Genomic DNA, 72,089 nt, shown 5'->3' with positions numbered 1-72,089 from the left:
CAAGTTTCAAAGAAAAAAAAAAAAGGATAAAAAAGTCAAGACATAAAACATTTAATTATACAGAAAATCAGCCATACCTGTGGGAAAAAAGCCAAAGAGAGTAGTGAACTGAAAGAAGTCACCAGTACTACTGTATCAAAACCAAAGAACAGTGACGAAGCAAATGCAATGGAAGTCTGTGTAAAATGATCTCTTAAATGTGTAGGGGAGAGGGTTTCACAGTAGTGTTTCCATTTTGACAAGTGCCACACTGGCACCTTTTAGTAAAAGGAAAGGCTACAAATGAAATTATGTGACATTTTAAGCTTGGATTAAAACATTTTTTGATAACCTGATTTTTGTTTTCCTCAGCAAAAGCTTTTAAAAATGTTACTGAAAAAAAAAATTAGTGATTCAAAAGATGACTCAGTGGTTAAAGCAGAAAGAACTTAACTGAAATCCAGAAGGACCAAGCAATGTTTAATGTAGATAAGATAAGTGTTGGAGTGTAAGAAAGATAAAAGAAGACAGGAAGTACACAACAAATGATGCTACCATATAGAAAGTGAACTGATTGTATACCAGGTTGAGTAAAGAATAAAAAATGCATGAGAGAGTGTAGAGTCTATATGAAGCAGACAGGGGACTGGAGGAGGAAAAGGGTGAATGTAGTACGTTTTACAAGAGGAGAAGGCAGAGTGGAAAGGAAGAAAGTGAAATAAATTCAAGGAAACAGGAACAAGACAAAGGGCAACGAGAGTGAAAACCAAAGATCTTAGTAAAGAAGAGCAACTATTGCCTTGTTTGCATTTGCTCTCTTATGATTTCATTGGATTTGGACAAGTGGAACTTGTCAAAAGGCTACAGCTTGGGTGACATTTCAAAAGCAGGAAACTGGCAGTCAGATATCGGTCCTGCTACAAATTCCACCATACTCTTCCTGTGTGACTTTAAGCAAGTAATTTCACTGCTGAGACTCCATATGAAATGCAGTTAATTTTTATGAAGTGCTGTAAGATTCTCAGATCAAGGATGAAATAAGAGTGCAATATTATTTATTGTATTTTGCTGTTTCACTGAGGCTGCGAAGAGCTGTTTAACAGTATTATTTCTTGCTTGGAAAAGAGTTTGTTCATAGGCTTCATAATATGTAAACAGAAGAAGCAGGTGAGAGAAGCTGGCAGTAGGGTTAGCCACATGGAACAATTATCACATTTTAAGGTGTAAACATAAGATAATTAAAGTCAGCACAAATTTTACCAGACACTATAATTATTTATTGGAAATCACCAATTATATTCTTGTCCATAAAAGGAAAAATTAGTTAATCAGCAATAGAGGTATTGCAAAGCAGATACTCCTAAAGAACTAAGGGCCAAATTTTGCTCATATTTATATTACCGTGATACTGAAGACAAAAGTAAAGCCCAATTTTAACTTAGTGTAACTAAGCCAGGATTTACTATCCTGTTCACCCTTTCCTTTTCTCACAGCCACAAATGTCTCAGGAATTTTGAGAACTGGCAATTGACTATCTTCATTTAATTTTTGAAGATGGCTATCCCACAAAGAGATTTAGTATCAAATTCCACAAGAATGGGGAGGATACTTCCACACTATCTTTGGCTGAAATGAGACAGTGTAAAGTTGACTGCATTTTCCATGTGTTTAACACACTGTTTTAAAATCAGTAGTTAATAACAAGGTAAAAAAAAAATCTTTCTAAATGCATGTCTTCACTTTGCAGCTGGGAAACCATAATATATCATACATGCATGACCTGAAAGATGCAGGTTTTGTGTCCCTTTGTCTTATCACTGACCTTATAAATATGTATGCATATCTCTTCAGCACTAAGCACTTGTGATTAGAACTAGTGCATATTTAGAACTCATTAAGCAAGTGCAAAAATTAGAGATGTTTGTTATAAGGACTATAGCTTTACAGTGACTTCAGTTGTAAGGCAGAAATATTATGGGGCGTGGGGTGAAAACCTGCAACTTGTAGGTATTTTTATAATTATGTTAATTTGACAGCCATTTTTCCTGCATCTATAGTTTAATAATGTTTTAAATTTAGTAAGTGAACATTCTTATGAGAAATATATAATGATCTACATCTCCTCACAGTTTCAGAATTTCATTCTTTAGTGTGTATATTAAACAACTACATGATGGTGAAAGACTGTTAGAAGGATACATACCTAGTCAAGATGACACAGTCAGGTTGACACCAAATGCGTAGAAGACAGAGTTAAAAAGACCAAGCCAAAACTTGCTTTCATCCACTTTTCTACAAATATACATGTATAAAATAAGTGAAAATGTATTTTTGTGCTAATTTAACTAAGAAGGAAAATCCTATTTCTGCCTGTGATGTGTAGGTATAAGAAAAGGCAGAAAGTCAAAATACATGTTTTCTTCTTACACACTTTTGTGAAATATAGTGACTAATATCATTGTAAGGATTTTACCTTAGATTCTTAGCTAGGTAGTTAGTTAAAATAAGAGGACATTCCTTTATTCCATACAGTCAATCTTACTTATCTGCTTGCTTCTGCTAGTTATGAAGCAAAGGAGAAGGTATGAGGTATACCCTGTACAGAAGAAGCAAAAATCCTGTTGCACACTTTCACCTGTGGAGAAGTCACATAGTTCACTACAAAATAAATCAACTAATTCACCTAGCTTTTTGCGAATCAATCCAATTCATCTGAACCTTTTTCTTAACTTTAAACAAATGGTAAACCATCTGACAGGTCAACTGTGCCCTGTAGGCTGTTTGCAACTAATTTGTTATGGCTTTTGGCTAATCATTACTCATGCTGTGATTACTCATTGGAATGTACACTTCCGTGGCTGTACCTGGATCACTCAGGCTGCTCAGACTGGGGAGTAGAAGTAAGAAATGTTTTCTGAAATTTTAGCAATCAGTGCTAAAATCTCACCTAATTTCAGATTCAAAAACACTTTTAAAAATATGTCCTTCATCATAACATAGAAGCATATCAAATAGTAGAGATCCATAAAGAGCAGAATATAAAGCATATAAAATCATCTGTGCATAAAGATGATTTGCTATTTCATTTCCCCTTAGCCTATAATTCCTTATCAGTAATACAACTATTCACATGCTACGTAATATAGACAGCTGTATAGGTATATAATTATTATGTGATTTGGGGTAGGGCATTCTTCATCTGCTCAGATGCTTGCAGCTAATGAGCTGTAGTGATCTTCTTTAGCAAAGGGTTTGGAGCTAACCCTCCTACCAAGTAATTTTCTCTCCCACCCTAATATTAAATAGCACATGACAGCTTAGTTATGAGTGCTACTCATGGGACTGTCACAACTGAATAGTGTCCATTATGGAATTCTTCTACAAACATCTAAGACAGGGCACTAATGTTGAAGACTACAAACACTAGAATGAAGACGGCTTGTAGTATAATCTTTCCTTTAAAAATAATATCAAACATAAATTACAATCATAGAATCATAGAATGTCCTGGGTTGGAAGGGACCCACAAGGATCATCAAGTCCAGCTCCTGTCCCTGCATAGGACAACCCTGAAATTCATACCATGTCTCTGAGGGCATTGTCCAAGTGCTTCTTGAATAGCATCAGGCTTGGTGCTGTGGCTGCCTCCCCGGGAGCCTGTTCTAGTGCTCCACCACCCTCTGGGTGAAGAACCTTTTCCTAATACCCAGCCTAAACCTCCCCTGGAACATCTTCCTGCCGTTCCTTCGGGCCCTGTCACTGGTCACCAGAGAGAAGAGATCAGCACCTGCTCCTCCTCCTCCCCTTGTGAGGAAGCTGTAGACTGCAAGAAGTCTCCGCTCAGTCTCCTCTTCAGGCTGAACAAACCAAGTGACTTTAGCTGCTCCTTGTATGGTTTCCCCTCTCAACCCTTCACCAACTTCGTGGCCCTTCTCTGGACACTCTCTCACTCTCTAGTAGCTTTATGTCCTTAATATACTGTAGTGCCCCAAACTTCACACGATACTCAAGGTGAGGCGGCACCAATGCAGAGTAGATCGGGACAATCACCTCCCTCGACCGGTTAGCAATGCAGTGCTTGATGCACCCCAGGACTCGGTTGGCCCTCTTGGCCGCCAGGGCACACTGTTGACTCACGTTCAACTTGCCATTGACTGGAACCCCCAGGTCCCTCTCTGCAGAGCTGCTCTCCAGCCTCTTGTTCCCCAGGCCGTATGTACATCCAGGGCTGCCGTGCCCCAGGTGCAAAGTCCGGCACTTGCCCTTGTTATACTTCATACGGTTGGTGACTGCCCAGATCTCTAATTGGTCTAGACCTCTCTGCAGGGCTCCTCTGCCCTCCAGAGTGTCCACGCCTCCACCAGTTTTGTGTCACCAGCAAACTTAATTAGTATTCTTTCAAGTCCTGCATCCAAGTCATTTATGAAGACATTAAAGATTACCAGCCCTAAGATGGATCCCTGCAGAACCCCACTAGTGACTGGCCACCAGCCTGGTGTAACCCCATTTACTATGACTCTTTGAGCTTGACCCATCAGCCGATTGCTCACCCATTGCATTATGTGTTTGCGCAGCTGCATGCTGGACATTTTGTCCAGGAGGATACTGTGAGAGACACTATGGAAAGCTCTACTGAAAGCCAAAAAGATTACATTGGCCGTCTTTCCTTTGTCAACTAGGTGGGTGACCTTGTCGTAGAAGGAAATCAAATTCATTAGGGAGGACTTACGCCTTGGGAACCTGTGCTGGCTAGGACCAATGACCGTGTTGTCTTTCAGGTGTTTTCCCAAAACTCCCAGAATAATCCTCTCCATAATTTTGCCAGGCACAGAAGTGAGGCTGACAGCCTGTCATTACCAGGTACATCCCTTTCATGAAGACTGGGACAACGTTTGCCAGCTTTCAGTCAACTGGGACCTCTCCAGATTCCCAAGAGCATTGAAAAATCATTGAGAGAGGTCTCACTATGATATCAGCCAGCTCTTTAAGTACCCTTGGACGAATTCCATTGGGCCTCATCAACCTGTAGGGGTCCAGCTGGAGCAGCAAGCCCTGCACAAGTTTGGGGTTGATTGGGAGTTTATCATTCCCACAGTCACAGTGCTCTAGCCGTCCCATAATTGACAAAGCCAAAGATCTGCTGATGACACCAGCCTTGGACCCCCATGTTGATCAGCTGGCCTGCCTGTTCCGTTCAGTATTGTTCCCTGATACTGAAAGGATTGAGGAAAATACTACTTCAGCACCTGATCCTTCAACCATCTGCCTCAAGTCTCTGAAATTCCTTTTGATAGCCTTTGGGCTTATCCTTGCTACCTCTTCTCTGCCAACATGGAGAACAAATTGCAGGTAATAGTCTGAAGAACTTACCAAACTAGGGAGTTTCCTGTTGATATCTCTTACCGTGGCCTGAGGGAGGCAACAGACTTCCCTCTGGGTTGGGTCTGATGGGCATATTGGGCCCTCTGTTCCCCTCAGAGGGGAGCCACCTTTGACAACTAGCCTTCTTTTTTCCTTAACATGAGTGGTTGTGATGTGGAGGTTGGGCTGCCTAGATGACCCCTCCATCCCAGAATGGCCTTTGTCCACATCATCAGCTGCCTGCCCTTCCAATTCCAGGGCCTCATACCTATTGTGTACAGACACCTGGGAAGGTAAGACAGGCTGAGAGTGGACTTGCCTGCCACCCCAGGCAGTAACCTCCTTCCATTCTCCCCAGTCTCCTGGGTTTCCTCCTTCTGCCTGGTGGTGAGTGGGTAGTGGAACCTTTGTCACTTGTGCCATGGTTGGCTGGTGCTGGTCCCTCTGAGAGTGGGATGGTAGGAGTACTTATCCAGCAGTCAATCTTCTCCTCTGACTCCCTGATACTCCTCAGCCTGGACACCTCGCCTGAAGCTCTGTCACCAGGCTGAGCAGCTCCTTTACCTGGGTGCACCTCCCACAGGTGAGCTCACTACTGTCATCAGATACTGGCCTGATACTCAGGCATGCCCTGCAACCCAGGACCTGGACAGCTGCATGTTGTTGCAAAGGCTGTTTGGGTGGCTGCATCAGTTCTTGTAGCTGGAGGGGCCACGCAAGACACTGAGGGCACAACTTTTTGCCCTTTTGGCTCCTGCTGTTCTCAGCTCCTTGCAAATGGGACATTCACAAGTTGTGTGAATGTACAAGGGCAGAGCAACACCTTGTTTGCACTATTACAGTTACTACACATTGTTGGTATTTTTCATGTACCTCTGTAAAGATGAAAAGTTACTAACTGTTGTGTCATTGAATCCACACTGACAGAATCAAAAAGAAGATCAGCTAGGGAAGCAGAATTTAGAAAAGCTTTTATGAGAAGTTGGAAGTGATGCTATTGTATCTTAAGGCTTCTATGTTTATTGAAGTTTGATTTGTTTTCACCTAAATACCTCTCTCATTGTAAATATAACATCAGCATGATTTCTGACGTTACCTACTCATGGATAGTTGCATCCTTGAAGGCATTATTAAAAACATTCAAGGCTGCTTGGTACATATTTACCATGGCATACCCTTCAGGAGCTTCCATTTGTCTTTTAATGTCTTTTTAAGGTATTAACTTGAAAGCCATTTTCGTCTCTTAGTAAAAGGATCTTATTTGGGTGTTATTCCCTTGTCATTATCGAAGCAGTTCACAGAAATGTTGCTGTGACATTTACTGTTGAGTCAGTTGTGTTGTCAGTGTGTTGAGCACAGCTGTGCTGCATTTTTTTGTTTGGCTGGCAGGAGTATCTACAAACACAAATCAATACATCAGTCTGAGAAAAAAAAAATCTTTTAAGATCAGTTTCAAATCAGTCAGGTTGAGAACTGCCCTTAGTCCTTCTGGGCCCTGCGTTGTCTAGGGCTTGTGGGGGCTGTGCCAGAGCTGCCTGGGTGCTGCAGAGGCACTGGGTGCTATAAAGGGCTTTGGAGGAGACAAGGGGTGGCCCACATTGGTCAGTCTGTGACCAGGGGACTGGATCTAACTTCCTTGTGGGCCTCTGCTCTGCTGAGTTTTCTGACCTTTCCAGGGACACCACTCCTTCTTTTGGGTGGGATGCCAAGCACGGCATTTTTTGAGCAGAGGTTTCTGCTTGAGGCACATGCTGCTCTGTGTGTGCCTGCATGTGTGCAGCACAGGCCACAGTTTCCTGGCATGCCCTGGGGGGGAGATAGGAGAAAGGCTGTCCTGAGCCCAGACTTGCAACTCCTTCCCTTGGCTGCAGGATGGAGAAGACAAGGCAGAGGATGAGGCCAGAAAAGGTGTCCCCACAGTCAGAGGTAGATGGCATGTAGCCTGCAGGGGAACAAGCCTGGTCTTGTGAAGGAAAATGGGAGAAAGAAGCTCCCAGGGAGAAGGAGTCATCATCTGAGCCCACGGGGCAATGGCCCTGGGATACAGCTGTGCAAGCAGGACCCTGCCAAGGCTGGAAGCTTGGTACCAGGTGATCTGGGACTGCTTCACTATGGATATCTCCAGGAAGCAGAACTCTTGATCCCATCTACAGCTCCATGAAGTGAAAGTACTGTGTCCACCTCAAGACATGAGGCAGGTGTTCTACCTCTAGAAAGAGCAGGGTCTCCAACCTTTTGTTTCCTGCCACCCCAGGAGGGGACAGCAGCTCCTTGTCCTGTGGCGATGAAGCAGTACAGGCCATCAGCCCGACGTCCAGCTGTGTCCAGGAGGCAGTTAACACTAGTACCCCCATGTCAAGACCTGCAGCTCCAGCCCTGTCCAAGAAGCACTTGCTCTGTGGGGGCACAGAGGACTGGGGCAAGAGCCACACCTCCAGGTATGGCCAGGAGGTAGAAGATACGAGTACTTCCATGCCCTGTGAGGAGGCAGAGGCCCATGTGTAGAACTGCCAGCAAGGGCTTTGGCCTCACAGTGCCCACACTGCTCAGGGTCAGGGCAGCTCCAAAGCAGCCTGACCATCTTTGCTTCCCATAGCACTTGGCCTCAATTTCCTCTCTGTCCAGGGAAACTTGGGACATTTAGAAATGGTTTCAAGGACTAGTTGCTACACCAGCTTCCCAGAGATGGCAATGAGATTGGCCAGCATGTAGTTCTCTAGATCTTCCTTTTTGCCTTTCCTAAGATAAGAGTGATTTTTGCTCTCTTGTAGACCTCAGGAATTTTTCCAAGTCACCATGACTTTTCAAACATTATTGAGATGGCCTTGCAATAACATAGTCATCTCCCTTGTGGTGCACCCCAGCAGATCCCATGGCCTCATGCATGTCAAGTTAATTTAAAAGTTCCCCAGTGTTCCTGTATAGAGAAAGACAGGAGGATACAAAAATGTGCTAGAAGGAAATAGCCTCATTTCACAAAATTTCTAAAGCAATTTTTGAACTTATTCCTAGAAAAATATAAGTAGCAGTTGGAATTGCCACTTTTCCTTTTAAGATGGGATGAAAATAAGATCTGAGATTGCAAATTTTTTTTTGTGCAGGTTTTTCTGGTACCTGTTGTCTCCCACAGAAGTCAATAGTTGCTAGCGGACATTTTTAAATCAGACTGTTTGTGTATATATTTAAACATGTTTTTAATTTCATCATATCTTCTTAATAGAATTGACAAAATAAAATGTCTTTGGTTATTGCAGTAGAAAACCAAATAATCAAACCATAAGAAAATACATTTGTTTTGCAGGTTTTTGTATCATAATTCTTTTTATTTATCTTGCCTACATGGAAAAGAAATCCATGTGATATTAGATTTTAAAGCACTAATACTTCCAAGCACACCAGAGAAGACAAGGACAACGGTAAGTATATATATGTTACATTAGTCCCAATTTTAATCCATTGCGTTACAGCCTATATCTGTGTTAATCATGAGACTATCACCATTCAGGTGCATCTATAAATATATGACCTTAATGTCTTCAGAAAGCTGTGAACGTATGATTAAAAAGCAAGAATAAACTACTGGCCGACATTAAGGCTAAATAAAATAAGCTAATTGTAAAGGTGGAGAGACTACAATGTAGACAGCCACTGGAACAAGGATGCTGTTTCAGGTATAGGAGCCGGCAGAAATGAAGTAAAATTAGTATAGAGTTAACAGGATACGTACACCCTTCTTCCAGTCCAACTTCCCCTATATGCTTGATATTACCAGGTACTTACATCAGACTGACAAATGAAAGTCTTTTTTTAAGATCTGTTAGAAAAATCATATATCTCAAAGAACAGCTGTGTTTCAAAAGATAACCTACTTACCCAAAGCATTTTCTTTCTCAGATATCTAAGTGTGTAAACTTTCAAATGTATGAATTACCAATTAAGATTAAATATTTCAATTTCACATAGCAAAAGTGAGTGTCAGTAACAAAAAAGACTGACTCTGTGAAAGTGCAAAATGACTAAAAACCAACACGGAAATAGGTTTTAACAATGAATTGTAGACATAACACACTTTGGCGCTTAAAAAAAAAAAAGATCACATTTCATGTGTGGTACTATGATTTTCGTTTTACCATGATCTTTTTACAAAAGCTGAAGTTAACATCTTTGAAAGCCAGTTTAATAAATCAGTGTATTTCTATGTTAAAATTATTATTAAATATAATTGGTTAATATAACTTATTAATTACAATAATTCTCATTTTGTGTAGTTTACAGTAATTAGCTAACACTATATTGACATGCTTTTCTTAAATGAATCTGTTGCTGACTTGCATAAATTGTATATATATTAATATAATTTATATATATAATACTAAAACATAATGTAATTATTATAATGCGTGTGTGTATATATATGTAAATATATGAATGCAACACTCAGAATATTCAAAATAAGATGTTCTTAGCCTAGACCTTCTAGGGCAGAAAAAATGAGGCTTGTAATTGAGTGTTATTGTTTTGTTTTGTTTCTTTCCAAGAGTTGACCTTGAAACAGATTGCAGGTGACTAACATTCAAGCAGAGCAACTAAACAGTAATTATCTTCTTGAAGGACTAGTGGAAAATATTATGTGACTGGTTCCAAGTAATGTTGATAACAATTTAGTTGGATTTGGGGAGAAAATGTGTTTTTTCAAGTATCACTTCTAAACATAAGAATTTTTAAATGCAAATATGAATATAGTTGTTTTATAGCAAAATAGTTTTCTTAGTAACATTTTAAGTAAAAAAAAGCAAACCCCAAATATACTCCTTACTAATCGTGCTTTTCATCCTTTCAGTACGATTTTTTATATGCAATCCTACATTATAACAATAAACTTCCTTGAAAGCCCTTCTCACAAGGAAATGGCAAAGAGGAAAGTAGAGAAGATATTTGTTTTAATTAGTGATATAGTTATTGAGTTTTGGCTTCTCAGTAATTTGAATCTTCAATATTTTCTGTAACTGAACTAATGGTTTCGTGATATCAAGATATTTCCTCTAGCAGGAGGGTTAACTATTTTAATTATAAAATATATATTTAATGTTTCATTTTCATAGAAGACTACATCAAATAAGTGGAACAGCATAAGCTGGATGCAATACAAAATTTTTACAGGTTGGTTTCTTTTTTTTCAGGTACTTGGTGTGCAGCCCCTTACTAAGTACACTGCAGGCACTGTCTTAAGTGGAGCGGTCCTTGCAGCTGCCAGCTATAGAGATGGACCACGGCTACAGTCATTAAGCTGAAAGTACATGCTTGTCCAGCAGGTCTAATGGATATCATCAGCTGGGGAGAGTCCATGTTCAAATTGAGTCGTTCTGATAATCTCCATCTGAAGATACAGAGTGATTGGCTGGCTAGAAATACACCTTTAAAAGCATCACAGCAGTGATTCTAATGGATTTGTCATAGAAAGTTTTAGAGAGAGGTTAAAATTGGCTGTCATTCCACAGCATTTGAAAAAGGAATGAAATCCTTTGGTAGGATGATATGGTTTTGTTTAAAAATAACACTCAGCTTTTAAAAATGTATGCCTGCAGCATTTAACTGGTTTTATTCATATTAAACTTTCCAACATTTAATCTTAAGGAGGGGAAAAATTAGAAGGTGGCATATGATTTTTTTTTTTTTAATAATCTGTGTTATAATATTTACTTGATCAACATCCACTCAGTGAAATGAAGGCATACCCGTAGAAGGAGGAACTAGGACAACACTAAACTTACCAAACACAACAGCTGTGCAAATTTTTTATGGAAATGTAGAAACGCTTAAACTAATAAAAATGTTGTAAGCCTTGAAACAGAAACAAAATTAATAGCTTTTGGCCAGTTTTGAATAGGTGTGTTTTGTTTTCAACTATACCAAAGGAGTCTACTTCGGAAACATATTTTCCTATTATGTTAGATTTAATAAAATGGCTTAAAAATCTATGCAATATAGCAGAAAATAATTATCCTTCCACCAGGGGTATTCTGAACTTCCCTGTGTGACAACCTTCCCAGCTGGGATTCCAGGTGGATATAAGTATGCCATAGCAGTAATAATGCAGGCTGCATTTACCCACACAAACTCTGATCTGAAGCACATATTTAAAACTCTAATTTTTAAAACATTAAATGCTGTGTTGGATTGCTGTCTTTAAATGTACACATATCTTCTTTTACACACAAGAAGAGCTATGCTAATATCTACAGGGATTATTCACTTGAATTCTGTTAAACCTTAATGTAAAGCCTAGGTACAATGGTTCTCTAAAAAGCAACCCATCAATAAAAGATGGCTTTCTACAAAAGCCAAATCAAATGAAAACTCTGTCCTGCTTCCGAAAGCATGTTATTCTTTATTAACTACTTTAAATTATCAGTTTCTACCCATATTCCACAAAATTTCATTCAGATAAAAACTCTACCTTGTTTTTGTTGCAAAATTCAAGACAGTTACCCTTCTAAATTTATTGTCACTTTCATTAAGGATAGGTATGATTTTCTTAAATAAGAGCTGCCTTCTGTCAAATCTACAGGAAAAAAAGTTGAATAGGATATATATTTCTAAATGAAGTTAGAGTAATTTTATTTTCCAAGCAATTATGTAAAAACTAAAATTAATCATTCCATGTAATACAAAAAGTTATCACAAATCACACCCTCTGTGTACAAGAAAAAAATGAAGTAAAACAGGCCATAATTTGTTTTAATAATTTGTCCCAGCAGGATGAAATAAGCTTTCTTCTGAAATCAGAAGGATCCCTAATATAGATAAAATGTATTATCACAAGGAAAAGTAGTACTAAAATATAAAGTAGTTGTTTGTTTTAAGTACAGGATTGTGGCATAAAAACATGTCAGAACTGAACCACTATGTAGTGTTGCATGAAGTTTTCATTCTAATCTGATGATTGTCATAAATGTTGGTTTTCTGCAGATATCACTGAAATATAGCAACTTTGGTAGCAGGTTCTATTATGATATTAATGTATCTCTTCTTAAACACAAGTATTTATCTCAATTGTGCCTGAAAGTACTTATTTCTCCTTAGTAATGATTTATGTGAACTCAAACTTATCATACTGCAGAAGATTAATAGACTTACAAGGTACATTAAGTCTTTAGTGAAAAACTTAAAACACTTTGCTAGTGCTAAAATATTTTGAACATTTTTATTTCATCCAAAGACGAGAAACTGAGCCAAAAGTTGCCTACTTACACTTTTTTCCTAAACTTTTCATGCTAGTGTTTTACAATTCAATTTCATTTAAAATATTGCCACTAAAAGCCATGTCAACTTTACTCCTCTCTTGCTATTTTCTTTTTTTCATGTTGTTTCAGTATTTTAGTTATACAACCTCTTATGGCTTAAGGCTAAATAGAGCAGTTAACAGAAGTTGTGTACAGAAAGTTAAATGGATAGAAATGAAAATTGTCATAAAATATTAAGAGGATATAGCTGAGTCAAAAATGTCTAAGTTCTTCAGAAATTAATTTCTCAAAATAAGGAGCTAATCTCTTTCTTATCCATATTTCACTTGTTCATCCAAATGAAAATAATGCTAACATCTGGAGAGTTCTGCTCCTTCACTGGACAGAAACTTTGTTGCTGAACTGCATTGCTCACTGTTAAGTTAAAAATATATACTATGTTTAAGACTTTCTTCTTCCCGTATTATGATCTTACAGAAATGTTCTGTGTCCTCATACCTTAATTTCCTGAGCTGGGACTGTCATGATCCATTGTTGGGTTGAACAATTTGGCAGAACTTAAACCCCCTTGCTTTCCAACCAACCTCAGGTAGCTCTGGGTGCTTGGGGCAGCTGGGCTTGATTAACCCAAATGTTTTATCGTGACTAGGTTTCTTTTACATTCTCGGAAACACAATTAAGTCTCAAAATGGAATCAAGTGCCAAGTCACTTTATTTAGCCAACAAAAAGTATGCAAGAGAAAAGGAGAGGAAGAGAGAAAAGAGTGAGAAAGGGAGAGAGAGAGAGTTGTGATTGCTATTAACATGGATCTGTGGCATCTTGTTGGTCCGATGTATCTTCAAATCCGGTGGGAGAACATTGTTTTTCTTTCTTCCTTCTTTCTTCTTTCTTCCCTTCCCTCCTGTCGGTCTCTACTGGTTTCACCTTTTATAGCGTTGTTCTCAGAACCTGTTTGCATACCCATGCCTCCCATTCAGTGATGGGTACACATGCCCAATACCGTCACTGCAGGGTCCAGAGGTTGCAAGCCCCCCGTATGTGGTCAGTCAGCCCTGGGCCCAGGCGCATGCACAGAGGACTCCCGAGTCCTCTCGGGACTGTGCCCTGTGCCCTGAGGCAACAGGATGCATATGTGTTCCTGTCTGGTCAAACTGTCCCGGTCACTGTGGTGATGAGGTTTTGGCGGTTAAACTGTCCTGTTTGGTTGCCATGGTGGTTGAACTGTCCTAGCTGCCGTGGTGGCTAAAACTGTCCTGCCAACAATGTTGAGACAAGTTTCTAGGCCCTTACAGGGACTGATACAGCCAATTCTGTTTCTGTTCCCAAGTATACTCACTCCTATTTGTAGAATAAGATAAATGAGGATTTCATGAGGACTCTTTCAATATTTCAGAGGGTCTTTTTTTTTAGAAATGAGTCTAAGAAACACTGTATTTCAGATAAACTCCTACTTGTTTCCAATCAGTAGATTTATACACAATTTTATACACAAATATAAGCCAAATGAACAAATATGACAAATATGAACAATATTTGTCACCTTACAGATGAGGGGACACTTCAAATGACAAGTCAATTTTCAGTAACTGGACTGCTGCTGAGAAAAGATTTTGACCTTCTAAATTATTAATGGTTTTGCATATACCAAACCAAAGGCATGGTCCCTCTGAAAATCAGATCCTATTAAGCCTTCTCAAAGACAATATCTTCAAAATATTTGTCATTTTCCAAAACTCTGATTTTTTCAGTTTACTTGTCATTTAGTGACACTGGGGTGGAAAATAGCAATGAAAATAGGAGAAAATTCTCAGGTAGCAGAAACAGAGCACATATCTGTAGTGATATAGCGCAGACATTCTCACCTTTGTTTACAATTATAGCAACATACCTGCCTAAGTGACACGCTAAATGGTTTTAGTTCAAAGCCTAAACTAATATCTTTGCTTGGGGCTGTGCAGACACAGTACATAACCTAGGTATAGATTTACTAGGAAGGTTAGGTGAGGCTTTTGTTTCCAAGACATCAGAGCTATGGGCTAGATATAGGAAAAATAAAGCCATGCTGCTGTGCAGGGACTGAAAATTATGTTACTCTCCTACTAAAATTCATCCTGCAAGTCCACCCCCTCATTTGACTCAAAACAGGGACACGACCCTATTGTCACTTGCGTCACAACTGAAGTCTCCTGCGATGCAGCTGTACCAGCCTGCTACAAGCTCGTGAAAGAATCTCTGACACCGAAGTACACTGTGTCAAAAAGATGTGCCCTGAATTTCAATTTCCAGGTTATTTTGGAATACATGAAATTTCAAAAAAGACTTTAAGCACATTGCAAAGGATAAAAGCTGTAAGAACTGCAAATTGCAGTTACCCCATTAAATCTGCGGTTCTCTATCACACAAGTAAATCTCCAATCATATATTGGTATAAAGTTCTATTTACTGTTATAGTTAATTGTCTGCTGGTATTTCACATTAAAATTAATAGTGAGAGAATAAAGCACACCAAATAAATGTTAGTGAATAAACAATACCAAATAGAAAAGTGCACACCCATTTTAGTGAAACTGCAGTCAAGATCAAACGGGATTACAAAATTTTGCTCTGCACTCTGCAGTCAGGCTAAGTCACTGAAAGAGATGTGACTGAAGACATGCAGTGACCATCAGAATCCTCTGGAATCCCTGTATTGGGTACGCTGGCTTTTTTTTTTTTTTTTCCCTCCTTTCTTTCTATGTCTACTTTTGAGTCTCTGACTGTCATGCTATTTTCTTTTCTCTTCCATTGGCTGCACTGGGTACTTGCCAAGTTCCGGCACAGAAATAAGATCAGACCTCTACTGCTCTTCGTAAGGTACATACATGTCTGCAGTACTTTCCTCACATTTCCCCTTTTTTCCCATGTGACAACGGCTTATGTCTCCATAGCAGATGCAGTTCTGCTGTGAGAGTCACACATTATCCCAGGAGGGGGTTAATCAGCTGTCTGTATGCTGGTAAATTTCTAGTTCTATGTGCCTGCCAGCCAGATTATACTGGGGAGAAGAGGAAGAAAATAAAGGAGAGAGACACAATACAACAAGAAAGAACAGCTGAGAGAAACTTGTTTATCAGCCTGTGACAGCTTTTGGCGTCTTTAGCCAATGGAATGGCACATGATAGGCAGTCCTAAGAATATTTGGAGGATCAACAGATATACACATGCAAAAGTTGAAATTTTAAGCTTACATGACAAAATTTGGCCTAGCAAGTGTCACAGTGTGTTTCCAGTGCAATAGCTTAAATAGAGAATAGGATGGGAAGCCATTAACATAGAAACATTGGTCAAGATTGTTGTTCTGGGTCTGGCTGGGATGGAGTTAAGTTTTCTTGTCAGCAGCGCATATGGTGCCATGCTCTAGACTGGTGACCAAAAGAGTGTTGATATTGCTGAGCAGGGTTTACAGAGCGTCAAGGCCTCCTTTGTTTCTCCCTCTGTCCCCACAGCAAATAGGCTGGGGGCAAGAATTAGGGCTGGGACACAGCCGGGACAGCTGACCCAAACTGCCTAAAGCAATATTCCCAACCATACAACATCATGCTCACTGGGGAAGTTTTCCTGAGGTAGCCATTGCTGGAGGACAGGCTGGGCCTCAGTCCGCTGGGGGTGAGTGATTGCTTTTGCATCACTTGTTTCTTTTTGTTCTTTTCCCTTCAGTTATTAAACTGGTTTTATCTCAACCTGCCAGCTTTCTTTTCTTACTTTTGTGAGAAAAACCTTCTGATTCTCTCTGCCATCCCACTGAGGGGGAGTGAGCAAGTGACTGGGAGGGTGCTTGCCTGCCAGCCAGGGTCAACCCATAATTATTCAAATGATCTCTACCGAAGCTGAGGAATCAAAAGTAACAGATTATAATCTCAACTCTTCCAATGTTTCAGGACTTTTCATAATCTAGTCAATAAAGCTTTCACTGCTTCTGTTTCCTGCCTGCAGAGGTTTCCTTCCTAATAGGCAGATTTCAAGCCCATCTTTAAGGAGTGCAAGAAGGGCAATCCAGGGAACTGGAGGCTGCTAGTCAGCCTTACCCCAGCAGTACAGGCCTTCAACAAAGAAAACTAAGTACATACTGGACTGTCCTAGCAGCAAGTCAAAGAAAATCACCCTCTTCTCTCTCTTTGGCCCTTATGAGACCACAGGTAGAATATTATGGTTCATTTTGGGCTTCCATCTACAAGACACATGGACATATTGGTGCAAGACCAGCAAAGGGTGACTAACATGGCCAGTGCTCAAGCACATGACATAGAAGGAGAGGGTGAGAGAACTGTATTTGTCCAGACTTGAGATTATGGGAGCATCTCTTGCTGTCCACAACTACTGCAATTTGCAGTTCTTTCAGCTTGCCCCTCTGTGACAGGGCAAAAGGCAACAGATACTACTTACAACAAGGAAAATTTTGTCTAGGTATTAGGGAAAAATTTAGACAGTGAGGGTGGTCAAACACTGAAACAGCTGCCCAGAAAGACTGTGGAAGATCCAAACTTGATTAGACAATACTCTAAGCAGCTTCATTGATGGTGGCTTCACTGTAAGTCAAGGATCAGACTGCATGCCTTCCAGAATTCCCTTCCAACCTATATTATTCTAGAATTCTAATAGCATACATTAATATCCAAGTGGTGTAATGCATTACAAAAGTAAAATTAAACGTTGTATTGAAAGTAGTTAGGAATTTCTGAATGTGAGTTACAGACCAGTGGAAGAAGAATTCTAAGAATAGTTGGAAACAAATCTCAGAAGCACCTACACATACTGAAAAAGGACTGAATTACTTTCTTGAAGACTTTAATTAAGGGCTTTAACTAAGATGTCATTTCATTTAATCTGAACAGTTTATCATGATTTTGTCTAGAGAAGGTTAACAAATGAACATCTAGCATATATATAGTTACACTACATGATATTTCTTAATATGGGCTCCTTATATTTTCTTGGGGCTGAAAGAAACATGTTCTAAATAATTTGTCTTAGTTTAGCAAATTAAGAGTATGCAAAGATTATTTGTAGATGTGAAAAGGCAAAATAGGAATACTTTTTAACAAAGTGCCAGAGAAATAAATACCTTTTTCATTATTACTTTCTGTTCACAGTATTTCTTGCTAACTTGAAAGAACTATCATCCCTTTTGACTGTTTTGTATCTAATTTTCCATTCTAACCTTCTGTCCTCTCTCTTCCAAACAATAGAATTACGTCATTCAATCTTACTGAATTGGCTGCTTGCGTCTTGAAGACATCTAAAAATCCCAACTATGCCTGCTTCAGAAACATTTTCTCTTTGGAGCAGTTCTTCCCTTTGCCTTCCCTAGAAATGGCTTTGTCTGCACATTTGAGGAACCCTGAAGTTATAGTTTCCTCTATCCCTGTAGTCACTAATATGTTTTCTGTTTTCACTGCCATTTTTTGGCCTGCTAAGCATGTTAAGGGGGAGGGAGTAGAGGGAGGGGAAGCACAATAAGTAAAAAAGTGTCCATGAAATTATTTGATTTCTTTGTTAATCAAATAATGTGACAGTCATTTCTGAGAGGCTTCTAAGTTTATAGGTTTACCTATGCAAAACAGCACCTAACCATCCTGTCTTTTCCTCTAGCTTCCAAATAAACTGGAAAATAATCAAACCAATTGTGTATATTGACTACGGCCACAGGGTGTCTCAGATGAGGCCCACAGAATTGGATGCATCTGACAATGTACGTTCTTCCCCATCATGAAATAAACATCCATCATGACAAATGAGTACTTTAAGAAGGTATGTCTCACAGCAAGGGACATCTGTCGATACTTCTTTTTTTTAAATACATGCAAAAAATAAAAGCATGTATTCTACAGTAGATGCTCCATTGCTCAGATTAAATATATCTTAGTTGAGTTGAAAATTCTTTATGTGAAGCACTAGACCCACTAAAAATACCTCACATAAGAAAAGAATTGTAAATAAATAGTTATATGAAGACAAAACAGACGTAATTTTATATTCAAAATATTATTATGGAATGGGGCCAAGAATTTATAGCTAGTCTAATTGATCTTAACAATCCAATCAAAAGCTAACAAAGTTTTTATTAATCTAGTTGCAATAGTACTAACACTCATTTACTGGTATCTGTAGGTAAACCCTCATGCAAAATACCTTTAATACTACTTACATTACATATTCATGAGAGCGTTTTCATACACAATGTAATGATACCACTTATCTCTAAATCTGTAGAATGCCGTAAGTGTTACAAAAACTTTTCTCTGTACTATATTCTACAGAATCCTAAAGGCAGGTTTATCAATTTTTCTTGGTTTTATCCAAATTCCTTTAAAAATCCACATGGCTTTTGCATAAGGGAAGAAAGTTTTCTGTACCTAACTATTCTGGGGTTAGTGGTAGCAGGACTGTTGTTTTGAATTATATCAAACCTGCACACAGTCTGTATCTTCCTATGCAGGAAGACCAGAATTCAATTTTATATCAGCTGGGAAAAATAGTTACTTAATCAGGCCAGTATATTTTTATGTTTCCTGAGATAACTGGGGTAACTCCAGTTTGAAAATGTAAATTTGGTTTATCGAGGACTGACTTTCTGAGGTTTAGATCTGTAGTGATATTTCACCTCACTAACTTTTGAATTATGCTGGACATCAAGAAATTCATTTTCTGAAACTTAACTGAAACTCAGAACCTGCCAACATGACAAAATTCTGCTACTTCAACTATTATCTGTACAAATAAATTAATGTGCAGTAGGCTAGTACGTTGAATTTACACTACACTGACTTCTTTGTACAAAGCAGAGAAAGGAACTTAGCAATTATTGTGTGCCTTGCCCGATTGTCGAAAAAATATAACTACTGAAGTGAACATGGTGTAAATTCATAATTTGAGTTTGTTTGGAAGAAAGAGCCTGGCAGACAAGCACAAGAAGTATGAATTTAAATTTAGCTAAAACATAAACAGCATCAGTTTGTGCACTTTTATTTTCACTACTATCACATGTAACTATTCAGTTTAAGGTCATAAGGACACTTTGTGGGAATTAACCACATTTTCTATATCACAGATAATGAACTTGTTTGAGAACCTTATTAAGGGAAGTTTCTGCTTCATCTTCCTTCTTTACAAATACAAAAGAGCCCCAAACCTTCTCAAGACTCAGGCTGCCTAAATTACTAATGAAGTTCCTCCTAATATTGTTTCTGGACAGCCATTATTCTAGTCTGGATGTTCTTCAGGCTGGTTTGTGAGCTGTGTAGGGGGACAGAGTAGAGCTAATAATTTTTATAGGATTGTGGTTATTTTTAATTATGGTTGTTCTCAGTTTGCCATCTATGCAGAAAGAAAAAAATATTATTATATAAATCAGTCCAAATGTAGTGGTAGTTTTCATATGGATTTCCAAGTAAAATAACAATGTCAGGATAGTCCTGGGGCAGACCAGAAATTGCTCCAGCCCAGCCCAGTACTTGCAGTTCACAGAACCCTGCAGGAATTTCCTTAGAGTTTCTTAGTGGTCTCCCTGTTTTCAACAATTTGTAGCTCAGGGATACACTTAGCAAGAGATGGCACTTTCATACATAAAACCCACAACAGATTTCTCTTCCATGAGCTCTCCTAGCCTCCCTTACAATCAGGTACCTTTAGCATCTAGAATGGGAATCCCTTAGTCCAACTATTTTTTTGTGTGCTAAAACATCTCCTAGAATGTAAATTTTTAACAAGGACCTCTACAGCTTTCACTGAGAGGTCTTAAGGCCTCATGCAATTTGGACAGCACAATAAAACTGCAGAGTCTAGTTTGGCAAGGACAGAAAAAAATAAAGATGTTTTGTATGATGGCATTAGACTGAAACACTGGACATCCTGTTTCCAAATTTAACTGCAGACTTCTAGGTATTGTTGGACTAAACATTTATTCTCTGATTGCATCCATTCTCTCTCCATAAAAAGACTATTCATCTTGAGTGCTTTGACTGCAAACAGTTTAGGCAGGTATTTACTTTTAACTATCTGCTCATGTACTATCTTCTGCAGTATCTAGAGGTACAGAACTGTATTCTGAAGTTTCTGTGACAACATGCAAAAAACAGCCTAGAAACATATTTATTGTGAAGTAGTAGAAGAAAGAAGATTTAGAATCAATGCAGCATTAGCCTTCTCTTACTGTCATGTGACTGACTTACTCCTGCTTTTCATAAGAGTAATTTAGCTTTCCTTAAACAGAATCACAGGTAACAGTGAAATACAGTAGGGACCACTCATTTCTTAACTCAGCAGAAATGAAATTTTACTTGCACGGGACACAATTCTATTGTGATAAATTGCAGTGTTTTTACTAAGCCATTACATGCTTTTATAACCGTAGTTTGTGCATAGTAAATCCTCTTGAAAAAAAAAAAAAACAAAAACAAGCACAATCCACAAATTCTGTATACTTTGAAGAAAAACATATTTTCATGGATGGGAATCTTTTCCTAAAAATAAAGCCTCTGAAAATTATTTTCCAATAAAATTAAAAAGAAAGAAACCTGTGAGACAAAAAATATTAAACATTCTGACTTCATTATCATGAAAGGAATAATATAAAATATTTTAAAAAGTTATGCCATGCAGTGAATAAAAAACCCAAACCTTTAGCTACAGGTAATATACATAAGAGTGATCTGGGCAGTACACAAAGAAATTCTTAAAAGATCTGTTGATAGACTTCTATAGTCACAATGACTATAAAATGCTATCACTAACTGTACAATTAACTTAGAACTTCTAAGTATCAGGGGATGATGTTATAATATGGATTTAAAAATCTAACTCTCTAAAATTTTCAATTAAAGATGATTTTCTTAAAAGCACATGGTTCTGTCTGTATCAGGGATGGTGAGAACATTTTCAACCATACAGTGGATGACAGAAAAATATCAGTTTGCTATTCCCAAAGTTGTATGGAAGAACTCATTAATGATTCTTTGTGTGCTTTGGAGGTCCCTGCTACATAGATCCTACAGAAAGATTTAAAGAAACATAAACAGAAAAATATAAACTAGACATAATAAAATCACTTTGCACAAAAATTTCTATCTTGATTGAAAATATTGAAGACATAAAATGTTAAATAATACTCTCTATTTATAATTAATCAGGTGAATCACATTAACTTAAAGAATGACATATCTCAAGGAAATCTTTTAATGGCTGGTAGCCTTGTGTTGTAGTTTAGCCAGCAACTCCTTGTCACACAGCCGCTCGCTCACTCCCCCACCAGCGGGATGGGGGAGAGAATCAGAAGGGTAACACCTGTGGGTTGAGATAAGAACAGTTTAATAATTACAATAAAATAACAACAACAATAATAACACAGTGAAAAGGAAAATGAGAGAGGTGAAACCTGGGGTGGGGTTGAAGGGGGAATGAACAACCAAAACAAACCGCATGTGACCCAGGAACTCACCACCCGCCAACCCAACGCCCCAGTTGATGTGGTCACGGCGTCACATGGTGTGGAACGAACACCCCATTGGCCAGTCGGGGTCAGGTGTCTGGGCTGTGGCCCCGCCCATCCTGGCCTCCTGCCCACGTGGCAGAGCATGGGAAGCTGGAAAGGTCCCTGACTACTATAGACGCTACTTAGAGACACTGAACAACTAAGGCATCAATGTGCCATCGACACTTTACCAGCTACAGTGGAGAGGATTAACTCTATCCTAGCCAAAACCAGCACATCCTGTAAATATGATTTTTTCTATTGCTGATACAAGACCCCAGGCTCTGCACTGCCCTGTAAGCTATTAACAGAGAGATTAAAAATTACATATATGTGAAAAAACTAAAAGTGATTAAAGTTTTCCCAGAATATCGATGGGTTTTTTCTCACTTTCAGTTGTTACTTTTTCCTACAGAATTATAATACTTTTCAGCATGACTCCTTGTCATGATTTAGCCCCAGTCAGCAACCAAGCATCACACAGCCACTTTGTCACCCTCCGACCCCAGTAGGATGGGGGAAAGGATCTGAAGAGCAAAAGTAAGAAAACTCATGGGTTGAGATAAGAACAGTTTAATGTTTGAAATAAAATATAATAATAATAGTTATGATAATTGTAATGAGAAGGAAAACAATGAGAGAGAGACAGAGCGAGAAAGCGAGAGAGAGAGAGGAACAAAATCCGGGACAAACAAGTGATGTAACTGTTCACCATCTGCTGACCGATGCCCAGCCTGTCCTTGAGCCACGATCACTGCTTCCCCCATCAACTCCCTCCAGTTAATATACTGGGCATGATGACATGATAAGGAATATCCCTTTGGCCCATTTGGGTCAGCTCTTGGCTGTGCCCCCTCCCAGCTTCTTGTGCACCTGGCAGAGCATGGGAAGCTGAAAAGCCGTTGATTTAGTGTAAGCACTACTTAGCAACTAAAACATTAGTGTTATCAACATTATTCTCATACTAAATTCAAAACACAGCACTATACCAGCTGCTAGGAAGAAAATTAACTCTATGCCAGCCAAAACCAGCACACTCCTAAAGAAACTGTCTATCCACCTGAATGCATCCTCCTACTCTGTTGTTGTTCACTGGCCAATTTCAAAGCAATATAAAAACAAGGATAAAGTTTCATAAATATTTTTTTCTGTTAAAAGTCTCCTTTAGTCATGAAATTGCTTTGTGTGATTACTTATTTCTGCTGTGCTCATACACGTTTACCTTGACTGTCAGACTGGCAGTCATTTTTAACATTTCATCAAAATGCTTAACTCATGTCTAACTGATATTGTTCTATAAATTACTTTGCCAAGGCTCCTGATGTTAATATCAATATACTTTAAAAGGCCTTTTATTTCTATAGATAAAGCTAAAAGATCAACAGTACAAGGAAGACCAAACATGGTAATGATTATTGCTTGTTTTAGGCATCAGGACATAAACCTTCTGGAAATCTTAAGTACTATATTTTAGTGACACTGTATATTTTGGTTACGCTAGATTACACAATATCAAGCAAGGAAAAATAAACCCTGTCAATTTTAAGCAGATAAGTGCTTGATAATTCCACAAAATATATACGTACTCTGTTGACTGGCACAGGAAATACTTCTAAAAACAGAGGATCGTTAGTCAGGTGTATAATTAGTGCTAGTGTATAATCTCCTAATAATTTCTACTAACATTTTATGCTATATGGACACATTTTACTTCCTGAAATTGGATATTAGCGTGATATTTTATTACAGATTTGCAACATGAAAGTGATAAAATGAAACCCAATGATGACATAAAACTGCTACCTGGAACACGATCAGTGATAACAATTCTTTTTTTCTTCAGTAGTTAGAAATATAAGTCTCCATTCAGGAATATCTCACTTTTTTTTTTTTTAAATTCAAAACCCAAAAATAGGGAAAAAAAGACACCTGCTGAGTTATGAGTAAATTCAGAGGCTGGGTGACTCCACCGTTATCACATTCTGAAATGAACTTAACAAGGGTTTTAAATGTGACCTGTATCTTAATAGAACAGCTTTTCTGGATTGTGTCCTTAGTGGTTTCATGAATTTGCTGGGAATCAAATTGCTTACATGGAAAACTCAAAGATTCATCTAGCTGCAGAGATTCATAAAATGATGCAAATGCTTCTAGATTACCTTTCTTTTATGCATATGCCTCCCAATCTAATTTTTTACTTATTTTGCTGTATGACTCCTGTTAGATGCTGGAATGCTCTTTAGTTTGAGAAAGTTTCCATTTGCCACAGGACTTTTGCATCAGTCTCTTTAAATGTAGTGAAGACAGTCTGTTTTTAAATATCACTATGTACTATTACATGCTTTTCTTTGTGCTTGTGTCACTGAAATTGGGAATAAACCTCGTAACACTAGTGTAGTGTTAAAAGACAAGCATTCTTTATTTACAGTGATGGATGCAAGGGGGATTGCTCCTCCTAAAGTGCATACTGTCAGATCTAATTGTGCCGGTTAAGTACATGCTCTATGTACATATTGCTTAGTTTTCCGATGAAAGATATACATATTCATCATATGCAAATGTCCTTTGCGCATGCCTGTTGGTGTCTGCGGGTGGTCATCAGGGGTCTCTGGATGAAGGACATACTCTTCCTCACTGTGTCCACTAGTTAACCCTTGCTTTCACGCACACTCAGTTCTGAGATTATGTACATACTGTCCTTGACGGATGGTCTGTTCTGGTTTAGTGTTTGCTCTGTAGTTTCTTATCTTTATGGTTCTGTACATCTGCTTTTCTTAAGGTCAAATGTCATGGTAACTTTGTTTAGGCACTTCTTATCTTGAAGCCTTTCTGACTTCCACAAAGCAACAAGTTTTAGTCATCGTGCAGGCTATTACTGTTAAGGCTACCTCATTATCCTGGCTAAGTTTTGGCTCTGGGCTCCAGCATTTGTTGAGCTACACTAGATTGCATTAGCAATGCCCCACCATTTATTCCCTGAATCATTGCTACCTAAAAATGAGGCTTTAATCCTTAAAACAGAGGTTTGGACCCTACAAGTGAGGGTTTGGGACCTAAAAATTAGGCTTTGAGCCTTAAAACAGGGGTTCTGACAGGAACACATTGTCTATTTTCATTGTCTATGTTTCATTTACATTAATGATTAACTAATGACTAAAATACAGATCAAAGAATACACTGATTGTCCCAGACTTGATGTCCAGTTGGATAGGGCTGTACAAGGAGTATAGCAGCATCCATGGTTGGTTAACTTCATCACCCTGGTTACACTTCTAAGACTGCTTGTGACTGTGTGCTCACTCTGGGTTAGGTCTGTTTCTCTGCATATTTCACAGTGTTGTTCCCTTTTTCATTCAGATTAATTACCCTCTGAATATTCTAAAACTCCTATACAACCTGCACACCCTAATCTCATTTACATGGGAACCCACTGAGTAAGAAAGCATAGGACATAACTCTGCCTCATCTCACTGCAGAGCCTAAGGCACATGGATCTGTAGAATCTGTGTAATGCTTTTAGGTCCCATAGCAGAGATTGCTTATGTGACCACCTATCTTGTCTCTAGAGCTGAATCATCACACTTCGTGAGATCAAAACAGAGGTAGAAGAGAGGAGTACAGTATCCTTTATGCTCTCCTTCCTGACACCACCTTTTCAGAATTCCAATCCACAGGGCAAAAAGCTCCAGTTTGCCAGTCATTCACTCAGGAAGATATAAATAAATATTACCATGCTTAATACATTCCATATTTAAAATTGAGAAAGATAATTTCATTTTTGAAGATTAAAAAGTATACATAGTGAAAACAGACACTATAAAGACATAGGGATATACCCGTTCCTCTTCATGAGCCAGTCACAGTATTACTGTAGAGTAGCTGGGCATTTCTGTTTTAAAGAACCCCAGATTATCAAGATGGTGAGCAATGGCCGTTGTCTCAAGAGCATTTGCTTGTGGGCCTGACATATCACAGGTGAGACTGCACAGTTCATCCTTTTAGAGGATGATGGAGCTGTTAATAAGTTAGTAAGGGAAGACTAGCACAATTCTTTTGAAGCAGAATACAGCGCTCTCAGTTTAACTAACAGGCCATGTATGTACAAAAGCATGACACACATCAGATGTGTTCTAAAACCCCTAATGATTAGAATAATATGCTAAGTACTTGTCAACAAACTCAGATAAATTGCTGCTATGCATCCCATATTTATTTGTTAGGAAACCACATCAGCAAGATAAGAGACTAACTTTCAGTGAACCCTCAGAGGTTCCTTAAAAGACTCTGGGCCACAGTAAGCTACCAGTTATGGCTTCATAAATGCAGATCAACTTTTTTGAAATCAATTTTATTTCATTTAGAGTAAAACCTAAATAAGGCAGATCAGAATTAGGCCTTTCACATCTAAAGAGAAAATTTGAGATATAGAAAAGGGAAATATCCCCTGAGGATAAACAACTGACTATCTGTAATGAAAATCAGAAAGCTTTGTTACTGGGTTCTGGAGAAAAGCATTCATTGTCTATAGAAATGCCATTCCTGTTCATTACACTTTCAACAATGTAATCACATTTATAAAATTTTGCTTACATGCTCACTAGTATAGTCCAACGCTCAGCAATTAATACACTAATTGCTTGATACAGATAGCTATAAAGTACTCTAATTATACAGATTGTTTGATGAGAAAAGAAAGTGATTTCATTCTGCAGCAAATGTGAAAAAGATGCTTAAAATTGATGGCTGTGCTCAGTACAGAACATAATAGGAAAAAAACTGTTCACTTTTTGAAAAGCAGGGAAGTAGAAGAGTAATAAAAGCAGATGTTCACACAATTGCATGAGTGTGCTATAAAGTTCACACTGCTGTAGCTGCAGTAACTAGTCAGTGTTATCTGTGTTGCAACCTGCCTGACGCCACTGCTATAACTGATTATAGCAAGAGGTGTGTTCAATTCTCACAGGAGAACTGAGAAAGATTCTCAGGATTTCTTATAAGTCAGGAGCTCAGCAAAATATCCCTATGAGTTTGTGGGACAGAGGACATACACATGAGCTGTAGAGTGTTAGATATATTGCCATTGCTTACCAAGTTACAGACACCACCATTCAGGCTAGATAACATGTTTGTGGAAATATGACATAAAACTGAGAATTTTTTACAGTATGTCCACGTCTTTCAGATTTATTAATTTGGTATAAAACCAGACAAAACTCAGGAGTTTTGGTGGGGAGGCTGGCTGGCTTTTGGTTTCCCCCCCACCCCTCTTTTTTCTTTTTTTTTTTTTTGAGATGTTGAATATTCTTAAGTCTAACCTTTAAATTAAAACAGAATACATATATAGATATGAAATGAAAACAAAAAATATTTTGCTGGATCTAAGGTGAAATGAAAGCTGTAAAAGATAAGAGGGAGCAACAAATTTCCTCTAACACACACCAAAAAAGCCCCAAGCAAAACACAGAAGTTTTTTAAAAAACTGCAGGGTGAAAGAGTTTAAATTTTACAAATTCTGGGATTTCAAAGACCTATGAGACAGTCTACGCAAAACACTGTCTTCAAATTAGCCTTGCATGTTTAGCTGACATATTTATTTAAAAGTCTTAATACACTTACTCAAATATTTTGTCTTATTTACATATTTTAATAGAAAATTGCATAATCTTTTAAGGATTTTTTTCATGTAATATTCCTTTCTCTGTATTCAGTATTTTTAAGGCAAGCTCTTAAGTAGATCCCCTGTTGACATTCTAGAGAATTTATTTACCACCTTTTCTCTGGAGAGGCTGGCTAAACTACAAGGGTCACAACTAAGGATAGCATGGTCCTTAAAGAAGCTCTGCAATTCATGTGAGAAAATGAAGATCAAAGAGATATTCTGAAGTAAAGTTAGCTTAGGGTTTCTGTGGATCTGCAGAGAGCTCTTACCAGAGCCAAAGGATTACCGTTAATGTTACCCACTCTGCAGCTGACGACTTGTGCTAACTGTGCACATAGGCCATTAAATTTTTGTTTCTCACTTTCACTCCCCATATCAAAAGATACCACGCAGCAAGGCACAATGGATGTGCAAACTCAGGACAAAAGCTAAGAAGAGAGAAGTAAAATTAAATATTTTCCATAAGCAAGCCATGCAGAGTCTACTAAAGATATGAGCTGTTTATACTCCATATGTGTTATACAATTCCCTGTTCACAATTGTGTATGAGACTGGGTTAACTCCATTGATATTCATATATTTTAAATAAAATTACTTCTGATTTATCAAAGTGTAAATGAAATGTGTTATATCTTGATTGTAATATCTTTAATGAACATACCATATGTAGTAAAACACATTTTACCATCTGAAAGTCATTCAATTCATTACAGAAATTAGAATCATAGAATGTCCTGGGTTGGAAGGGACCCACAAGGATCATCAGCTCCCTGAAATTCATACCATGTCTCTGAGGGCATTGTCCAAGTGCTTCTTGAATAGCATCAGGCTTGGTGCTGTGGCTGCCTCCCTGGGAGCCTGTTCCAGTGCTCCACCACCCTCTGGGTGAAGAACCTTTTCCTAATACCCAGCCTAAACCTCCCCTGGAACATCTTCCTGCCGTTCCTTCGGGCCCTGTCACTGGTCACCAGAGAGAAGAGATCAGCACCTGCTCCTCCTCCTCCCCTTGTGAGGAAGCTGTAGACTGCAAGAAGTCTCTGCTCAGTCTCCTCTTCAGGCTGAACAAACCAAGTGACTTTAGCTGCTCCTTGTATGGTTTCCCCTCTCAACCCTTCACCAACTTCGTGGCCCTTCTCTGGACACTCTCTCACTCTCTAGTAGCTTTATGTCCTTAATATACTGTAGTGCCCCAAACTTCACACGATACTCAAGGTGAGGCGGCACCAATGCAGAGTAGACCGGGACAATCACCTCCCTCGACCGGTTAGCAATGCAGTGCTTGATGCACCCCAGGACTCGGTTGGCCCTCTTGGCCGCCAGGGCACACTGTTGACTCACGTTCAACTTGCCATTGACTGGAACCCCCAGGTCCCTCTCTGCAGAGCTGCTCTCCAGCCTCTTGTTCCCCAGGCCGTATGTACATCCAGGGCTGCCGTGCCCCAGGTGCAAAGTCCGGCACTTGCCCTTGTTATACTTCATACGGTTGGTGACTGCCCAGCTCTCTCATTTGTCTAGATCTCTCTGCAGGGCTCCTCTGCCCTCCAGAGTGTCCACGCCTCCACCAGTTTTGTGTCACCAGCAAACTTAATTAGTATTCTTTCAAGTCCTGCATCCAAGTCATTTATGAAGACATTAAAGATTACCAGCCCTAAGATGGATCCCTGCAGAACCCCACTAGTGACTGGCCACCAGCCTGGTGTAACCCCATTTACTATGACTCTTTGAGCTTGACCCATCAGCCGATTGCTCACCCATTGCATTATGTGTTTGCGCAGCTGCATGCTGGACATTTTGTCCAGGAGGATACTGTGAGAGACACTATGGAAAGCTCTACTGAAAGCCAAAAAGATTACATTGGCCGTCTTTCCTTTGTCAACTAGGTGGGTGACCTTGTCGTAGAAGGAAATCAAATTCATTAGGGAGGACTTACGCCTTGGGAACCTGTGCTGGCTAGGACCAATGACCGTGTTGTCTTTCAGGTGTTTTCCCAAAACTCCCAGAATAATCCTCTCCATAATTTTGCCAGGCACAGAAGTGAGGCTGACAGCCTGTCATTACCAGGTACATCCCTTTCATGAAGACTGGGACAACGTTTGCCAGCTTTCAGTCAACTGGGACCTCTCCAGATTCCCAAGAGCATTGAAAAATCATTGAGAGAGGTCTCACTATGATATCAGCCAGCTCTTTAAGTACCCTTGGACGAATTCCATTGGGCCTCATCAACCTGTAGGGGTCCAGCTGGAGCAGCAAGCCCTGCACAAGTTTGGGGTTGATTGGGAGTTTATCATTCCCACAGTCACAGTTCTCTAGGCCAGGTTTCCATGCGTCCTTGAGCCCACCATCAGTTTTGAAGACCAAGGCAAACAAAGCATTAAACATCTCTGCCTTGTCTTTGTCCATGTTTGTGAGGTGACCGTTCTCATCAAGCAATGGGCCAACATTATTTCTAGCCTGCCTGTTGCCATTAGTGTATTCAGAAAAGCCCTTCTTAATGTCCTTCACTGTACTGGCCAGCTTTAACTCTAATTGAGCTTTGGCTGCATGTATTTCTTCCCTGCAGTGGCAAACAGCATCCCTATAGTCCTCACATGCCACCTGACCTTGCTTCCACTGGCCATATACTTTCTTTTTTCTCCTTATTTCAAGAAGAACATCCCTGGTCAGCCAAGCTGGCCTTATGCCTTGCCTGCCTGACTTCCTACACTTTGGGATTGCCTGCTCCTAATAACCGGAATAAATATAAAAGTGACCAAATATTTTAAGTGTGAACTTGACTGGCTTTGCAAACAGACAGCTTGATGATAATGATTCTACAAGCAATTATACTGAAGGGTTTCTTTTTCCTTTTGGCAGCCTACTACATTAGAAACTAAGTCTGATTTACACACCATATTACATGTGAAATTTACAATGGCTAATAAAAGGATGGATACTGAAGGTTTAACAGGTCTGAGTGCCCTGTTAATAGGGTCAGAAAGCCAATTTTCGACAAGAATAAAATTAATAAATTGCCAGTTTTTGAAAAAAGAATAGATCATGTTCAATATAGCATTGTTAGTTTAATTAATCATATGCTTTATCTCAATTCTTTGAATTAAAGGTTGTCCTCAGAAAGATGCGATCTAGACGTAAGTAACACTTTTCCAATACTAGTGAATTGTAAGGGAATGGTACTTTTAAATCTTTTTAAAATTAATTCTCTTCTGCTCTTCCTACCTTTCTCCTCTCTTATTCAGAAATTAATATCCAGAGGCAAGTCAGGTCAAAAATTTGAAAACTATAGCTGATAAGAAAAAATATATTATTTCCTGCCATTTATTCTGACCTGAAAATGGTTGACTTCTATGTTCACGTCCTGTATTGAATTGTAATAATGCACTTGAGCCATAAAACATTAAAAATATCCTGAAAAAAATCTAAAAATAAAAGTAAATTATTCTACTGTACACTATCAACTTCAGAATTTGCTGCTGCCCTAAAACACATAAAAATGTATTAGGGCATTCATACATAGTGCTGTAGCTACTTTAGCATAAATTAACAGAAGTTCCAAAGACTCACTGGAGTATAAAAATTTTTTTTTGCTTTCTGGCAGTAGTACTCTATAATTGCCTTGATAAACCTATTTAATGTTGTTAACGTTAGCTGAATTTAACCCAGCAAACAGCGATGTCAAAATTCGTAGGTAAGAACACATGAAGAATAGAAGTTGCCTCATGACGCTGGAATAAAAAGCTACTAATTAAGTAAGAGCATCTCCCTTCTTCATGAAACATTCAGGAAAATCATCAGCAATTCACATCCAAAAAAAAACCCAAGCAAACACACATCAAACACCCCCCTTCTCCCAGACAAACCAACCTACTGCCCCCCAGTTCAACCAGTATTATTACAGATTTCTCAATTCGGTCCCTGAATGACTACGAGGAAAGGATGCATCAACACAGTTAACACCAAAATCTACCTAAAAGAGTGCAAACTGTCCATATTAGAAAGCCAAATCATCCTGCACTGGCCTTTTAACACCTGATTGCTATGGAAAGCTTTGCATTAGTACCATTAGCAAATGCAAGCTGTAGTAGAAAAATTTTATTTTTCATATATTTCTTGAATAAAGGTCATATCACATGAGACTTGTATGCAGTCTGTTGGAGACAGATTGAAATGATTATTTGGGCCTTGAGTTTGTCTGAAATATTCACAAATATATGTACACTTTGGCAAGAGTAAGACTTAGAATCACAGAGATGCTTTATGGTGTTTAAGGATAGACACATCAACTAAGTATATAAAGACACAAAGCATAATATTTCTTCCATTTACTAAAAGAAACCATTATTCAAACACAGATTAGCATGAACTTACAACCTTAATTTTCCTACTGACATATTTTTGCATAGTCAGACATTTTTTCATTAAAAAAATAATTCTAAAACACTTTAAAAGTTGAGCTAATAATTTTGTATTTCACAAGACCTGAGTGTTTTCTTACATGTAAGATTCTTTTTTATGCAATTTAAAATTAGCAGCTTCTGAACATCTGCCAGAGAGATGCTTTGGACACTGCTAATTGCTAAATCATGTGCAGCTGTACATATTTTTGATAGCCCTTATAGCTCACAAAACTGCTTCAACAGCCATAAATCTAAACAATTCCCTCTATTATAATGTCTTATCATGTTTTTATACACAAAAACAATGCTTGCAGGTTCAGATCCAGAAATTTTAAAAAGCTTCTCTTTAGTAGATTACATCTATTTTAAGATACAGTGATTCTTCTTGAGATTGTAATAATAAGGAAAACACTGGAAAAAAATAGATCAATCTTGTTCTTCTGTGGAAAACAGCGTTCTCTTTGCAACCATTTCTAAAATATGCCAAGAAAGAAACTGCTTTCAAATGTCAAAGAACTTGAGTTTTTCATATATTGATACGATATAGCCATGAAATCCATAATGGTTTTGTACTGTGCCCCCTGCTCTAGGTGTCCCTGCTCAAGCAGGGGGGTTGGACAAGATGATTTCCATCCACATCCATGATGTCTAACCATTACCATTCTGTGACTCTGTGATTCTTTGGGACCCCAGCAGCAGCAGAGTGACTCAAATACCATGAAAGAATAGATTAAATCAATGGAAGAAGTAAAAATGAAGAACTGTGACTGGAGGAGGAGGAACCCAATGGTATGGTACCTCAGTATTCCTAGAGATTCTCAAACATTTTAGAATAACTATGCGGACAAAGAAAATAGGCATGCTCAGACTTCTGTCTCTTTGGAGAATCTACTTGGTCTGTGCTGACAAGGGATGTCCTCATCGCTGTCTACAACTTCCTCAAGGGGAGCAGCAGAGGGGGAGGTGCTGATCTCCCCACTCTGGTGACCAGCGATATGACACAAGGAAATGGAATGAAGCTGCGTCAGGGGAAGTTCAGACTGGACATTAGGGAAAGGTTTTTCACTGAGAGGGTGGCTGCTCACTGGAACAGGCTCCCCAGGGAAGTGGTCACAGCACCAAGCTTGTCGGAGTTCAAGGAGTGTCTGGATGACACTCTTAGTCATATGGTTTAGTTTTAGGTAGTCCTGCAAGGAGCAGGGAGTTGGACTTGATGATTCTTATGGGTCTCTTCCAACTTGAGATATTCTATGTTTTTATGACAACACATGGAAACTCAGCTGACAACCTAGACAGTTAAACTAAATGGTAGTGTTATCTTCCATATCCTAATAGCCTTGGTGCTGTTTCTGTGCACTACCAACAGTAGGAATTTTAAATAAATCAGATTCTATACAGATACCTTATATTTGGGAAACCAAAACAAATTAGTGAGTTTGACATCAGCTGTCTTGAATCTCCCGTTTCCTAGCAATGAAGAATAATAATAATACCAACCTGTACTAAATAGACATTGAAACAAAACAGTCATTAATGTTTTAAAAATTTTCAGTGAGATCACTACAGAAACTCCTGGGAGAAAGTGTATATATTTTTATTCAGTGCAAAGATTGGGTAGGGTGCATTAAATGAAGTTTGACATGACATATTGAAGGAAAAGTTAAAAAATAAGAACATCAAAGCAGCACTCATCTGCTGAATAAGGTAAGAGTATCTAGAAAAAAAGAAGTGATCACATGAACACTGTTTCCTATGAATAGCTGGTCTAAAAAGATTTTTTATCTTGATAAAAATGTCATTGTTTAGAGTGTGTTTCATTTTGTCCTGGTTTTTAATTTGGTTTCAATTTAGGTTGGACAGTAGTCATTTTTCAGTGAACTAGAAAATCCTCGGATACCGTAAGTGCTGGGTGAAATTTAAGATCATGACAGTTCTGATGCTAATAGCAGCCGTTAAGCTGATGAGATTCCACTAGGCTGCTGCAGAACTACAGAAATGCTGTAAGAGTGACCACACATATAGGGAAGATCTATGAGATGCAGGCACTCTGCAGAATCTGACTAGAGACAGATCCATACGGGATGTTTGCCCCAGAGGGAGGAAGGCTCTAGCTTCATGGGTTCTTGACTCAGGGACAGATCTACAAACACAGTGTGTAAAGTCCAGAACTCATTGTTTATAGCATCCCTGCCCTCAGGAAGGTTCAGCAGAAAGTTGGACAAGAGCTATTCAAATAATTCAAAGGCATATTTGGTGGAAAAACATTCTTCAGTGAAAACTTTGCTTTGACCAAAGAAGATGCATTTGGAAGCTCTGTTTTACTTTATAAGAAGTTGATTTTGCAGCCTTTATGGATTTTTAATATTGTTTTAGATTGTTGTGGTTCAGCCCCAGTCAGCAGCTAACTAATCACAGCAGCTTGCTCACTCCCCCCACCCCTGTGGGATGGGGGAGAGAATCAGAAGAGCAAAAGCAAGAAAACTGGTGGCTGGAGATAAGAACAGTTTATCAATTAAAATAAAATAGTAATGATAATAACAGTGATTATTATAACAATGATAATGCAATAAAAAGGAAAAGAGGGAAAAGGGAAAAAAACCCTACAGACTATACAACCGCTCACCACCCGCCAACCAACGCTGCTGGTCCCTGAGCCGCGATCGCTGCCTCCCTCCCCTGGCCAGCTCCTCCCAGTTAACATACTGGGCATGACATTACATGATATGGAATATCCCTTTGGCCAGTTTGAATCCGCTCTCTCAGCTGTGCCCCCTCCCCTCCCGGCTTCTTGTGCACCCGGCAGAGCATGGGGAGCTGGAAAAGTCCTTGACTAGTACAACATTAAGAATTTTTGGTAGTGAGGAAGATACCACCCAAGTTAAGAGAAAAGAAGATCAAGAGTTAGCATCTAACCATTTTCAAGCCACAGTTCTTTGTTTCTGTCATATTTAAAAGCAATATGTTAAGGAAAAGAGTTTTTTATAACAGTGTAACACTGAGCTAATGGAAATCTACCTTCTACCCCCTGAAGAAGGTCACACACTATGCATATTACAGGCAGGTAAGTGTAGGTAGCTTTGTTTCAATGATACAAAATATTTGCCTCTCCCATTTAACTCAGAAAGGCAGTTTTGAGAAATCAAACTTCATTTTTTTGACACATATATTTTAACATCCAGATTTGACACTGTTGACCTTAACCTTTAACATAAATACCACATTTAGATAAGGTTCTGACATAAGAATACAGCTGGTGCTAAATACACTTTTTTTTTTTACATTTTGATATAGCTAACTGATTTCTTAAGATGTATAATACAAAGCCATACAGTAGTATCTTGGATAGCTCTAAACAAGATAGATTGGTCCTAGAAGAGCACATCTGCATTACAACAGTTTTCTACTTGTGCTAATTTCCCCCTTCTTCAGCATTTCACGATTGGGTCAAAGCAAAATAGTACAGGAAGAAGAATTCTTTAAAATACCTGTGATTAGGTTGCAGTTTACTTCCATTAAGGAAGAAATTGAATGTGGAGTTAGGTGTTTTTGGAACTGGTTTTGTCCATTATTGTTTATTCAATCCTATGTATTTCCAAAGAATTTAAAGTTCTTTTTCCTTGAACATGTCACAAAGCAAAGAATAAGAAGCAGTTCCTTTGCTCAGAGTTTCAGGAACCTTTTCAGTCAATACATATAGCCAAAACATTTGCTCTAACACAACAGTGCTCAGACAAGAAGAATTAAAGAAGTCTTTCATTGTAAAGGAATGATAGGGTCAAGTCTCTGGCTAGATTACTGAAGAGAACAAACACTCTTCAGGAGTATCAAAAGACACCATAAGACACACAAAAGCTGTATGTTCCCTAAGATTTTTTTGAAATATTGATTGCTTCCTACTATCCTACTCTGAAAAGGGTGGCATTTATCTACACTGAACGCAAACTACAGGAAAAATACCATGTAAAAGGGGAAACATCACAGCTGAATTTCCTGACACACGTCAGACCTTGCCTTTCTCAATGAGAGAATTAGATCTATGAAAAAAGCTTGCAAGGAGAGAATGCGAAGAATTACCTTTGCTTTCATATCATAAATAATACTGTTCTCTGTTGTGGCAGTGCAATTACAATATTGGATCATTACCTCATTTTGTCAATATTTTAACAAAACAAGTTGTTTGCATTGTTCCCCACTATATTCTCAGATGCACACATATTTAGCAGAATAATAATGTTCCAAGTGGAAAGGAAGAATTACTCAATTTCAGTGATAAAGACACAATAGATTTTATACACAATCTGTTTTTCTCTTCTTTCAGTATTCCGATTTCTTAACTTAGCTTACCGGGTAATATATGCATAAATAGCACTAATGCTAAGAGTAGTGGTTTGTAGGCCTTTGGGTCCTTGATATGTTATGAGAAAGCTGAAGATAGCCACATATTGACAGGATTTATTCTTATCACTAGCTCTTTATGTAATCTTGGCTAAATCCTTCGTTTAGATTGAAAACCTAAAAAGATCCTGTACCATTTCAAAAAGTTGTTAAATTCTGATTTTTGGAGGCACTCTTCTGCTCCTTAGTTAAGCTAATTAGAGAATTAAAAACAAACAAACACCCACCCCAGATACTAGTTATGCTTGGCTAAAAACAAAAGCAAGCAAAGTAAATAAAATAAGTAAACAAAATACTGCACAACCTTTTCACATTTTGACTCTTATTTTTCCTGTGACTTGAATCATACAGGGCCAAATTCTCTCTGTATTCTACATTCAAGTTTCCCAGCAAAAAGGAGGAGGCACTACTGTTGGGAAACTTGTTTCCTTGCTCTTCTTTTTGGGTATGGCCATGGGTATAGTTACGAACAGCCTAAACAGTGTCCATAGAGCAGCAGCTCATACACCATCCTGAGGGTACGTGGCAGAATTAAGCGAGACGGGGAAATTTTAGCCAGTTTTCCTCTTAGTTTCCATTGTAGAAGGGGACAGTGAAGTGGGACCAAGAAACTGATCCAAGCAGCCAACATGTACGAAACTGGAATTCCACTTGCTTATCAGATAAAGTGCTCTGAAGGAAAAATGTGCTTTCAAGAATAAATATGCAAAACACACGCATGAAGTGTAAAATGTGATTAGCTTTAGGAATGTATGTTGAAGCAGTTCAGGGATCCTTTTTAAAGAGTTCATAGAGTCTTTCTGACAATGAAGTTAATAGCAGAGATGAAGACCAGGTGTTCAGCTGGAAATATGGTTTCAGGTTCTTAAGTCTTTGTTTATACCCTGAATCACTGCCACCCAATTAGGTGGGCAACAATTAAATACAAGAAGAAATAACAACTAACAATCAAAAAATATTAAATCTGGAATTTTGGCTTATGCTGCTCTTACACAAGTGGTTAAAATACTGTGTCAACGTGATTGTGTAAAAGAAATTATCCATTGTATTCCCCCAAAACTGTTATTTCCAAATCTTCTTTTGTTTGTAACTATCAGCATCCCACCATCTTGCTTAATTTCTGCTTCTCTATCAGCTTGCCTGCTTTCCTGCCAGCTTAGTACCTTATTTTGCACAAACTAATCTGTGTGCTCTGATGATTCCTGATTGTGTAATTTACAGGAGACACACCACCTGATTTTTCTGAAAACAAAAAACAGAAAAAAAAAACTTAAAACCTTAATGTAAATAATGTTTGTTACTTGTTACTTAACTATAGTGGGCTAATGTAGCATTAAACGAAGCAAAAGATATCATATTTTTATCCACATACCTTGAAAAAATATAGCAAATTACCTGAGCACAGTTTTATTTAATGTAAAACTTGATATGTACACTCACACACAAATATAGTTTTTGGTGCTGGTAACAAGTTTTACTGCAGAGGTCAGAACATTCATTCAGCAGAGTCTGTAACAATGTTGTAAAAGCAGTTACCTCTACTGTAGACGGTTCGCAAAACATATAACTTCTCCATGCTGGTATCATGGGTTTTCTTCAAAGAATGTGAACAGACTTCTTACTGCCTTACCAGTAAGTCCTCTTTGTGTTTACACTCGTATTCACCTGTGAACTCTATCACGGTATCTGCCCTCTTTCCTGACTTTTGCCTCCTTACTGAATGGGAGGCTGAGAAGGGGAGTGTGATAAATTACTGTGCTTGGTTTAGGAATAGCACCTTTGAAGACTGTGCATTTAAATAGAACATATTTGATAAAAGATGACTACTAAGACAAACCATTTCTTTCAAACTAATTTGGTGAAGAGAAGTTTTAATGAGGTGAGGAGAGTGTTCAGAAGTCACCTGCCAGAAACATGAGGTATAATGGAAAGGTATAATGAAACATTCTATTTCCAAAGTTCTCAAAATAAACTGCAGAAACGTTATCATCTCTGCAAGCTTCCTTGTGACAACTAGTTTTACTCTTTTTAAAGAGAGTGAAACAAAAGGACAAGAAACAAAATTACTTGAAATTCTGGAAGCAGAATATATTCAGAAAGCTCTCGTAAATGAGCGAGACACTTGAGCAAGGTGTCAAACTGAGGTTTAGTTAAAGGGCTTCTGAAGTCCATTGTGTTCCCTAAATAGGAAAAACAGATTAATTGACTGGCATGGATTCTACACAATGCCTCCACTTGTGTACCGGGTGCAGAGTGCACAGTGGTTTCTACAGATCAGACTTTTTTTCACTTTTCCTCTTTGACAGGCCTTGTTGAAGGACAGAGAAAGTAAAGGAGAGACACTGAACTGCAACTGTAGAACAGAAAATGCTGTCCCTGTATGAACACATTAATTTTTAAATGTCCATATTCACTTATTTTTTAAATTATAAACCCAATATAAGTTATTTTCAGAACAGGGATTTGATATCACTCAGTCGCTACCATGGTTGTACCTGTAACAAATTCTGCTTAGTCACAAAATATAAGGCTTTTCAAAGGCACACTGGCTGTCATTTCTCACATTTCATTTTTTGATGAATGTATGAAACAACAATCAAGTACAGGTTTCCTACTACCTATCTAACAGTAGTCAAGATGCTGCTTACTACTTGCTAATAAAATCTTACTAATGGTAGAGAACCTAATCTCACGTGGTTTTGATGATCAGACACAGAAAAGCATTAATGCTTCTGGGAGCAGTGGGAAGGAAAGTTAAGCCCTTAAGTACCTTTGAGTGTCTGGGCCTAAATGACCCCAGTTTCCTCTGACTTTCGTATGAATTGAACCTCCACAGTCCCTGACAAAGTATTTAGGACTTGAATTATTATACCACTTCAGAAATTCTGGTCATCATTTTAGTCTCTCTGGGTCAAGAGGTTACATTTTGTCATAAACCCAGCTGACTCTGGTATCACATTAATTGCTTTCAGTGGGTCAAAGTTGATGACATTGCAGCTCATTCTACTGTACTTTTTGCTCCCCTATGTAGATCTCTGTCAGATAAATAACTTTAATTTCTTCAATACATCGTATTCTTTTGTTCCTTCTGTACTGTTTGTAACTGTCATCCTCATTTTAACTCACACTCCAGCAAATGATTTTTTCTAAATGCATCACTTTATTTTTTAAAACAAATCCCCATGAAAATTTTACTGCTTACCTAATTTAAATGTAGCTAAGCTGTGAGCACCAAAACATTTCAGAAACAGAAGTATCTTCTCCTTAGCAGAGGTGCTATTTTCTGCTTAGCAGTAAGTGCAGAGTGCAGAAAGAGTGCAGAAAGCTGCAAAGCATACACCACCTGAAGTAAAGGACGGCACTTGTTGCAGCATATATGTAAAAGATGATTGCAGCCTGGAGGTTGGGTGGTGCTCAGGTGGCTCATAGCTTAGTCCCTGCATCCTCATTGCATAGCAGTCTGCTACTTCTGTTGGCTGAGAGTAAGAATCCTCGCTTTTGGGTGATAACAGAGGACATCACTTTCAGTTCATTGCTCTTTTGGGGAGCTATGTCATCCTTTTGACCAAAATATCCGGATATCATGCACGAGCTAATAAAGGAATGGAATGCATACATACTGTTCTTGTCTGAGTAGGCTGGGCAAAACATTGAGACAAAAAACTGCATGGCTCTTGTTTTCATTAATGGACTATTTTGTGGGTGTATGTGATTTTTTATGCTGCAATTGTGGAAGCTCTGTAATAGTTGAGACCTGTTCCTAATTAATTTCCTTTACCAAGCAGGGGACAATGTGAATTCTTCCTTTTCAGCTAATGGACAGATGCCAGAGACAGTTCTGTTGGCACCGTATCATTTGCCAACCAACACATATTCTAAATTTTTTCCTGGAGGGAAAACAATCCAGTCTGGATAATATTTTTGCTTGAAATGCAAGCCAAATCCTAGATTTATGGATGAAACACATTGTGTTTGAAATAACTGGTTCACTTTTAGTCCTACAGATAATCAAATTAATTAACATTTATGAGTAAAATTAAATTTTATTTACAAATCAACATTAACTAAGGTTAGTATTCTTGCATTAATGTCTCAGATTCTCAGACAGAGAATACACTCAGGCGTTGCGCTGGTTTTGGCTGAGACAGAGTTAATTCTCGTCACTGTGGCACCTGTAGGAGCCAGGGACCTTTCCAGCCTCCCATGCTCTGCCACGTGGGCAGGAGGCCGGGGGGGCGGGGCCACAGCCCAGACAGCTGACCCCAACTGGCCAATGGGGTGTTCGTTCCACGCCATGTGACGCCGTGACCAGCACATCAACGGGGGCAGTTGGTGCGTGGGGGGGTGGTTGTGGCTTGGGGCCTGCCTGCCTGCCTGCCATGCAATTTGTTTTGGTTGTTCATTTCCCTCTTTGCCTGCCTGCCCATCCTGGGTTCTGCGCCTCTCTTGTTGTTTTCCTGTCCACTGAATTATTGTTGCTGTTGTTATTGTTTTATTTTAATTATTAAATTGTTCTTATCCCAACCCACGAGCGTTACCCTTCTGATTCTCTCCCCCATCCCACCATTGGGAGAGTGAGCGAGCAGCTGTGTGGGGCTGAGCTGCCGGCTAAACCACAACAGACATGATAATGTCTCAGAGTGTACTTCTGAAGTGTTTTTCAAGATACATACTCTACTTTTCTGAAAACAAAGTTCAGATAATCTAATTCTATGAACATAATTGTTTCATATATTCTGCTACCAAATGGCTTAATTTTGTTTAAAATTGCACAAATATTACAATGAAAGGGGAATAAAATTATCAATGACCACTTGAGTCATCAGTAGACAATTCTTAGTATCTGAAAAAGAACTGTAGAGCAGCAAGGACTAGTCACTTGAGTAGTATTAAAACAATGGAATACATTACCTGTTCTATTGCCTGTGTATCATTATTACTATTGAGCTCATCAGGTGATGCTAGCTCATTTCAGCTCTTAAGATGGGTAAAGCCACAAAAGTTAGAGTTCATCGGGAAGATGGATATATCTGGAAGTTCGCCTGTCCTTTGGCAAGCCTTTTCCCAAAAAGGTGTATCTGTAATGGTGGATGATGCTGTGCATGAGTGCCTTCCTAGTGCTTTGACACTTCATTCACATACAGGATGACATTGCAGGGCAAGAAGTATTACAGCCTTTTTCTTTTCCTCCATTCTAGCTATGTACAAGGGAGATACTGGTTGAGTCAAAGTTTTCTCCCTTTTAGAAGACAGGCAGTTTTTGTACAGGAAGAAAGGAAAAACCTGACAATGTCAGGGCTACTCAAGCTACCGGTAAGGCAGTCTTGAAATCACATATGCTCCAGAATTAGACAGCAGCTCTTGAAGATGAACCTCTTCAGATTCTGTCCTTATTTCTCCTCCAGCACAACCAGCATCAGAACAATAAAAAAATTTCCTCCCTGCTTTGAAAGGAAGATGCCTTCTCAGTGCTCACCTTTACTTATTAATACATATAGATCTCAGTGATTCTCCCATTTATTTTATTTGATACTGACTTGTATTTTTTGGCAATCGCACTGTGCAGACAGCTGACTGGACAGGCATTGGAGGACAACATTAAAAATACAGAGAGTGTTTCTGGTCTAATACAAATGGAAACCTGCTTCACTCCGGACTATGTCCAGACCTTCATCAGGATTCCTCCTTCCTCTTTTCTTCCATTTCTAGAGAGAAGAGTAATGACTATTGCTGGAATGTAGATCATTAAAACTTGTAAAACTGACATATTATTATCATATTTTCTTGGTCATTTTTGTTCCCATTTAGTGGTTCTTTTCCTTACCATCATTTCTATTCTCCCATGTCTGCAAGCAAAAAGTAGTTACCTTGTGCTAGCATTTAATAAAAGTGCTACAGACAGAAGGGTGAAGAGCGGAATTTTGTTGTTCTTCTTGTTGCTCTCTTATTAACTAACTTGAAATAGCCATGGCCTTTCTGTTGACATGAATAAGTTCTATACACCTGGAAAAAACTATTTCATTTCAACTGTGGTTTTACTACACCTCAAAAAACACTTTCTGAAATTGAAACATATTCTAAAGGACCTAGAAATAACTTAAAATATTTTTTCCTGAAAGTCTGCTTATGTTTTCTCTTCCTACGATTTCATGTAAAATGAACAATAACATAACAATGTGCGACAGGAAATCTTTAAAGGAGACCTCTTTCAATTTTTCTGAAAGCTTTGCAACAGTAATAAAGAATAAAATGTGTTTGAATATAATTTTTTGCTTGGTAGTTAGTGCAAAATTCATGAGATTTCCACACGTCCTGGCTTGTGTAGGATGTTTCTTTAAGAAATTGGCTATGGCCAATGCAAAAATTATATTATTAGAAATGGGCTGCAATGAACTGTCTTCCTGCTGTAAGGAACATCCATGCCGTATTAAACCTAAAACCAAGGAGAGACCAGAACACAAGTATTTCATCCTCCATTACGTATACACATAGCAAATTGTTATGCATTGGCAGAGTTAGTGGGAAAGACGAAAGCTGTTTCTTGTTTCTATTGGTCTCTCCTAAGCCTAGGCTTCCAGCAGCCTCCATGTCAAGCACTGCTTACAGTGCCTGAGCTCACTCATGCGTTCCCTGCCCACCATACCTTTTCTCTGCAGCTCAATCCCACAGACCAAGCATAAGAAGCTGAAGAAGCTGCCCCAGCATGTATGAAACAAAATGTAGGGGTTCTTCCCAGCTGCCACTCAAACCACACCCTCCACTATGTTGTGGGTCCCAATGCTGGAGCATGCTGCCTTTATCTACTTGAGGGAAAAATGCCTGCATGTCCAGGGGCAGGTGTTTCTATATCATGTAAAGAGGTTGCAGTCAACAATCTCTCTTCACAGTCCCTTCCCTGCCATTCACCCAGGGACAGAGACTTTTCTTTGATGTTAGCTGTTCAGCCTGAAGATAATGAGACGGCATGGAATCTGCACAGTGAAAATAATTTTTCCCAGACGGCACACTCGAAGTAAAAATGAGCCCTGAGTAAGACCTATGTGCTGTGCAACTCTTGTCTGGATAAGTGGGACTTAAGTGGCATATATAGAATGTTTGATTTTCTGGCATAGGGATAAATTCTGTTCTAACTGCAACTTTGTAAAGCAAGTTAAAAAGAAGTATTAGATTATCCTCTGTTCCCCAGTGGATCACCTTACCTGTGTTTCAAGAATTACCTTGCGTTCAAAGTAAAATTAAAAAGTAAGAAAAGCAGAAACAAGTCTAAGTCATGGAAGAAGAAAAGAGCTTTATCAAGGAGGTGCAGGGGTTAGAAAACTATTTCAGTCGTTATTTTAGTGCTTATTAGTCACTCTTGGGATTATATTGTTTATGATCTTAAAGTTTTGCACAGTAATGTTGCGCTTAATTGGAGCACAAGCTGTGCATTGATTAAGTAGTCTCTTAGTAGTCATATTTTAGGTTTTACACTCTGATTCTCAGGATTTTTCATTTGCAGCTCATACCAATTCACTTTCTAAGCTGTAAATCAGGTGTACTTTGTATGACTGTGCTTAACAGCTTTTTGGAAAGCTTTTTCATCACTGTTCCTATCCATGATGCTCATTTTTGCACACTGGTTAGTAAACTGTAATATCTTTTTAAAATGTTTTTGTTTCTTACAGTGTCTGAGCACATCTGAATAAACCTTCTGTTGAAATACTATAATCAAGCTGTGTCATTTGACCCTACAGGAATAGCATCGAAGAATGAATCTGCAATTTGTTTAGAACTGAAACTATACAAACTAATGTATATGGAAATACTAGATTCTATATTGTTCTGGTTTCCAACAGTCAACAACAATCATTAATGAGCCAAACTCACAGGTATGTAATATCAATTTACAAAAGCGTTTGTAAAAATTATAAAAATAGTGGTGAAGTAGACAAACCAATATCAGGCACTAGACCAAGCACTAGGGTTCTTTCTGGTATTTAATTTGCTGTTAAAGATCACTGTCTCTTGGTGAAGAGTTTTTTATTGTGAAGCTACTACCTACAATCAAGATTAAATTGTTAATTTGGTCCTCTCATAAATTCACTATAGTTGCAGAAATAGCAAAACCAGTTCGGAAATTAAAAGGATCATCTTTCTTGGACAGTAAACCTTCATAAAATCTAGTGCAACAACAACACATTTTGGCATTCATAAGCTTATAATCACATGATTTTAAACATTGGTTTTGATAATCAAGAGGAAAAAATTTCTGACAACAACTGTATATATGAATATTTTCAGTTGTTTTGCAGCACCACAATGGGATGTTAAAATGTTTTGTACCGCATTTCAGTTGCTTATATGCTATATGGGTTTCAGAAACAGAAAACTTAAAGCCACTCTTATCAACATATGCTTCTAGCTTTTTGTTTGTTCTGCAAGCAGTTCTCTCATTCTGTGCTCTTTATGTATTTGTGGAAAATATTTTTAAAGGAAAAGTATAAGTGAAAATGTTATTACGTTCAGCCAACAAATTTCAGAAAAAAAGATTGAGCACTTCATCAGCCTGGTGCACTGTTCAAAGTATACATAAGTATTCTTTCATCAGCTAAAATTTATCTGGAATGAAGCACAATCACTGATGCAACATCTAGCACACAATATTTACGGCAAAGAAATGTAAATCCCTTTGTCCACTTGCAATAGGATTTATGTGTGAAAAAATCAGGTAGAATGGTGGTGTAATTCTATCGAACTGGAATTTGTGAAGCACGTCCTTTGCTAAGCTTTCCTGTAATAAACATTTTGAAAAATCAACAGGGAACAGAGCTAGGTTTCAGTTTTGCTTCTCATGAGGACAAAAATCTCCATGAAAGACAGTACCTTCTTACGTTAGAGTGGATGTTTGTTCACTATCGACCTTGCATACTGGCCTGTTGCTACAGAACCTCCTATAAAGTTCTGGCAGAACTGCAGCATTAGCAGCAGGCTGCTCAGCCGTTTTAGTAAATATCTTTCTGCAGAATAATATGAAGAGCACCGAAATATAGAAACTGGGACTCAGATGCATCCATCTGCATGTTAACTGCATATATCCTCTGTTGGCAGCAATATTATATACCTTGTCATGGAAATATGTACGGCGTTTTTAGCACCAAACCAAAAATCCCTGTTTAAAGCAGAAGTACTACGTAAAGTCGTAGGTGGTAAAAGTATTGTTAATAGTGTGTTGGGTAATTCCACTCACAGGTAACTGAAAAGCCAGACCACGTTCTCACTTTCTTTTTATCTGAGGGAAAGAAAAAGAGACAAGGACACAATTTGTCCTTATTGGTACCTATACAAGGTTGTCCACAAATATTATGAGTTTCAAAAACTACACACTTCTTGCTTTGAGGACATGATGGGTTTCATGCCTCTGCAAACATCTAGTTCAAAACATCAGTAAAAGAACCAGAATCCATGTGTGTGATCTTCTGGCTAGAATACTGAGCTGGCAGTAACAGGACCTGCTTTAGACTTAGGCTACCAAGCTAACTTTTTGGGTCACTTTGGACATGTGCATTCCTTGCCTATGAAACTATCGGGACTTTTTTCTTTTAAAATTTTCTTCTATTTCACAGACTTATTTTGTCTAAATTGAACAAATAAGCTGTCTGAGGTAGTGACTATCAGCATGGATCAGGCAAATAAGGGCATTTTCATGCATTTGGTGGGGTATCTAAGCACCACATAAATCAAAATAATTAACTTCATATTGATCTACTAACACTGTAAAAAAATTAAAAATATTACTTCTATTTCAAAGACAAGCAGTGCCATAGAACATTCCTCATGAAAAAGACCAGTGAAATAAAGAGGATATTGTAATGAATGTTCAGGCAAGGGCATTTTAACGTTTGTCTGTAATGTTCCTCCATCTGCCCAATGGCTGGAGCAAACTTTTGTCATTGTAGATGTGCAATGAAGCTTAATTGACTAACATGCTATAGACAGCTTCAGATGGGGAGTGATAGATATAATAGAGAAGTAATACTATTGTATCTGATTCCAGGGTAGAACAAATATTAAACTGTAGCACTCTCTTTAATCTTTAAATATTAAGTTGTGATTTTGATATGAATGTATTTCCAACAAGTCATTGTAACTCCACAACATATGGAAGAATTTCCCTCCAAGTAAATATGCCTGGCAATCAGCGAGACAAACCATTCCATTTGTATCACGTTTATCTTTTCTTCTTCCTATTTTTTGCATTTTCTATAAGCAGAAGCATTTTGTCATATGGCACTTTGTTTTGCTATGCAACTTCACAGCTGTAACAGCCAAATATATAGAAACAATGAAGCCTCCTTTTCAAAGAATAAAGGAAACATCAGGAGAGATCTATAGTTCCACCCTAATGAACCAATTCAATGCATGTTTATTCATCATCCCAACAGCTCACATGGGACTGCCAGAAGCACTAGCAGTGAGAAGAAAATTGAGACTCTGATACTTATTTTACTTTGTGCCATAGCTGGTTTCAAATTGTAGTAGCTAATGGGTACTTAAAGCTGATAATTTTACACTGTATCAATAAAAATGAAATGAGCAGAAAACTGAAGATACTAGCATGGAGAAAGATATGGCATGGAGAGGGGAGGAGAGGAGAGGTTCACAGAACTGTGTACTGCAAAAAATTATGCAGATGAGATTGCTTTGTTTTGGCAGAAGTCTTGAATTACCTTGAGTTAGCGTCATTTTCAGTTATTTTGGTCTTTTTCTAATGGTAAAAGAAGCAAATGCCATACTCACTGTAAAGGAAAGGCTATGCAGATATATGTCCAGTGCAAAGCCTCCCATACCCTCCATCTAGACTCTGGAAAGTGCAGTGAATGTCAAATATGTCCAAAAGATCCTGTAATGCAGCCCCATACCCTATAGCACAGGTGGCTTTAAAGTCCTAAAGGCATTTCAGTTGGAATGAAAGCTACAAACTGATGTCATTAACACATGGGTATTTCTCATTCATTTCAAACTCTTTCATGCTTCCAGAGCATTGTAAATTATCACATATTATTTGGGACTCCACAGTTTTCTTTCCATCATACAGCCATTTTCTGGACTGATCATCATCAGTTGAAGTGTGTTATTTCTGGCAACATTAGTTTCAGATTCAGTTCCTTGAGGGCACATTACCTGAACACATTCAACTCAGCTCAGCTCTCATGCACTGATTTCCCACCATCATTCCTCTCTATGGTCCTCCCCAGAATAGTCTTTCCATCAGCTCCCACTCCAAAGTCCTGCAAGAGACTCTCTGTGAGTGCATGGAGCACAGCCTTGTAGATACTCCAAATTTTCCTGATGCTATGCACAGCTGACCAGTTGCCATGAAGTCAGAGACATGCAGAAGGGAAAATATCCGTACCTGACATTGTGACTAAAAGGAGTACGAAATCAATAAAGTATCATCCCTTTCAAAAGAAATTATCTGAATTCTGTTGCATATTGCTGATGTGGTTTTGATTTCAGTGCAGCCAAGAAAACTTGTAATTGCTAATACAAATACCAATAGCTTTTTGAAGTTACCATGTAACACCTCTAGATCAGAGGGTTCAGAAGGATCAGAGACATGTGGCATAACCCCTTTCCCCTTATACTCACCGGTGTAGAAGTGCAAGGAGCCCTTCTGCCCCATTTCTTCAGTCTCCACCTCCAGAGTAAATAAGCCAAATGTATTCCACTAAGAGTGGCCCAGGAAAAAAGAAAAATCTTCCTCAATTTTTTAAATTACGGTTCAACTGTCCTATGATGGATTAAAATTAAAAGCAGCCTTCTTATTATTCAATATCATATTAAGGAAGTTTCCTAGGAGACAGAAAAGGGACGTACATCAAATCCTACTTCATACACATTTTGAAAGATTCTTTACAGTCTGACTTCCTTTGGTATCCAACATTCTGAAGAACGTAATCCCAAAACATCTTTTTCTGTCTTCACCTTGGATGCACAGTGAAGAGGTGTATGTACAAAAGGTACTACAAATTATGAATGTGCTGAACCACAGACTGGCCTCTGCTAGATTCTGGGTGATTTGAAATTATGATCCCCATATACAAGACAGATAAAAGAGATGGAAGCAATGCAGAAAAATGTCAAAAAAGTAGTTTCAAATGCTTTATTTTCCCCTCATGTTTTGGGTACTAGCCACCTTTGAAGAGCCCCATGGGAGAAACAGGTTACTGATCACAGAGTAGCTTAAATGAGATAACCCTTGCAGCAAGTTGTATAAAGTATGTGCTTTGCTGTCAGACAAGACAGCATAAAGCTTTGTCTTGTTCTGATAACAGATCTATCCAATGGGACACACAATTTTAGAAATGGATCATAGGAGACCATCACATTTAAAGGCATTTTTTCTGGCTTTGTCTCCTTTGAGATAGACTGACAGGCAAATTTGAAAGTGTGTCTTTTTCGCTGACTTTTGGAAGGTTATCTTTTAGGTTGATTTTAGGTTCTGTGAAACATTGATAACAACCTGCCAGAGCTGATGTGTTTACATCGATTTTTCAGAGGTAGGAAACATACATATCTTATGAACTGAGTAGGTCTTGAAATAAAATCGTGGTGGATTTCAGTTAAAATTGCTTTATTACAATTAGAGCTAAAAAGTCACACAAAAGTGGGATTCTGAAAGCTTTATCTGCTTAGAAAGCCCTTATGCTTCTACCTAGCTTATGAATTTTGAAGTTTAATTAAAAATTATTTAAAAAAAAACCAAACAGTTTGCTAGATATTTTGTCTTCACTTCGGTAAAGAAGTCAATGCACTGAGTCTAGAGTGAAGAAGGGATCAGGGAAAGTGAATATGAAATAAATAATAAAGAACTTAATATTTTTGATTTGTGCTAAAAAAAGAACCATAAAACTATAGACACAACTTAATTTGGAATTATATATTATATGTATAACATTATCAAGAGGATCTGTAACTGAAAATTTATGTCCCTTTCTAGAAATGCTGTTTATAGGAAATGCCATGTCTGATGTTGGGCCTTGCAATGTAAGGCCACAGAGGTATTTGGTAGTTACCTCAAATGTAAAACTGGATGCATGTTAAATTCCAAATACATGTGAGGAAGCTTCGGTACTAGCCCAACTGGAAGTGAACATGCATAAAAAATAGGAGCTATCAAAATTTGAAGCCACATTTATACCCTTTAATCAGTCTAGTCTGCTTCCCACTTGACAATACAGCTTCAGCAATCCGGAAAGCTCATCTGTGCTATGCAGGCTTTTTCAGGGCTCTAAGTGGTGTGAAACATTACTTGGACTCTCCGTTGAGAATCTTTTATGCCTGTACATTCCTTCCAAAACCCCTGATACCACATGTTGGGGCTACTCAGTAGGATGTTAGAAAGCAGTTAAGTAATTTTTTCCCATGCTGCTTGTACTGCAGAAGTGCAGCCAGCGTTTTAAAGCTTCATTTTGCCTCTCTGGTTTTTGTACTAACATATGTGGCATTAATATTTGATCTAGAAATATTTATTAGAAGCTTTCTACACATATGTATAACTCCAGTCTTTAAATTAATGTTGGACATTAGTGCAAAGATTGTAGTTGATGGAGTGAAGAGGGAAAGGACAACTCTTCTTCAAGCACATCTGCCGTATTGGCATTACTTGCTAGACATACCTCTCATAGAGCTGTCCACAGTATAATTTCTAAGTCAGGCCCTATAGGGACACGTCAAGAAAAGTCAAGGTGTACAAAAGGCTCCTTTTCAGTTTCGCAAATCTATAGACAAATCAGAGTTCTTGAAAGAAAATCAAGCTGCTAAAGTAAGTACTTGAAAGGGTCATGGATCAGGTATATATTAAGCCCTTCCTTTACACGTGATTGTAACAGCAGCTTTGAGATAATCTTGTTTTATAAGGATGCAGGTGTAAAGTGTCTCTGGTTGATACCTGACAATGTTTACAAATTCATCTTTTAATCTTTTTTTCCAGTTTCTCTGGCCTCCTGCTCATTGCAGTTTTCTCTGAACCCCCTTCAAAATGTCATCTTCATATTTAATAACCCATTCCAGTTTTCTTGTTGGCTAATAAAAAAATAACAGCCGCCTTTTGCAGAAAGCTTCAAATCTGTGCTTCAGTTTTGTAAGGCACATTTAGAAAACTCTTCCAACAGCACTGAGACAGCTTTGGTCTTAACAATCTCTACAGATTGCAGCTAGGAACAGCCATCTTTTTAGCATTGTGCTGGTATGTCACCTCTGTCATCCTGCTGAAAATATCTGCACTCCTGACTGTTTCTGTGACAACTGCTGAGTGCCCTGGTGTACAGAAAGCTGAAGCATAGGCTGGAGTATGCATCAGTATACCAGATCTGCAAGAGTTGATACTTCTTAACAGCTTTCTCCCATTCCTTCAAAGCAACGTTCTTCTCAAACAGTCCTTTGCCTAATTTAAGGAAGTCTTTCTTTTAGAGTATAGAAAAGACATATCCTTCACAGGTATTTCCTTTCCTTTTCTCTTGAGATTCTTACTTATTTTAGGATATGTCAGAAGTTCTCCACTGGTTTTTGGTTGATACAAAATGGTTTGGGCTTACATATATTCTTCCCCTTTTACTTTCTGCTGGGTGGTGTCTTCACTTTTTGTAACTTTGTATCTCCATAAGTCAAATTTGTTTTTTAATATCATATTTTGAATGACTCTTGTGGACCTGGTTATGTAAAGATTTTTGGCCTACTTTACTGTTCTAGGAGGAAGTATAGCAAGTCTTGTCTTTGGCATCCGAACTTAACCAATACGGCTGGCCTTCTGAGGATGTCCATTACTCACCATAACACAATTCAACGTCTAGCCAACATCTGTGCCTGCCTGACGATTCTTGAAGACAACAGAATATAACAGAATAATTTTGAAATCACTTGAAAATTGGAACTTAAGAGTTAATATATACAGTTAATCCTCAATTTCGAAAATGGTACTGATTCATCTTTAGATACTCAAAGAAATATTTTGAAAGTGTTCTCAAGCTTTGGAAATCTACACACCTCAAGCAAAACATGTAGAAACAGGCTGTTTCAAATTTAACATTTTGCTTTTTTTTTCCTGCCACAGAAAAAAGTTATTGCAATTGACACGTTCCCACAAGAACATCCCTGCAAATGTTCCCACACTTCGTTTAATTGAAGTAGAATCTTCCAACAGAAAAACATTGCACAGAGATATTTTACTGGCTCTGCTTAATTCTTTTGTCTCAGATAATCCTGCTGTTCCTTCCCCTGTATGGCTGGGGAGTTTACAATAATTGTTCCCTTATTAATGTTTTTTTTTTACTGGATGCCTACACTCCTCAAACTGTAAGTACCAACCTAAAGTTACCAGAGAGTCCAGTGTGAGAGGAAATGCTACATAAGAGATTTCTCTTCAGTAGCTGTATTGGGAGCCTTGCAGAAGACATTGTATTGCGGAGTTAGTGACCTTGAACAGACCATGTTTTCTCTGTTGTTCCTTGTACTTAGGGCTTGAGCAGCCCATATGTTAGCATGAGCAGCCGCTGCAGGGGAACATGCTGGTGTGCCCTGTGCCAGCCTGTGCTGCGCTGCTGGGTGTTACGACAGAGGTAACACCCCAGCCTGTCAGGAGACTTTCTGTTAGTTGAACAGTTTACTAATATATTCTGTAATATGTAATATCTTCAGAAGAGTAAAATCTTTGTGGATCAAGGGGAGCAATGTAGTCATCCTGATCTGGAGGTGCTGCTCATGGAGGAGTTGGTGATCCACATCACAGTTAACCTGAGCAGGCACAGGCCTGTGCTGCAAGTCCAGTGTGGCCTTCAGGCTGTGCTGCGCTGCACAAACTCTTGGCCGCAGGACAAACTCAGCCAGGTGGTTGTAACTGAGGAGCCTGCAGGCAGCTCCCACCCACTCCGTACCAGCAATTACACCACCTGCATGGCCTCACCTTCATCTAACTGTGCAGCAAGAAGTTCCTATGCGAACATACATTCTGTTTGACAGTGCCAATGATGAACAAAGTTGTTTTCTTTAAGAAAATCATATATAACAGCTTGAATGACCAAAATGGAGGACAATTCTCCGTGGATGGGATCTGTGCAGTGCAGTGTAGGGAAATCAATCTGCAGCCTGGCCGATTCTGCATGCGTGCATAGTGCCCAGCTTATGAAGGGATGTAAGATTTACTTGCTATCTGTATTCCTTTTTTTATTCTATCTTATTTAAACAGCTACTTTATTAAACCATTTGTTGTGCGGCCTTTCTTCCTGAGATCCAGAAAGAACCCTGCACCATCTCACTCTCACTTCAAACACCAAGCGCAGGGCAGTACAGAATTCAGAGACCAGGATTTTCTTCAAGAAAGGATTTGAAAAATAGGACAAAGAAAATGTGTTGGTATGAAACAGTATGTTAGAGAACTTAGTCAAAGATCAGTGGCATCATAAACCAGAAAGTATCATGAAGCTTCAATATCATGCAAAAATCAGCTTAATTTCAGACAAAAGAGATTTTGCCCTTTGGATTTGTACCAAACCTTAAAATATGCAGGAGCAGAAAATGTGTTCAGAGTACAGCAGGACAAATTTCTTAATTTGGCAAAGTATGTTTAGTACCTTGCAACACAGTCAAAGGTACAGGAAGAACTTCAACCCTTACAGGACTGGCACTCTGCAAATGGAGACTAAAAGATCAAGCTAAGAAGAAAATTACAGTGAATGCAAGGAGGAGCTTATTTCAGTGTAAACAGGGAAGAGCCTGAGACGACGATTGCACCTGCTATTAGGTTGCAATTCATAAACCAAGATATTACAGAGCATTCCCAATACTTGTTGCTACATGAATACAAGGTAATAGGCCTAACACAAGTACCCTGTGCTTGCAATACTAACTGAACATTGTCTTAGAACAAACAAACAAACAAACGAAGAAGGAAGAGTTTTAATGCTTCATAGACTTAATGGCAATTATTGCTAAGTCCTTGGCTTAAGTGTAAGCCTCCCAGTTCCCACAGATTGTAAGAATCATGTCTTGGGGATGGGTAGTTATGATCATAAGGTAATACCAACTGGAATAGGATTTACATTACATATTTGAATCTTAGTAACAAATGTCATGAAAAAATGGAAAGCTAAAAGTGACCCAGAGCTGCCTGTAGTTTATGATTCTATAATGAATTAATGGATTAACATTTGCAGTTTTCTTTAAGGATCATATACAATTATACATCAAGATAGTTCACTGAGTATCACCTGATCCTTTTTTTTCTCCACAGAAATCAACTGAGAGCCCAATGATTACTAAATATTCTTTGAAAGCTGTAAAAAATGAGCTTGCTTCCAAGAGTTGCATTTGATAGCCTGAGGTACGTACACACACACGGAAAATTTGAAAATGATGTTAAAATTTTCAACAAATTAAACACATTAAAATATTTTCAACATATATAAATTATTCTCTATAATCATTCTTTTACAGAAAAATACCTGCATTAACCACTTAGGCGATGGGCATCTATTGTAGTAAAAAATGTCCAGATATACTACATGAATTCATTTAGTTCAGTACAGGCAGAATAATTTTTTGAATACCTTCTTCCCCTTGTCTTCTAGTGTTCTTGAAAATATACTTCCTACGAAATTTCAAATATGGATTTGCAACTTCATTATTAAATAATTTATTATTTTAAAAATGTTTATTTTAAAATATTACCATTTATATTAATTAGAAAAGAATATATTAGTGAACTTACTTTAGCATAAAATAAATAAATACACTTCACTGCAGCTTATGCTGCAACCAGCAGCTGTGTTCAAGTCACAAAGAAACCTGAACAATCCAGAAAGGAAAAATCTGGTAAACTTCCAGTAGTGACCTGTATCACCACTAACAGCAAGCCTTTCTTTTAGCTCTAACTGCCTACACAGACAATTAAGCAGAACTTCTAGACCCACCATAATCACACCATCTGGAAACACCTATGAGCTTTTCACACTGTGCATTTATTGCTGGTTTACACTCTGCTATACTGGGCTGTAAGAACTGCCATACCCTATTAAGTCCTGAATAGATCACGTTGGGGCTGCTCTAATTTCCTCCATTTCATTGTTATGCTAAACAGTTGTAACTGTTTGATTTAAATGGCCACTGCATTATTATGTACCCATTTAAAAAAAATCCAGTACTCCTATTCCACACATAAATATTTGTAAAATATAGTTTGCATACTTCTAACAGCTATTGTAAATTACTTTCTTATGTTCCTGAAATGCAAAGTAGTGAAGAGGAATTGATAACAATGCTTCAGAAATCTTCTAGCAACCCATAAAATGATGTTTTATACTCTTTCTGTTGATTTGCCATCTGAAGCATGGTAAGATAACCACATTTCCAGGAGCTAGAACAGATGAGTAAAGGAAACTCAGTGAGCAGCAGCACTAGCAGAGAAGGCAGGCACACAAAAGATGACAACTCTCTTAGAAAGTTATTTTACAGATTTCTTTGCAGCAGGTCACACCTGAAGCACAAAAAGAGCTCTGTTAACTTGAGAAGAGAGGAGGTACATCCTTGAATCACACTCTCTCAGCTCGCCCTAATAAAGTCAAGATCATTTTGCAAAAAAAAAAAAAAAAAAGTAATAACGCTAATTTTGACAGAACAGATCTGGTGATTTTTTGCAGTAGTTTAAGACATTGCTGAATCTATGTAACAAACTACCATCTTATGGAAGAACTCAGCATATGCTAACCCTGAAGCAACTCCCATTCTCAGTCCAGACTCTTGGCCCAACTTCCCTAATCAAAGATTAAAACTAATTTGCTGAACTAAACTTGAACAGCTGAAGCACCCCCACGTACTCCATCCTGCTGACTCTACTGCTAGAGCAGTAACATCTGAAAGAGGGGCAATAACAAATGCCTGGGAGCTGCCTCAAGAGCAGCAGTTGCTTGCTCAGTGAAGGTGACTCAAAGCCTTGAATAAATGATATGTACTTTTCATTATTTTTTGTGACCGAACAACCAAGTAAGGATATTTAGTTTTGCATGTCAATAGTTGCAGAGAAAACATTCAAAATTACTTGGTTTTGCTAATAAAACATGTACTTTGAATTTTGTAATAAGATTTACTATAAAATATTAAAATAAATAAAGCTCTTACAGTCAAGTAACTAATTAGTCTAAACCAATAAGTTAGCAGCTATGCCTCTCTACTTAGGTTCTTTAATAAAAAAAATTAAGTTCCCTTTATTACCTTTACAGAAGAAGAAAAGTTATCTCTAGTTTATCAGAAAAGCTCTTATCCAACTCTAACTTTACTCAGCAGTAAAAAAAGTTTGAATTTTATTTTAGTTCCATAGTGACCTCATATTGGAATGAGGTCGGGGCCATTTAATGTTTCAGTCCTTATTTGTAGACACTGCTTTTCATCTTAGTAGGTCTCTGGGAACCTAAATTTTTTAAAAGTCTCTTTCTGTACACTGGCAGTAGGAAAAGACCCTGCCTCAAGTATGAGTTTGATTCTCTTAGCAAGGGTTGGATCCATTCCCAGTTAGGAAAAACGTATTAATTAAAAATTCTCCAGAATGTCTCACTCAGGGAAATTTGGATGGAGCAGGCACAAGAGCAGAACCACACCACTCAATTATGTTTAACCTAACTTTTATTTATTAAGCAGAATAGATTTAAAAGGTGGAGAGCAATTTTCATTTTAAGATTTTTATCCTGCTGCATTCATACATTTCTAAAGACAAAACATAGACAAACCAAAACCAAACCCAGAACTTCTAGCCCAGTTTAGGCCACTTCAATGTTTCCAAGCCCTGACTAGCAGCCCAGGGCAGTTCTGCACAAAGCAATGCCTTCCACCTCCCTGAGGGGGCTGCTTTTTCAACTATTTATTGCCTTTTTTTTTTTTTTTTTAACAGATTGTCAGCATAAACGATGAATTACCCCCACTCACTATCCATGTAGTCCCAGCACTATTTCTGTGATTTTCCCCCAACTCTAAGGCCAACCAGAAATCCTTACTTGGGTTACTATCACTCTGGCCTCCCACCCCAATGATATTACAGGAAGGTAATGATGCTAATGATTATTTAACAAAGTTAATTCCTGCTTCTTTCCTTCTCTTTGTTTCTTTCCTCTGCTTACTGGAGTAAGCTTTACAGTGGCAGATGTAGTCCAGGTCTCACTTATACAAGCATTGCTTTTAGGCAGGCTTCACTCCATGGCAATGTCATAAGCATTGAAGTTTCCCATTAATAAGTCTTGTAGTTACATCTGCCTGGAATCAATGAGGAAAGGATCAGAACCCAATTAGCAATTTCATTAAAAGTTACTGAAAGAAAGAGGAGAGGAGCGAGAAATGGAGAGAGAGAGAGAGAGCTAAAAGCTTCTGGAAGAAAAAGAAACAAAGGCAGTTTTGAAAATAATTTATGTTTGGCTTTGCAACACTCAGCAAAACGTCAAAACAAACGGACATATCAAGCAATAAAACTGAAATCTACCAGCTCTTGAAAGAAATTGTGCTCAGTATAATTCCTGGAGCCTTATTCACTAGAATTCTGCATGAACACCAAAGCCCATGTTTATAAATCCTTATACAGGAATGGATTTTAAATTACTTTGGAAAGAAAGGTGGAATTGTTTCCAGGAAAAAAACTGTAGCCTTCTTTTATGAAGGTTTCTAAGGTTAGGAAAGGTATAAATGAAGTTGCAGTTAGCTTCTCTATGTTAATGCAGACATCACACTTAGCATGACTGATTTCATTTTATTAATACTATAATGGGAATATAGTATGGTTAGTTAGCTGGTTTTCACATGGAAGAATTCATTTTAGATTAATTCTAAAAGTTGTGCAGTCTTGCTAGTTGTAAAATCAACCTAAATCCTTAAATGTACTTTTAAAAAGTCAGAGCATGAATATTTCCTGTTTTTTAACAAATATTTGCTTGAGAATAAACCATGCAAAAGAGATTCAGATACCACGAATATGAAAATATGCATTAAAAAGGAAATTAAAAATGTCTCTTCAATGAATATGGATCTGTTTTCAAAGCAGTCTTAATCCATATCTTTCTCTGAAAGCTAGCAGATTTTTAAACTGGAACTGGATAGAGCTCATCAGTGAGATAACAGACCTTTTATAGAGCTTAAAATGTATTTAAAGCACTTAGCTTTACTAATTTTCTGCTTATTGAGCTCTAATTTATGTTATTGTAAATCTGAAGTAACTTGATGTCAAATGTTGTTATATAGGTTTCATACCAATGTAAAGGATAGCAGAATCAATCCATAAGCTTGCTCTAGATCTGCTTCATCATTAGTATGTTGTGGGTGGGACTTGAAGATAATATGTTGCGGAAAAGCAAATTATTTGAATTACAATGCATTCATCTTCACAGCACTATTTCCATCTGCTTAGCTTCTCTGGAGGGTTAGTTCTGTTTGACACATCATTATATTTTTAGTTATAATCTTTTATTAACAACAAACAAATATGTTGACAGTACAAAACATTTTCTTTCATGAGCAGTAATAGATGGGCAAATATTATTTAGGAAATAGAACAACTATATGACAGAGTTAAGGTAATACAAATTATAGGTTACATTGAACAAAAATACCGTCATAAGCATTAGATCAAAGTCTCGTTTCTAACTAATGCATTCCATTTGAATGTTTCCCTAAGTAATGTTGTTCTGTTGTTACATGTTGCTAGCAGTATTTTTATTCCAACTCTCTTGTGTCTTTTATTGCAGCCATACTCCTTTAGGGCTCAATTCTGCAGTCTTCACTCAATCTCAATTCCCAGTTCAGTCTGGGGGCAGGATTTGCTTGAACAAGGACAAAAGAATTTAGTCTCTAGTGTGTAGTTATATCTGTATTCTCAAAGCCTAAATGCATTTTATTATAGCAGAGTCTAGAATTTAACATGGAACAGAAGAGTCTTAAACTCTACTTTCTCATTCTGAATTTTGTATGATAAGTTTCCTTAGCTTCCTTTTCCCATTAACATTGCTACCAATAAGATAGGTATAATAATGAGCATTACATTCCTCTGACAGATAATTTGATGAAAGTCTCTGCGTACCTGTTGTAGGTCAGATGCTGAGAAAGAAATCTCTCATACAGTGTAACGCTCCGATCACCCACTTAACATTTTCCTTTTTATGTGACTAGCAAGGAATTCCGGAGAAAAATTTGCTTGGGTAATCTGGAGTCAGTCACAAAGTGTTTAAAAGACTAGCATTATGTTGTAGCTAAAGTACAAGTTAGTCCCCAGGAGCCCATGACATTGGCAGTGTGGAAAAGGGGCATACAACTATCTTTGCTTCTCACTCTCCAGCTGTACCAGGCAGACAAGAATTACACTCTGCATGCAAAGAAAAATTATTAGTTTATTTTTCCAAGGTCTTGCACATATTTCAAACTCTACTGCCTGGCATGTTTTATACAAGTTAAACATCTACCCTGCCTATCAGAGAAGTGTCATATCTCAACTGCTCCAAGTCAAATAGGATATAGCACAACTCACATTGTACCGTTCCAAATATTTAACTGGGGAACAAATTAACCATCTGTAAGAATATATGCAATTATCCTATCCCAACAGAACTGTGCCATGTACTTTGAATTCTCATAGAAAATGTCCTCTAAATCAACTGCCTTTTGGTAATATAAACTTCTAAATAATATTTGAAGGTCTAAAGCAGAAATTAATTTAGATTACTACATGCAATGCCTGCTATTTTATATAACGGAGCTCATTTTAGACTGCTACAGAGCACAAATACAGATTTTATGAGAGAGCATAAAAGGTTCTCTGAAGGGCTGAAAAATGTTATCTTTTATCCCACATTACACTGTCCTGCAGGTCCATAACACCTGTCTCTAGGTAACAGTAGCATATGCCCTTAGCAAAATGTTCCTTGTACAGAAATCTAGTGTACATTTGTTGAAAGGAACATGGCGAAGTCAGGCCTGAGCTTTAGACCACATACACCGTAATCTGAAATCTGGGTCACCAATGACTTTAAAAGCCATTGTCAGAATCCCTTTTTTCCCCTACATCTGCTTTTATGCAGTTGTATACTATTTCCTCTGTGACCCTGAACAATTAAAAAAAAATTCTCACATATCCATTTGTTCTTATTCCAGTTTGCTAACCTGCTTTTCCTAAGTATTTTCCTTCACACGCATCCCAGTTTTTAACACCTCCATTCTGCCATCCTCCAAAACGTTCAATCTGCTTTCATTTCCCTGTTATATGATCCTTCTCATTATTGTATCTTTTTTTCCTACTTGAATTCCTTCACTTCTGTGAATACCAGCTCACAAGTTACAGCTGAGTAAAACCTTTACAAAGTAGCTAATGTAATGTGTAGGCATGTCATAAAATATAGCTGTGTTGCTGGCTTACCCATTTAAGGACGTTATTATGATGTTTCTAAAATTATTTTATTTCCCTAAACCTGAACAAAAAATACTTTATTTAAAGAGGAAAAAAAAAAGCTGATCAAGAAGAAATTTGATCCAAATTGACTTAATTACATGAGGATTATTATAGTCTTTTCAATCTGTAATTTCTGTAATGGGTTGACACCCCTGAAAACGTTAATTGAATTGTAGAACTTAACCCTGCCTGCATGATAGTGGTAAGAATTCAAACACAACAATTTAACTTTTGGAAGTGAAAATGGACATTCTTATGTTTCATTCTTCTTGCAAGAATAAAATATTTTAAAATCACGCTGGACTATCCATGTGTGAAGTTTATGTATCATATGTACTAAAGTGACTATTTCATTAACAAAAACTTCTAGTCAAGCATTAGGAGATGCTAATGAATAAAAAGCAACCTCTCTGTTTTTCTAATGGATACATTTTTCCAATCTGATCACTTCTTATACATCTTTAATAATGATTTATTTTTCAAGATTCTAGTCTTGACATCACTCTCCATATCTGAGCCCTGAAAAAGCTTTTTAGAGATCATGAAGTCCTATGTGAACTCTTACGTACAGCTTAATTATGGTAAACTATCTCTAACCCACATAAAAGCCAATTAAGAGGCAGCATGAGAGGCCATATTTAATATAAATAATATCAACGGCTCATATTCTCCCAGCATGATTCGGTTTAAACACTTGAACTATGAATAACTAGAAAATTTTTGTAATACTCATGTAGAATGAACTCGTTTACAGGAACACTTTTTTAAGCTACAAAAATTTACATTTATATCTAGACTGTATTATTCTAAGCCACAGGTATCACACTTATGAAAAACTAAGGATCTCTGTCAAACTCTGGGTGAATCTGAAACACATGAATACGATATTCATTCATTAACCACTACATGAAATGAAGATGCTTTACTGCAAAAAAAACGCACCAATGTACCAAAAAAATTTCAAAAGGACAGTTACTGTTACTGGAATTAACAAAAAACCCTTAACTTAGTGTTCCTATTGGTTTCAGAAATTCCAAGGGAAAATACTTCTTTCTACATGTTAGCATCACATAGCTGATATACACTTCTTACCCAACAGTTCCTGTGGAAAGATTTAGAATAATATCCTGCCTATTACACTGTAAGTTCAGACAATTTTGTCCTGTAACTGAATCCATATAGGTACACTGTTGCAGAGAACACTTTCTGCCATTTAAGTTCTGTCCTCCATCTCAAAGATGACTGTCTTTTAGCATCACTGGATTTCCAGATTTCCTCTCAAATAATTCACTTGTGCAAAACTATATAGTAGTCAGCATAGCAGAGAACTGAGCTAGGCTTATCTGTCTAAACTCCTAGCTCCAGATATTCTGGTCATTTGGAATACTGTAACATGATACCTAAATCAAAACATACATGCTTTCAAAAGCCACCATTTCCAGAGGTATAATGGTAATTCATGAAGTAAAGGTAGGCCAAGGACTTTGCCTTTGCAAAGCAGTTCCTTTCTACTCACTGCATATGCACCAGTAAGCAGGCAAACTCACAGAATAAACAAAAGCCTTGAAGATGCTGCACCATTTGTCAAGGAGCAAGGAGGGAGCTGACAGTGATGGATGTATGCTTTTACTGTGTTTAGTGTGCTCCTGAAGGCCTCCTTAACTCAAGGGGTGCCCTTTCCTGTGCTGGCTCAGAGATCCTCACACACAGAGGGCAGTTCAGCTGCTGGCACACAGATACTCTGTCCACCCGAGCAGTGATGGTGCTGGGCGCAACTGCAGATGAAATGGTAACATAACCATTTATGTTATGGTTTATGCAGCTCCTGCTGCAACTGAATAATACCTTTACCCTGGATTGGAAAAGCAGCATTAAGCAGCTACCTGATACTTGAGTTCTGGCCTTCTAAATAATGGATTTTTTTTTCATTAGAAATTATTGTGTCTAGATTTAGACAGGAAAAAAATATGCTTATTTACTGTCTTTCCCTCAACTATTAAGAAGGTGACATACAAGCTCTCTAGTCTGTGTATACCTTTGTGATTTAAGGAGTGGATCCAAAGCACAATGAGGAAGAATTTTATACTTTTCTAAAGTAGATTGTTTAATCAAGCATTCTCTTGCTGTAAAAGCTGCAACAGTCTAATTAAAATGTAACCAGGGTGGCCTCACCAATTCTAGTCTAATGATAGCTAATCCCTGTTTTAGATAAACTAACTTTCAGGTCTGAATTTGCTCAGATTTCCCTTAGATTCTTCCATATTCAAGGAAAGAGTAATTTGCTAGAATGTTTCATTTCAGCCTTCTAGGCCAGTGGTTTCATCCCCTAAACATTTGCCTAAAAGAGAAAGACACATTCAATTTCCAATACCTTTTGTATCGAACAACAAGGTAGTTTTCTGAGAGGTGAATACCATCCAAAGCATTACATATCTGAGTGTGTTGGCAGATCCTCCCCTTCTGCCCCAATTCAGCTGTCTTAGACTCAATATTTTTTGACCAGTCACATTATACATGGATGAAATATATTACAGTAAATAAGAGTTAGGACTACTTCATATCATAACACACAGCAAGACAAGAGTCTATCACCTCATGGAAACTCTGAATCACAGCAAGACAATTAAGCCAGACCTAGTTGTGTTTGAAGCATTGGAAAACACTACAGAAAGAAAATTACTTGACATTGTGTCTGACTTCTGCTTAATATGCAAAAACATGGGATTTCTGAAGATGTAACTAATGTCAGGGGACGTTTATAACCCAGTGTGTGTTATTCCTAATTTATGATTAATTGTTCCGTTTCTCAGTTTTCAGAGTCTGGTCCATCTGTCATAACCAGTCGTCATTTAACTAGAAAACCACACTTGGCAATAGTCAAATTTACCTTTTTAAAATTCCTTCTTAAGTGAAATTTGTAAGAGTTACTTACTGACTAACCCAAGTGAGCAATACATGCATCAAAAGAAATGGTAACAAATTGAAAATGACTGGCGCATAAGAAAAAAAAACACAACACCAACAAAACAAAAACCAAACAACAAAGCCCAAAAGAAAACATATCAGATTACATCAGAAATAAGTGACAGATTAATTTCACTATGGTTTTGCCCACATGCAACAGCCAGGATCTGAACCATAGGAGATAAAGAACCAAAACCAGAATGACCTGATTCTTGATGGCTTATATACATACATATTTAATAAAAGAACATTAATGTTCTGACATAATCAACACATAAAATTTTCCTACATGGTTGTGAATATTGCTTTCATATTATTAGGGCACCTAAGGACAATGAGATATCAAGAGAAAACCACACAAAAAAATGGCACCAGGATCACATACAGGTATGTGATACATACAGAATAGAAACAGCATACATATGACAGATATTTAACATCATGCTTAGAAAGTGGAAATACTTTGCCCTGTTTAGTATAAACAAAATGCACAAATGATGTATGTCTACAGATAATTCATTTTATTATTATTTTCAATCAATTTCTATTCCTTGGTGGTCTATGGGTTCTTATTTCAGAGAGCTGGTCACAAGAGGGCAACATAGTTACATACATAGGAAGCTGTTCTGACATTCCACCCAATGGAAATTAGTAGTATATAAAAAAATGCAACAATAGGGTATATGAGTTGTTTATTGATCAGTGTTTCTAAAAGCATAAATATCAGATTAAAATTACAAAAGTTAACCTTAACTCTGTCCCTCTATACAGGTTCCACAATACAATCTGGCCACAGCGTAACACGGTGTTTCCAAATAACGTAAATGTGTTACACAATTTTCACTACGTTCTTAAACGATGTGCCTGCTCTCGTTGGAAATCCATTCAACTTTTGCCAGATCTGTACAAGTGTCTCTCTATATTGCACAGGGGAAAAAAAAGTCAGACAAGTAAACTAGATAATAGTCTGAAAATGCCACTGTCATTGGAACTTCATCTCCTACAATATTCTGATGCTCTCTTTCAACTCATCGGTTTTCACCCATAGGAGCTCTGCCTCATTCACAAGGAATAAACTAGGTAGCTTACTGATTAGGGAATATGAGACATATGGGTAGGATATGGGTAGTACGTTCAGCCTGAATTCCCTCATTACTGTTCTCTTAGTAAGATCAACAGCATCAACGGAATTTCTCCAGTGAACATTTCGTTTGTCTCAATATAAAAATATAAAAACTCTCTTGATAAAAGTAGAGGAAAACTGTCCAATAACATTTCAAAATAAGTTTTTATTCACATCTAGCCTTACAAATATTCTGGTAGAGAAAGCTTTGTAGATCTGATATTCTGAAAAGACAAAGGCTACTGTCTTCATGCTGATTATCACTTTCCAAGTTATTCATTATGTTTATACTGGATTTAAGTCATACAACACACAAAAGAGCCAAGAGAATTCCCACTATAGGTGTAATGCTGATCAGCAATATTGTCATTATTAATTACCACAACAACATCACAAATTGTATACAGGAAATCAACTGGAACAAGACTTCCAAGGACTTTCTGACAATGTCAGACAAAAATAAGTTCCAATCACTATAGTAACAGCTGTGAGCAACCTTCTGGTTGTATTGCAGTCAATGGCAAAACTCCCACAAACATCAGAAAGGCCTCGAGTTCATTTTGTGACAGTCATCCACAAGCCACACAACTAGCATTGACATTTTAGATGTGAAATAAAAACAATTAATTTCTCTACAGCTTACTTGTAAATGAATGCATTAACATTGTCTAGAGTGCTTGAATGTCTAACCTATACACTGAAAATTCTGTAAAGCCAAAGTCCAGCCTTCTTCAAGGACAGAGACTTAAATATGCAGATCTGTTACTTGCTCAATACATTTCTGAAAAAGATCTGGGGGTTTTTTTGTTTGTTTTCTTGTCACATTCAGCCTACCACTCTTCCCTTGTACATTCCAAAGTTTTCAAATTGTTCTTTTATCTAGGGTGAAAGAAAGATGGCAAGCGGAGAGAGCGGATATAAAGGAGAAAAAATAAAATTCAAGAACAAGTTCCAGAAAAAAATCTAATTATATTTATTAAAAAATGAAATACTATATTAAAAATTATAATCCAAGCAGTTAGAAATTAAAAAAAAATTCACAATTTTTATTCTGAGGAAACCAATATATTTTTTCAACATTTTTTTCATTTCTAACCACGCAAAGCAAAATTAGGACCAGTGAGTGCTTCTCTCACATTACACTTTGTTGTATGGAGAGCTTAATGAAATCGTAATTTAATGTGACAATTTTTTTGAAAGTGTGGTCTGTAACACACCAGTTCATTTAATCTCAGACCTTCAAATGTCATGATCTTTCTCCATCTCAAAATCTCATAGCAGGGAGGCAAAGATGAGGTGTTAGTCATTTTTATTGCTTTTGTCATCATAGCCTCATTGCTTTTCATCTTCATACTTTAACTTACACAGCACACAAGGTCCACGAGCTGACTCCCTTGCAGCTATCCTGAATGAGATCATGTTATTTTGTTAACAGCCCACTCTCACAGATTTCAACATCTTATCTCTTGTTCATCTCACTGATCATCATGGTCTTGATCCTTCTGACACTCCTCTAGTCCCATTTCTTTCTAGATCTTTATAATCCACAAACATGCACCTTAATGCCTAAAATCCTGAGACTTCAGAGAATCCATAGTGCGGTGTCAATTTCAGCTACCTATTCTCAGGTGGACTCCTGAAGACTTAGCCTAGGTTTTAAGGAGAAGCCAAGGTGCACAGTTACTGAATTGCTGCATGAAATAATTACGTTAACAGCTGAAAAGCTATTAGACTACACCCTCCTGATAGACCACCCAAGGTGAGCCACATTGGAGCTAACTCAGGGAATATAAAGGCATGTCACACACACGATCTGTCCCACTGATTGCCATATATCTGTGGAACCTACACTTAAGAGTAATGATTTGCATGGGAAAAAGTAGGTGATCCACAGAAGACAGCCACAACTAAACAAAATTGCATGCCCTGGTGATTGCAGTCTAAAGGAAGAGAAGAATGTGCTGAAGCCCTTTTTAAAGCAAAATTCTTTATCAAGCTGTAAGACAGAGACAACTAAATCTCAAAACAATGTAAAATGATATCTGTATAAAATAGTATGAACAGCGAAGTTAGCAGGTCAACATTAATTTCTCCACGATTGCAGAGCAGAAAAGTGAGGAGCTGATCTTTCTTAGTAGTTATAACTAATACTAATTTTAAAGAGCTCCCGAGTGCAATAATCAGACCAGTCTTCACTGCTCGAACTGAAATATCCTTTTAACCTGCAAGAAAACTGTGGGCAGGTGATTTCAAAGAAATAATTTCTGATGTTCCTTCTATAATTTCATTTTACTGCACACCTCAGTCAAATGTAAACATTATAACAAAATATACATTAAGGTTTAAGAACAGCAGTGGGCTGTGAAAAGTTAGAAGTGCATGAAGTATTTAGTTTTCCATATACTGCAGAGATTTATTTTAATCCTTATGTATTCACTTTCAATACTCCTGAGATAATTCTTTGTGCCCTCCCCTGTGGAACACAAACCATTCTCCAAGAAGAGGTCAGCTACCTCAGAACTCCTTCCACTTCTTTCTTCAAGGAGCCCAACATGGGTGAGTAATTACAGAAATTTCAACAAGCAAGTCTCTCCTATCTCCTACTGGTCATGTCTTTTAAAGTTACTATTATCCCCTAACGACCTGTAAAATCTCAGAAAGAAAAGCAACACATAAAAGTCCAGCTGCTTTCTTTCTCTGCTTAGGTTCAGTATGATGGAAATCAGGAACCCCTGACTGTGTTATGGCCCTGTGTCAAGTCTTCTGCTGCTGCTGCTGTCACCCATGGTAGCTCTCTTTTCATGACAGGCTCCTCCTCATTAGCTTTTGCTTTCCTGCTGCTGGTGAAATTCACACATTCATTCTATTGTACAGCTGCATTTCAGGCTGTCACTTACCTAAGACTCAGGACCTCATCCAAAGTCCAGTGAATCTTCCCAAAATTTTAAGATTATTTGGATCTGATCTGTGATCTGAAAAATATGAAGGAACATGGTTAACTGGCCTTTTATGTCTCCTGATTTTAAAATATTCAACACAATTTTGATAATCCTTTCAAACAGAAAAGGCAATTCACACTGGCATGAACATTTTCCCCATGTGTCACATTCAGAAAAAATTCATTCTTGCAACGGAAAAAACACAGCAGAAATTTCACTGTAGGATTACTGTGAGGGACAAATAAGCGTAATTGGCTGCACCAAGTCCTTTGAGAAATGCTAAACTACTATCTGGTTAGAATGTTTCCCTAAAAAATGGTGAGTCCTACTCACTCATTCTCTAACTAACAAAGATAAATATAAAATAATATGAAATTTCATAAAGAAATTTTAAAATAGATGTCCAATATTAGCTAATATATTATATTAGCTAATTATTATTATTACTATATTAGCTAATAATTAGCCAATATAGCTAATATTTTGGTGACAATCACAGGTATTTATTCTAACATTTGCACACATAGCTACAAAAGCTTGAGGCCTTTCAACCAAATCTTTTCTTTTTCATAAGTACTCAGCTTGTATAGCTTCTTACGGAGTCCAGTGGGAGCCAAATGCACTCATTAAAACCAGAATGTGTTTTCACTTTAGCTACAAAGACACATATTTCCAAGTTGACTACTGGAGTCACAAATTGAAACGTTGATCACATTGAAGTAATGAAATTTTAGAAAAGGCGGCAATCTTTATGAACAAAATTTGAAAAAGTTCCTTTACTATATGATTTTAAAATTACTATATACATGGAACCAAAAGATGGCTCCCACAGAAATGTTTGCTACCTTGGACTGCTTGAACACAATATAATACATGAGTCATTTTTGACAGCAAAAATTTCCATTTTGACTGAGAATAAAGTTTACTCAGAAAAAAGACCTGACCACCCTTGGTGGGCTGACCATGGCTAAGACCAGACACCCACCCAGAAGCTCCCACCCTCTCCTCCTCAACAGGAGAGGGGACAGGAAGAAACATGGAAAAGCTCATGGGTCAAGATACAGAGAGGGAGATCACTTACCAACTACCATCAAAGGCAAAACAGGCTTGACTTGGGAAAAAACTATTTTAATTTATTCCCAATTAGAGTCAGAGAGTGAGAAACAAAGACAAAAATGAAAACCCTTTCTCCCTATACCCTTCACTTCTTCCCAGGTTCACCTTCACTCCTGACTCCTCTACCTCCTCCCCTCTGAGCAGTGTAAGGCGATGCGACATGGGGGCTGCGGCCAGCCCCCAGCAGCCCCTCCCTGCTGCTCCTTCCTCCTCACCCTTCCCCCTGCTCCAGCCCGGGGCCTTCCCAGGGGCTGCAGGGAAACACCCGCCCCGCCGGGGTCCCTCCCGGGGCCGCCGGGGAATCTGTGCCGGGGCGCCGGGAGCGCCTCCTCCCCTCCCGCCGCTCTCCTCCCCTCGGGGCTGGCGGGGCTCTTCCTCACCCCCCTTCCCTCAGCCCCGGCTGCCGGGCAGCCCTTTGCCCCCCGTCCCTGCCTCCCTCCGTGCCCCGGCCGTGCCCGCCCGGGGCTGAGGGGCTCGGCCGGGCCCTGCGGTGGCGCCCTCGGAGCCGGCTGGAACCGGCTGTGTCCGGCGCGGGGCCGCCCCGGCCGCTCCTCACAGGGGCCGCCCCGGCTGCCCCCATCGGCGGCTGCTGCTGCCGGCACCGGGGCACCCGCTCCCGGTACACCATCTCTCTTACATGTATTCTGGAAAGTCTTAAATTAAAAACGAAAGTGGACCAAAGACATGTTCTATAGTTGTTTGATCAGAAAAGCCTGCAGATGAAGCTTTCCAAATTGAACACTTCTAGACACTAAATCATTCTGGAAAGTTAATTTAAAAGAGAAGTCTCAAGCCAGCAATGAGGAATTGTATAGCTGTTTAATGGAGGGCTCCAGGAGGGCTGTGAGAGCCCTTAAAAATGTACTTTTAAAATGTGGGACCTTACAGTTGGTTTTTTTCATGCTTTCCAGTGATAGAATATATTTCACTGTGCCTCTTGGATTTCCTAAGAATTTCAAGTGCTGTTTTTCAGGAAAATCACATAACTTATACCACTAAGTAATTTTAAACCACATTTTTTCTTTAAAACACAGTTTTGTTCAGCTTGTCATTTGTTGTTCTTTCTATATGGAATAGCTATGTGGCCACTCTGAAATCTACAATGATATATATTCAAAGTATTGGTAGGGCTGGTCCCGTTTTTAAGAAGTTGGATGTGCAATACAGTGACATTCCTAATGAGGAGGTTCAGTTAATGGTAGGAAAAAACAATTAACAACTGGATTCCACTCAGATTATTCAGTGGTTAGTTTTGTGGTTGTTCTTTTATAAAGTCTGAAATGCTGGCAAAATGTGTGCATATGCTGGAAGCTTTTCCCACAAGGGACATAGCATGGCAGAACCTCCTACTCAGAACTCACTAATGCAAACAGCCAAGATAAATACTAACTCAATGTTGCTTCTGCAAGAATTTCTATTCTACACAGGCTAAAATGTTACTATTTCCTATATTTTATCTTCTACCAACATTCAGTAGAAGGAACAAATCAATCATCTATGTGAGAAATATCTTCTTAACATTAGCAACCATTACACCACACCAACAGGGACTTTCACTAATCTGCAGAATGACAGTCTTCAGAAACTTTTAAATCAGTAAGGTTCCACTCTATTCTGGAGTTCAATATTTTCATATGGTTACTAATAAGCCTTGATAATTTGTTCTACTACATTCTGTGTGAAAAGCTCAGGATTTAGTCCAAATGAATCAAGAAGTTCCATATTGTATTGTCTTGTACATGTGCTTTGGATAGGTTGAGGTAACAGGCAAGAAGTAGTTTCTTTTCCTTTTAATAGCTGTAAAATGCACAGGTAGCAGGTAGATAGCTCTTCTGGCTATACTATTCTCTTTTTTTGCACTTTGGTAAAGACAACAGAACTCAAGCACAAAATCTGCTTGAATTCAGAAAAAGACAGAAATAGTTCAAATCTTCCTCATAAGAAGGGGAGAAGATGAGCAATGTCCATCTGTAACTCCTCTGTCTCCAAGAGATCTTAAATCTATTCATTATCAGACCAAAGACATTCTGCATTCTGTCAACAAAAGTAATAGTACACATTGTTAGATGCACTGCATTTCCACAGCTATGCTTTTTTGACAGAAAAGACAAGTAAATAACCCCCAATCTCCCTCTACTTTGCTTAATTTGTTTTTGCTATTTCAAAACAGGCTATTATTGTGTTTATAAATCAAAGTGTAATGGTTCTTAACTGCATGAAAATCTCAAATGGGCTGAACAATTTGGGGGACTGCAACTGCACACACATCTGCTGGTAAGGCACAAAGAACTGGAAATGCACAAAACTGGCAATCTGGAGAATCCCACATGCTTCCCTATCATAAACACTGCAGTTAATGCTATGTCGAGGCAGTGATAAAAACCACATCAAAGTTGAGACGCAAAACATAAGACCTTCCTAAGTAGGATTAAATTATTCAACCTCAACAATGGAGCTGCAGTACCGAGGAGAGCCTTAAATCAGTTAGGTGAAGGGAAAGAGGAGACATCTGAAGACACTGAGGGTACTGTCAGTTAAGAAGCTCTATAAAAGTATGTTGATCCCTTAGAAAGTTGACACACTTCATGAGAGCAGATCTAGAGTATTACAACATAGGGTAGACACAAATACACCAAAGCAAATCTTCAGCAAGGCTTTGCTCTTTTCTCATTGAGCCCTGGAACACCTGATGGAAAGCCTGGATTTGCTGTAATTCATGCTTACAAGGCTCTGAACCAGTCTTTTCCCATAATCTCCACTTGAAGTGAATACCCCTTTACAGCTTTCCTGACTCCGAAACTTACATGTCTGAGTATCAGTTTAGCTCTTTAATCAGCAAGTATGGTTGTAATTATGACTGCAAACGTCCATGTCAATTTTTTCCTTTAGTGGCAAGGCTGTAGTAAGGAATAACCACAGGGGCAAAGAATTTCTCAGACTACATATTGAAATCCAGCATTTTGCATAGATCCCTCCTGGTCTCTTCCAGGGGACTTATTCCTTGACTTGTGTGTTTAGCCTCAAAGTCACATTTTAGTCCTTAAAATGTTACATTTAAGATCCTTATGATACAACTTAATGCTTTTAGTTTATCTGACAAAAAAACCAGCAGATTATAGCAGAAATAAGAACTTTCAGTAGTGATGGAGACAGCTGATGATATCAAGGAGAGATTGAATGGGTTTACTGGTTTTATGCCAGTCTGTAGGCAAGAATTATTTACAGTATAGTATTCATTCAGGCCTTCCAAATTTTTTTCAAGAAAAGCAGACTTTGGATACAGCCAGCAAAATTTATTCCAAACACTTTTGAAGTCAATTGAAGAATGAAGCTGCTTGACTAAAAGTGGAAAATGGAATATATTATCATATGATATTATTTCACAAACTGAAAATGGTTGTTTGAAAACATTTTTCTTTTTTAGAAAAGTAGCACTTCCTTTGCATTTCACTTGCACAGCAAGGCTACACCTCCCCTATTCCTCCCCTCACCCCCTTCTCAAAGTAAAAGAAAATAAATGCAACATTAGGAAGATGAAGACTGGCATCAAGCTATCAGAGAGTACAGTCTAAATTAGAATTTTCTGGAAAGACAACTGTATGATCTTTCTATTCAGGATTTACGGCCTTGATAATCCTGGTAGTTCTGTATTCTATGGTAAAGTATAAAGACACTTTAAAAAATTATTTTGTTTTTTATTAATGGAAAAAAGTAACTTCTCCAGCACAACATACTTTAGATGTTTGCTTAAACACATTGATTGACATTTATAAATTAAAGACACTATAAAGCTAATAGAACAGGGTGCACGATTTCTAAAATGGGACAATTCTGAAAATGTTAATCTATTTAGGATTGCATTTTTTTAAAATTCGATTTGATATGTAGTGTTATTTAAAAGATTTAGGAGGTCTTTGGACAAAAATATGTGAACCCAATATTATAAGAACTCCTATTTAATCC

This window comes from Phalacrocorax carbo, chromosome 2, assembly GCF_963921805.1.
Source record: "Phalacrocorax carbo chromosome 2, bPhaCar2.1, whole genome shotgun sequence".
Lineage (NCBI taxonomy): Eukaryota > Metazoa > Chordata > Aves > Suliformes > Phalacrocoracidae > Phalacrocorax > Phalacrocorax carbo.
Note: the sequence above shows the minus strand (reverse complement) of the source record.